Source organism: Sphaeramia orbicularis, chromosome 15, assembly GCF_902148855.1.
Source record: "Sphaeramia orbicularis chromosome 15, fSphaOr1.1, whole genome shotgun sequence".
NCBI lineage: Eukaryota > Metazoa > Chordata > Actinopteri > Kurtiformes > Apogonidae > Sphaeramia > Sphaeramia orbicularis.
Genome location: NC_043971.1, coordinates 24,755,525 through 24,816,472, shown reverse-complemented (window position 1 = coordinate 24,816,472; position 60,948 = coordinate 24,755,525). Strand labels below are relative to the sequence as shown.

Here is a 60,948-nt window from a genome sequence, read left to right as displayed (position 1 = left end):
ATTGCAGAGGGTTAACACTTGTTTCTATTATGCAATAATTGAAGAGGTCCCAAATCTGACAAAAGTTGTGTTTGTTGATGTTTTATTGTATAGGAAATTTTCTCTAAAAGGAGGGCTGTCAGTAGGTCGGAAAACCAACTGCTTACTCTTGGTCTTAGGAGGATTTTCCAAAAGAGGGCTATTATTCTTTTTTGCCAATAATCTAGAATAAAGCAGGTTCAGATCATGAATGAATGAATGAATGAATGAATGAATGAATGAATGAATGAATAAATCCTTAAATGTACAAATATTTGTTGATTCCTTTAAATCTTCAGATTATCTGAGTATAAACCTATTACACTTCATATTTTTTCAGAAAGTGCTTTATAAATGAGATGTATTATGTCACTATAAATGCAAACTACAATGACCAGTTCAAACACACTAAAATAAAAGAGAAATACAGGACAAAAATCTATTTTCCCTTGCAAACCGTTCAGAAAATGGATGGATCTATTTTTCCTCTTGACACACACTGTTGCAGTTCTACATTTGTCCAAATGAAAAGGAAAAGCATCCTCACAGTTGAGTTGTTTTTTGCCAAATGATGTTTTTTAATGTCATGCAAAGCTCCATCCTCCATTTGTTTTTTGAGGCTGAATCTATGTTTTGTTTTGTTTTTATCTAGAATACCAGAAAAACTAACAGTAAAACTTGATAAATTTTTCAGTCTGTATATTTGTACACAATCTGCATATTGTCACCCTCCTAAAATGACCTTTTTTTTTTTTTAACCTAAATCATGAAATACTCAATTTCTGGTCAAGTTTTTTATATTTCATGAAAATTCTGAAAAAAAGATAAAATAAAAAATAAATAATAAATAAAATAAATAAAAATAAAATATTTTGGCAGTTATTTTAGGAAGGTGATGACATTATGTCCATAGTACTTCTATCTGTACATTATGTTCACTGCACATCCATCTGTTTATATGTCCATAATACTGCCTTTTTTCTTTCTTTTCTTTATTTAAGGATCCCCATTAGTCACTATCAAAGTAGAGACCATTCTTCCTGGGGTCCATTCCTAATATAAAGTATTACAGTTCATACATTTACATACAAATACAAATACATATACATTCATACATACAAAATCATGTTTAGCATTGTTTCATCACTGATTACAGATTTCTTAAGATTTGTTTTAAAAACAACATGATTACTTATTAACATAATTTCTGGAGGTTAGCATATTCCAATATGAGATGGCTCGGAATATAAATGTGTTTTTGAGTGCATTAGTTCTTGGCAAAGTAGAAGTAGCATTAGAGGTTCGTCTCGTGTTCAACTCCTGTCTGTTACAGGCATGCTGTAGTTTAGAGAACAGGCTAAAGAGTTTGTGTGAGGTCCAGATTTTATGCAAAGACAACACAGAACTACATGCCAATCTGTCCTTGACTTTCCTCCATGTCTTTGATGCATTGCATTAACATTGGTTCAAAACGGACAGCCCAGAGCTAGTCTAGCAGCCCCATTCGGAGCTATTTGGAGCTTATCGAGGTCTTTTTTAGCAGCACTCGACCACACAATGGAACAATAGTCCAAGTAACACAGGACTAATCATGTACCTACTGTAGATACTGCATGTGCTGTACTTGCTGCTTATCGCACTTCTAGTTAGATGCTAACTGCATTTCATTACCTTGTATTTGTACATGTGTAATGACAGTAAATTTAAATTGTATCTAATTTTAAACCAACTTACACATTCATAACAGAAACTCAAAGTAAACCAAAACACGAAAGACTAAATAAAAACTATTGCACATTTCAAAACTATTCTAACACAGCAGTGTATACACGCTCAAGGTTTCTCAAAAAAACAAGATTTTTGTTTTTCCTCGAATGCTGAAATGTTTCGGCTCGGTCCTTTTTGCAGACTTCCCTTTCCACTCCACTGACTGTACAACATGTAATTTATTCCTGGGCCACACATTGTTGGCCTTCCACAGTTTAGAATATATTTATGCTGTCTATTTGAGTTTACACAAACTGCTCTCCATAGAGTAAAATGTACTGTGAGTCTGTTTTGTACAGGAAACCCAGTAATGTCTCATGGCTTTAAGTTACAAACAACTGACACCAGTTCAGACACACAGGTGTAACAACATAGAGTTTATTTACCTTTTGAGCACTGTAGAGAGCTGTCCACATATTACAATTTCAATAGCTTATACAATTTTATATTAGTTGCATTTTCAAGTAAAGAATAAACAAGCTCTAATGTGGCTTCATTGATACTTGAATTCTTATTAGTAACTGAGCGAGAAACTGATTATCCCAACACAAGTCAATTTAGACCATCACTGCTTTCAAGTACAATTTTCAACAGCACCATTACATGGGCCTTAAAAAGCATTTTCTCTCTAAACAAGTAAAAACATCTCTGTCAATGTGACTATACAAATATAAATTTTTTAAGTGATGACTAACAGTCACGGTTGGAGGTTGGGTCCAAAAACTGCTACCTGAGCACTACATATCACTCTGGAAATGCATAGCTTCCATCTCAATCAATTCTAAAAACCTGTCGGAGAAAACAAAGTGGCTTACTGTAGAGTTTTACATGCAATAGCTATGCATTCACATTAAAATCAGAACATAAAATAAAATAAAAATCAGAGCAAAGCAAATTCTATGGCCATAATGGTTATAAATTCATCATGATCTAAGATGCACATAATGCTACATTATAAAGTACGTCTGGAGAATTTATAAGTGTATATGAGTACATGGAAGTTCTTCTGTATATGTTATTATAACTGTTTAACTCTGTTCATTACAAATGCTTCGACCACAACAATTACCTCGAGTAGCAGGTTTTCCACAAGGTGCAACAATGTGACATCTTTTTATTAAAATTACTAAAGGTCTGAAAATAGTTACATCTGTTCAGCAATACAAAATTACTTGAACATCCACCCTGCTTTCCTAAATCATAGCTTATGTACAAAAAGAAGGATACCACTTTTAGTTGATAAAGAGAAACAAAGAAAAACGGTGAATCAAGGCAATGGTGTATCAAGTCTCATCCAGGTGACACTGGAAAGCTTGGGGAGTGAGACAGAGGGAGGTGTAACTGGCATAGAGTACATGCTGGAGGCAGACAGTGGCAAAAGGAAGTCTTGTAAGTGCACTAAGTTGAAGCTTACACCCCTCGCTCCTTCCTGGACACCCCGTTAAATTAGCTAAAGCTTATTACTTCTGGCATCACAAAGGTGGAGAGGTGAAGGAATTGTGCGTGTGGGTGACTGGGGGTCTTTGAGGGCAGAGGGGGGCTGTATGGGAGTATTGCTGAAGGGGCCTGAAAGGAGGGCAGATGCGGTTCACTCCGCTACGCTCATCAGTCGACACACACCTCCCTCGATGGCCAGAGACTGACCAGGAACGGTCCCGGGCGGTAATCTGGATATATGTGTCTGCAGGCAAAAAAATATTAATGAAAATAACACATCAAATAAGATAATCAGAGACACATAGTATGAGACATGCAACAAGTGAAGATCTCCTCAGTTCTAGAAAAAGCATTTGGGTGCTTCTATGAAACTGGGTTCATTTTGGTATCTGGCACTTTTCCAGCTTTTTAGACCCAATAATAAAAGAAAAATTTAGACATATTTCCCCCCAGGATGTACCTAATGATGACTTCAGATAAATACAAAAAAAATTATACTCTCACTCTGAGCCATCCCAAAATTAATCAATTTTTAATCCAATATTGGGGCCAAAAATAGGACCAAAATTAGGACAGGAAAAGCTACCTAGGTGATCTAATCCAGACATGTGGGTTTTTCATGAATCTCAGTCTCATTTCAGGTTTTGTGTGTAACCCACTGTGTCCAGTCGTGTTACATGCAGAACCTGCCCATTTAAAGAAAAATAAATCATTTTTGTGAAACACTCTGCCTTGCATAATTGGCTCGATTCCCAAAATGTACCTGTGTGAGAATAAAAAGATACTCAAAAAAATAGTAGCGTGTAATTTTCGTGTCTTTTTTACCGTGTTACATGCATTTTTTTTTTTTTATAAAAATAATATAAAAATAAGTTTTATCTGAAAAATAGTTTCTCTTCTATCTAAGTAAATATTTATTTTTAAAATAGACCCAAAGTGCTTCCAAACTTTCTTCATATCATTAGTCTACATCTTGTTTGAATTTGTCCTGTTTTTAGGGACCAGTTTCAGAGAAGCACCTATTTATAAATGTTTGTTCCATATGTACAGTTTGATGCTTTTCTCATGTTAATCTGTTGGAGGGAGAATATTTCTGTGTATTCATGAAAATTTCTGAATTCAAAGGTCGGAGCAAGAACCAGGATTTGTGAAAGAAGAAAAAAAAAAAAAAACTGGAGGAGGAAACCATCTAGTATGTACTATATGTTTTACAAGTGTGATGTGGAAACCTGAAGCCGACAGAGAATGATTCAAAGCACAGAACTTGCTCCATTTCAACATGACGGCGCACTTGTAAAACAACAAACCTAATTTTTGTTCAAAGGCATCGTCAGTTCAGACATGCTGGACTGAATTATGTTCCAAGTGCTGGCTGTTTTTCTTTTTTCTTTTTTTTACCTGGAATGAAAAATCAACCTGTAGATACCATGCACCTGCAACTTACAACATTCTTAAGGCATTTTACATTGCAAATTTTTCCTGATTCTACCTGTAATTATTCTTGCTTAATCTCATTTTTAGTGTATTGTAATGATCGCAACTGATTGAATTATTAAAATTAAGGTTTCATTGCAGTTTTTACTCCATTGTCTTACTTTGCCTGTATTACATTTATAGTGCAGAGAGAAGACATAGGAGAAAGAAGTGGATGAGATACAACAAAGGCTGCGTTCAGACTGCAGGCAAATGGGGCCCAAATGTGATTTTTTTTGCCCATATGTGACCTGTATCCGATCTGTTAAAGACAGCTTGAACAGCACAAATCTGACCCAGGCCACTTTCCTATGCTGTCCTAAATTGGATACATATCCCATATTTTGCAGTGTGACTTCAGTCTGAATGGCCAAGTCACATTTATCCGACTTTTATGTCATTGAAATGTGACAAACCTCACAATTCTGTGTCCCAGAAGAGTGTGGGGGGGACACACTCACTTCCGTAAACACAGTGTGTGCCTGCTTGGTCACGTATTACGTCAGAACCTCTTTTGCACATGTGGGTCACTTCGGGGTCGCATTCAGTTCATACTCAAAACTGAAATGTTTAATATGAACCAGCACACAAAAAAATCAGATTTCATCAAAAAATCTGAACTGTGCATTAAGACTTGCTGTCTGAATGTAGTCAAAGAGAGCAGGCCAGAATCTAACACAGGTCACTGCAGGAAGGTCTCAGTCTACAGCCCGTTTTCTACCACAGGAACTTTAACATTCCTTGCACTTTTTTTTGGCGCATTTCCACTGAAATTACCCAGGTAAAAATACTTTCCCTCAACACCAAACAACTTGCAAAAAATTCCAAGTAGGCAGGTGGGACTGTTCAGATTCCCCAGAATTCAACATGGGTGAGGTTATGTGCTGAAGAACACTGATTGGTAGAACACACAACCACTCTTATGTTAAGCCAGTGTGCAGCTGCAAACATGATTATTCCAATTCCAGTCAACAGCTCAACATGACCGTGCCTGATGTAAGTAAATTTCCAGGAACTTTGAGGTGTAGTGGAAAAGCATACCATACAGATTACCTGGAATTCTTTTACCCAGGTAAATAAAGTCCTGGTCATTAAAATTCATGGGAATGTTGGTGTATGAGGTACATGCCCCCAAAGATGAACCACCAGGACGCCCATACTTTATTACATTAGCTTTTACTTATTCATTTTGTCTACTTTCTCAATCTTACAGCAAATGAGACCTTTAGCTCAATATATTTGTATACGTTGATGATAAATAGATATGACTGTTAAAAAAAACAATCTAAGGACAACAATAGCATAACATTTCTCATTTTCACTCTCCCTGTTAAACAGATGCAGAGGTCTACTCCTGCTGCATCCTGAAGTTCAAAGGCACAGAGTACCAGCAGACAGATTAAGGAGAGAGTGACCAAACTGCTAGTGATTAGTGTTTGAGTCGAGGCTGATGGGAGGAGGGAAGGGGCAAACACAGCTGCAAAGACTGGAGTAAAACCTCCACTGTGGGATCAAAGGTGACCCACTCTCCCTGTGCCAATAACGGCTGACATCTCCCTGCTTTTCACTCCGTAGAGGCTGACATGGGCTTCAGCCGTAAGGGAAGAGCTGCTCAGCCTTCAGATCGGAGCGCTGACTCTGCCCGACATCGTCCATCCGTCACCTTTCATCTCGACTGGACGTTTTCTGCGCAGGTCTGACCTGTGGTCCTTCACAGCCTGAGGGCAACTGTCACAGCAGCAGGACAACAGCCAGACAAGGTCATGCACACATGGCAACACTCTCAGGAGCTATTATGCCTCCAATGCCTTCTCTGTGTTCATCTTCTTCCCTTCATCTTGTGAGGATAGGTTTAAAAACAGGGCCTGGTTAAACTGTTAAAGTGAAGGTCCGTAGCTGAGTCATAATCAGCTAATGGTGACATGTTAAATGTCTTCCTTTTGATGTTTGCATGTCAGAGAGAAAGAGCTCTGCAACATACATCTAAATTCTTACCAGCTTGAATGCGCAGCTGAAAACACACTACTGGTCACCATTAACAGTTTGCTGTATGACTTCATATATTCTGCAAGAAAACTGCATCTGACAGTGATACCAGTGTGTCCTACACCTCACCTCTATGTGCAATGCCTCAGACACATGTGGAGTCCTTCATTTTAGTTTCAGCGTGACACCATGGACAACATGAGTAAGTAAGCAAGAAGAGTCAAAGGCTTACTAAACCAAACAAGTGAGTAATTACACCACCACAGTGCTAAGAGTAGCGTGTGCCTTTTATTCCTCAGGGTACGGAGCTGCAGTACACAACAGCCACACAACACATGTCGCAACACTTGTGTAACATCAAGCCTGGTCCAGGGGTATTGCAGTTACAAAAAACTGAAGCTAAACCTACACATACAGAAGTGGAAAAACACACCACTAAAATTTGACACAATCTTAAATATTATCATGAAGTATTTGTGGAAAAATCTTTTTTGTATTTCAAAGAGTCTGGCAGTACCTGACAGGCACAAACAAATGTTATAAAGAATAAATAACAAAATTAAATTCTTGTCAGTTTCAACATGCCATGCCCTGGGTGTGTTTATTATGTTATTGAAGTATCCAGTGCACTTGCAAGTAAAGGGACCATGTGGGTTTAAGAGAATAGAACAATACTTGGCAGACTTCAATGAATTAAGAGTGATTCCTAATGCAATATATCACAAATGCATAGGGTGTCTAAAAATAACTAAAATATAATATAAAATAATAAAAAAAAAAAAAGAAGTGAAATGATAGACTTGCAGAGAAAAGTCAGTATTTTCTTTTATTCTTCTAAAGTTAATGGTTCATGGTCACTAGACTATAATGTGTTGAAAAGTAACTTAGTACCATATAAACAGCAACTTTGTAAATTATATTATGATGATGAAAGACATTCTGAATGATAAAATCTAAAACTATTGCTAAAATAAAAACAAAACTGAAGATAAAGTAGCCAGTTCCTAAAACTACTTATACAAAGGAAACTAAAACTAAACTGAAAGATGAAATTAAAAAAAACAGATAGATAAAAATTTGTAATTGTTAAACTTAAGAGTTATCTCTAATACTTGGAGAGATACACAAACATTGTAAACAGTATTAAAAAGAAAACTGCATTTCAGAAAAGAATATGAATATCATAAAAGATATATGGGATTATCTGGACAGAGAAAAGCCTCTGGGACATTCTGAAGATTATTTTAAGAAAATATCAACAGTTGACCCAAGAGAGTTGAGCTGAGAAGCTGTTTAGTTATGATTTTTCTTTTTGTTGGTGCATTTCAACCCTGTACAGCATATTTCGTGTTAGAAATATAATCAGACACCCCTTATAACCCTTCTGCTTCCTGACTTTTGCACAGTGCTGAATAATTATCCTGATTTGTGTGTTTTCTTCACTGAGGTGCTAGATATATATTTTTTTATTTTCAACAGGTTTAAATGCAGTACTAAAACCAATCTCCTTTTTTTTTTTTTTTAGAGCTGACAGAATCATATTTAAAATAGTTTAAGGGTTAAATTTCAGACTATTAGATTTTACACTATTAAACTACTGAACCGTACCTCACTGTTACAGCTGAGGGGGATTTTATTTCCTTTATTGCCGAGAATGAGGTCCATCTCAACATCTGATCTGCCATGTAACGCATCATCACTCATGTTTCACTTCATTTGTTTAATAGATGCTGTGGAATCTTACAGAAGCTAGTGTAAACTAATTAACAAGTCAGTGGGGTTTGCGGAGGCATAAAGAAGGGCAGTAATATATTCTAGCTATGTTAGAATATAGACCGAAAAAAGAAGACACGCTAAGGCTGTTGTCAGCTTGTTCCACAGTGACTGAAGTGACCACATTACAGGACTACGGTTGAGTCAAAACATAACGTGAAAAACACAGTTCCATTGTATCTGTCAGAGAAAAACAACATTCTTTGGTGATATGACTGTGTTTAGGAGCTACAAAAGCCACACATTAACACCACAGTGCAGGCCAAAGGATATATATAGCTCTATGACTACGCCGCTGTTTTTGTGTTGTGGTTTTCACATTCTTTGCCCTAAAAGTAAAAAAAAACAAACAACAACAATCATATGCTATTTATTCTCCATGTGAGATGGATAATAAAAAGCAAAATGTACCATAATAAAAGACATTTCTCGTGTAATATACAAAGCAGAGAATAACCACAAGGCCTGAGTTGCATGCTATTTGATTTTCTTTGGCCTTACACAATTTGAGCTGCAAGAGCTTTATAGTGGTAATGATGTCCAGAAGGAGCAAGCTGAGTCGTGGTGGTGTTGCTGTGGATCCTATGTTTCTCTTTGGTCTGTCCAATCATGATAAACAATAAAACAATAGTGTGACTGTTTCAGAAGTGCTGCTGCTGGCCTGTCCGTGCAGCTTTGTAAAGCTCCGTACAACGTGGCTTGATGTTCTGATGGCCTGTCCAGTGCAAACACAGGTGAGCCTTTGAATGAAACCAGATGCTCTCCCTCTGCACCAACACTGTTTTATAGCCATTTTACAGTCTAATGTCAAAAGGATTAGAATACAGACTCAACTTTCCCTACAAACAACATCTGATTGAAAAGGAAAAGCTGAGCAGAGCTGCCAGCACGACGTCTGCAAACCGGTCTGGCTTCCAGCTCATTTTGGACCACTTTACTTCTCCAGGATTTACAACACTGTGATGTGTCGGGAAAAATATATATACGCAGAAACGTGAGAATAAAGCTGCGTGTGAGTGAGCTAAACCTGCTACGATATCAATCCAGTTTGACCTTTGTTCTAAATACCCCGGCTTTTGTGCATCAGCGCTTTCATGTTCTTATCACAGTGAGGTAGAGCGAGATGTACCGACTGTCCGGTAAGCGACGCCCGCTGGGATGCTTACAGGAATGGGAGGAATGTCTGTGGAACAGCAGCTGAGGAGGATATGGACTGACTTTACCTCTATGCACTGCACTGCTCTGACAACATGTAGATGCTTAAAAATCTCACTGACTGAGACCAAAGCCCCTGAGAAACTTTCAATTCACACCTCTGACATCCGTATCTTTTTTGGCAGGATTTCCCCACACAGTTACGATGTCCGTCTTGATGTCAGACCCTGCAGGTAGACTGACATCATGTCCGTGTGTTGGGCCTCATTGGTACACCAGCCACTTCTCAGCTACAGACGGGAGACATTAAGGCTGGAGCCTGGTCTTATTAAATATCACATCTCTGGCTTTTTGAACTTTGAACAGACTGGAGGAAAAACAGATGCTGTGTGCAACGGCATCTCTTAAATAAATGATACTTCTATGGGTCAGATTTTCTCATGGATTTCACCGGTGGAAACCCTTTTGAGAAAAAAATAAACTACTGTTGTGATTTACTAAAGATGCAGGGTGAAAACAGCTATGGAAGGATGTCAACAAAGTTATTTTTACTAATATGCTTATACAACTCTGGAAAAAATTGAGACCTCTGCAATTTCCTTTGAAATCAGCATGTCTGCATGTATGACAGCCGTTCCATTCCTGTGTCTGTTGAATTCCAACACAAGCACACCTTATTCTACTTAATAAACACCTGATCTATGTCTTATTTAAGAAGGAGAAGTATAAAAACCACTAATGTGGCCATCACTATCTTCTTATAATAGGCAAAAACAGTGCTATTCGTACCACAAAAGCAATTGGAATCAGAAAATAACTATTGAAAACTACTGGACTTCTGCTCTGACAATGTTCCCAAACTCTGAGGACTGGTTCTTCTATCAGGACAATGCCCCTGGCCTCAGCTAGGTCAATAAAGGTGTGGATGACGGACCACCAGATGCAGACCCTGTCATGGCCAGCCCAATCTCCAAACCTGAACCCACTTTGAAAACTTCTGGAATATAATCAAGAGGAAGATGGATGGTCACAAGCCATCGCACATTGCTGAGCTTCTTGAATTTCTCTGCCAGGAGCTGCATAAAGTCATCCAACAGCAACGGTGGAGAGCCAAGACACGTGAAAGCTGTCTTTGAAAACCAGGGTTATTCCACCAAATATTGATGTCTGAACTTTTCCAAAGTTACAACATTAATATTGTATTGTTTAGAAATGAATATGAACTGGTTTTCTTTGCATTATTTGAGGTCTGAAAACATTGCATCTTTTTGTTATTTTGACCACGTGCCGTGTTCTGCAACTACATGCTCTAAATAATAATTTTTTTTTTGGAATTTGGGAGAAATGTTGTTAGTTTAGACAATAAAACATAAATGTTCATTTTACTCAAACACATGCCTATAAATGGTAAAATCAGAGAAAGTGATAATTTTGCAGTGGTCTCTTTTTTTTTTTTTTTTCCAGAGCTGTATGTATTTGTACAAATTTACAGACAGCAAAGTATTTTGGTATTAAACATGCAAAATGTTCCATAAAAGCAGAGTGTGTGTGGTAGAAGTGACAGAATTTGCTCCACTCCTGCTGATTTATTTGGATGCCAGAAAAAGGGTTTATCAAAACATTTCAATTGCCAAGGCACGTTATTCTTATTTCACCTAAACATGTGGCAACCCTTTATTTTCTGGCCTTTGTTTCTGTTCAATGTGTCGTGACTTCTGTTACTTTTACCTGTGTTGTAATTAATCTTCATGTCACTTAGGCTATGTTCACACTGCATGTCTTCGTAGCAAATTTGTATTTTTTTTTTTTTAATTAGATTTTTTTTTTTTTTTTGAGTGGTTGTTCTCAATAAAATTTACACTGTAGTTGCATTGCAGAACATGAGATATGTATCCAATTTAGGACCACATATGTAGGTGGCCTGGGTCTAGTTTGGAGAAAAAATAATCAGATTTCTGCTGTTCAGATGGTCATAAAAAAAAAAAAAAAAATCAGACATGGATCACATATGGGCAAAAAAAATCTGATTTCTGCTGTTCAGAATCATAAAAAAATCAGATATGGGTCACATATGGACAAACAAAAAGTCAGATTTGGACCATCTTTTCTTATAGTGTGAACATAGCCTTAGAGTTCAGATGCCATTCCAGATATTAATGGCTCTGAATTAGTGCATTGTTGGTAGATCACCCTTGGAACTGACCACTATCATCTGTGCTTTTTGTCTCTGATTGTGATGTCATGCTAATTTGCCCTGCTTAGTAAATGTGTGAGGGGTGGCCATGAGAGCTTTCAATTCCTGGCCCCACAGCTTGCACTTCAGTGTGGCTGGGCTGTGTGAGGTTTGGTGGAGCAGCTGTTTTTTTAAGCTGTGCTCTCCAATATCACTGTGTCACCAATGCCCCTCAGGAGGAAGTGGATACCCTCTCTTAAGAGATCTAGGAACTACTAGAGAGGATATTCCTGGACAAAGGCTTATTTTATGTACCTTTATTGCAATTTTGAATGCAAATGTTTATCTTTTTTTTTTTTTAAATCTTTGTTAGCTTTTACAATATCTGTAGCAAGCAGCTTCCGAAAACTGACCTTTTTGCTCTTCTTTTTACTGCTTGATCACACTCCACATTGTCCAATTCATATACTGGCAGTGAAATGTCCTGGGTAGAGTTCACGCTGATTAAACGTGCGCAAATGAGGGCTTTCAAAAAGCAGCTGAATGAGAATAGTTACATAATGCACAAAATATCCTATACACGTGACCCTAGAACCTGGACGCTATGTGTCATGTGTCAAGGTGAACAAATGTTACAAACTACAGCAGCATTTGGTCATTAAAAAGGTCCTGAACAGCACAGAGCTCAATGGGTTCTGTTCACCTCTTTATGTTGGCACAGGCGTGAAAGGAGAGCTTGCATAGTCACATTCCACCACAAAGCCCAATACACAGAGCACATCTGACAAATATGCAGATTGATACTGATATCCCCAGTGGTGCATGACTTTCAGTAAACTTTATGGTACTTTAGGACAAAGTAGGGCCAGGGTTGGGGTGAGTGACCGGAGAGAGAGAGAGCGATATAGACCAAAAGACGGAGAGGAAAACAGGTGAGGGAGCGGGGAGGCGGGACAGAGGGCAAACGCTTTGAAATCTGAAGCAGGCTTGAACAACAGTGGCCTCTCTTCATACGTAGTGACAGAGATACATCAGCCGAACACTTCAGTCTGAGCTGTTACTCCACTCAGAGGCAGCCGACAAAAAGAGCCGCTCCACACAGAAGTCATACTGATAATGCAGGTGCCATATTTCTGATGCTTTTGCAAATATCACTGACATATAATAGCCAAAGAAGATAAACTGAATAGAATAGAATAGAATAGAATAGAACAGTGTCAGCTTGTCAATAGAGGGTGCTAGGGCGCCACCCCACCTGTCTCACGTGAAGAAGAAGACAACAGGAATCACCTAAAATAATTTTACAGAAATATTAATATTTAAATAAACAAGGTATACATGAAACAGTCAGTGAGTACCGTGTATGATCTGTATTCAAGTGTAGTTTAAAAATATTTTCGGTTGTTTAAAGGGGTCATATTTTGCTAAGCCCATTTTTATTAGTCTTTGGTACATTTATTTGTGTATTTGGACCCTAATAGTTCCAAAAGCTTGAATTTGAACCCTCCAGGTGCTGCAAAGCTATCTTTATATTCATTTTGGCAAAAATCGAGTGGATTTCTACAACCTGTTTTAATTCCTTCTTAATTTGTTACATCTATAACTAGTTATGTCATGACATTTGCACATATAAGGTCAAGACTTCTGACAAACATTTCTCCGAATATGCCAAAATTGTTTGTCAGCACCAGTGGTTCTAGTCCATACTGAAAATATGTCCAAACTTCGAAGCCAATTACCTAAAATGTTCAAATACTGGTTGAATCCTGAAAGAGCAGCACAGCCAACAACCTGGAGGGGGTGGGGCATGAAGTGGCTCATGTGCATTTAAAGGGACAGCGCTTTAAACAGCCTTTCTAGTGTCATTACTCAGAAATAGGGTTGAAGATGGACCTGTGGAGTTGAATTAATGAAGAATTTAGACCCAAGCATTTACAGTTTATGTAGACCACAGGGAAATATTTTAAAATGCATAATTCCATTTTAAAAAAGCAAAATATCACTCCTTTAATGAGCAGTCAAATCACGTGTTTCCTGTTTGTGGCACCGCCTGAGAACTCCATAGACTCTCGTCATAAATGGCGCGTTCACAGTGGACCCCCTCTAATACAAGAGACAGGAGAGCCTCGGAGCAAAAAAAAATTGTGCCCAAGCACCACCCACAGGATTAAAAGTCACACCCCGAAAAGAACCAAGACCTTCCTCAGAAATGGAATCAGCAAATACTGCTGATATACAACTAAACTGCTGTATAGTTCAGTGGTTATCACAAAGGACTTCAGTGTGGGGAGACGGGAGGGTGGTATCAGCGGTATGTTTTAACCCTTACACTGATTTTCTATTCTTTGAATGCCATGCGATCTACTCACACTACCTTCACCGCTGGTCTACATGCATTGTCCATATTATCAGAGGAAAAGACACTTGTCAGGGACATGCCCGACTTTAACAATAGAGTCATAGAAAAATGTTTCAAGGATAGACAGGTGAAATTTACATGTAAAAATACATGACTGAAAACACATACTGCGTATTTTAACTTTATTTAATACTTTAAAATAGTGGTGCATGTATCCTAGTGGTGATACGTGGTTCAGCCACCACTGGAATAGAATAGAATAGAATAGAATAGAATAGAATAGAATAGAATAGAATAGAATAGAATAGAATAGAAGGCAGTACATATAAACTGAAAGGCTGATGATAGACTGCCCAATAATAAATACTGTCTAAAATGTACATTGATGTAATGTGCATGGGGCATGAGTATTTTCTCTTTATGGTGGAGGCACCACACAATTCACTGCCTGTAGATACAGACTGATAAACTGATTAAAGTTTTTTTTTTTTTTAAATATAAAAAAATAAATTTCTTATGGAGAATCATGGCTTTAACACTTTCAGTGCCATGGGCCGATTAAATCGGCTTTACGAAAACAACCTGTAAAGTGCCACGGGCCGATCAGATCGGCTTTGGAGAACACGCCACATTTGTGTACGAACAAACCATCCACCCCCATTTCTTTCTCACATTTCGATGACGTTCTTTCTGTGTCCCCCTTTTGAGACCAAGCAGACGGGAATTTGAGGTCACGCGACCGAATAATATTTTTATATCTTTTTAATGTTTCTTATTCTCCGGTGTTTCATCAGAGGGAGCCCTCCATGCCGGGGGGCGGCTGTGGACTCCGGGGGCTGTGGCGCCTTCTCTCACTGGGGTCCGCTCCTTTCTGGTGGGTGGGGGTCCCAGTTGGCCCTCTCCCACTAGTTGGGATGCAGGGCTGTGTTGCTGGTGCCTGGTCGCCGGGGTCGGCGACTGCCTCCTGGTGCGGATGGCTCCCTGAGACAGCGCCTCCTAAATTGATGTTTTACTTTTACTTGTACATTTTTGTTCTGGTCTACCCGTGCTCAGTCAGTCTTCTTAAGTATGTGTGAGCTTGTGGGTTTGCATGTATATGTGGGTTTGCATGTATATGTGTGTGTGTGCGGGTGAGTGGGTGGGTGTGGGTGGGGGGCGGTACTGATTTTTAAACTGATATGTAAAGCACTTTGTGCTACAGTTTTTAATGTATGAAAAGTGCTATATAAATAAAGATTATTATTATTATTATTATTATTATTATTATTATTATTATTATTATTATTATTATTATAAATTATGCAAATTACGATCAATAATGAATCGGCTGCGTCCGGTGCGTTTTGGATCTAATCAGCAATCGGTCGGATGTTACCAAGCGGTTTCCTGCAGGATTCTTCAAATATTATAAAAACGACGCGAAATACTGAAAAACGGCCAAATTCTGTGGCACTTTTAAGGCTTATTAGCCCCTTAACTGTCTGGCACTTAAAGAGTTAACTAATGACTGTTTTTATTTATTTATTTATTACAACGTTTTTAAATTCTTGAATGTATTGCAACTTTTTAGAATAAATATAAATAATTTTTCACTTTAAAAATCCAAATAGAACGAATGGAAATGGTTTATAGTTGACAGTTTGAAGCTGCAAGTCAAACAAAGCAACAAACTAATGGCCATAAAGTATGCTGACAATAACTTAGGACACTGGCAATAGATTTTGTATACATTTACTAGTTTATATTATTAAATGACTTCAGGGTGACTGTTCTTGTGAAACATATGTGTGATTAGAGAGCTCACCTTTGCTTTGCTGTCTTGGGCAGACATGTAACCAACACACATGCTTTCTGTGGTGTGACTCCATAGGAACTCCACTGTGAAAACAAACAAATCAAAAGGTTAAAAAAGTATGGACAGGATAGGGTTAGTTCATATAAATATACATTTAAATGAGTGTGGAAAACGATGCAAAGGCAGAGGGAAATCAGAGGCCTTTTCATCTGCCAGAGGAAAAAGCTAAAGCAGGTGACTCAGCTTGGTTAAATTGTCATATAATCTGAGCATGCCCATTACTGTCAAAGTATGACTTGCAGCTGAGACATAACTGCAGAGGAAGGTGGAACGTGTGAGTCGGATTAGAAACTTAATTACAGCACTCAAAGGATGTGGTTAGCATACTGTTTATTCTTGTAAATTAACACAGAGCCCTTTACGGTCCAGAGTCATCTGAGGTAGTCCAGTGTGTGCACACAAACAGCAGCAAACTAGGCCTACGTTAATATGAAATATGCTGTAATTACAGCCAATTTAACACTGTATATAACATCACAGATGCATCACAAGCTATTTGCCATTATGTTCAAGTCAAAAACAAGAAAAATTTTCTTCCTTTAGTGAAGAAACACCTGCTTTACCTTTAACCTTTTACTCCATTCTGTCATTGGAAGTAAAGACCCAGCAGCTATTTTTATTTATTTATTTTTACCACCTCATTTTATTGTTTTTATCATGTAAATAGGTTCTCTATTTTTAGGATGTGATGGAATGTCTTTTCTAATTTTATCACACTTCATTGGAATTGGATATTGATCTTACAGATTTTTGCTTTCTTTTCTTTTGAACTATTGTCTAAATTAATTATTTGTACAGCAGTTCTATATTTGCATGTATATAATTTATCTTCTGTGACAGTTATTTCACATTTTTTAATCTCAGGTTTGTCCACTATTGTTTTGTTAAAGGTAGGGTAGCAGATCTTGGAAAAATGGTTTGAGCAAGCTACATTTTGAAAATACAAAATTCAAAAGTCCAAACCCCTTTCTTCAGACTTCCCCCCGAAGCCACACCTCTAGAGTATGGAAATGCGCAATACTTGTTCCCGAGGGTTCACGAGCGCTGCGCAGCATCAATCTGCCTGCCCGCCCACCCGATTCGTGCATGAAGAGGGGTACGTAAAGAGGGGGGAGGTGGGACGGACAAATGGGAGTTGAGTTTGATTGACATATCAACATTCAATAATTTCGATGGGCCGGTTAAAATGACTGGATGGTGTTTTTTCAGTCCTGTCCATTCCACAGGTGACTAAATTTTTTTATTTTTGGGTTAGAGCATTTAAGTAATTGGTTGCAATTGGGCTGTGAAGGGGATTTTAAGCAATAAAGTAAAAAATGCTCCAGGAAAAAATCTCCTACCCTACCTTCAACTGGTGACTTCTCCTCCTTCTCGTTCTTCTTTTTCTATCCAAGGTATCAAGCTAAAATCTTCATAAAGGCCAAAGCTACTAAATTTTGACACTAATCTTTGTTACTCTGTTGTTTGATGTTTACATTTCAAGCCCAGCTTTTGCACATGAGAATGTGGTCTGATCTCTGGACAAATTACAGAACAGGTAAAATGCCAGAGTGGGGGCTTTGAACTAATAAGGAGCATTCACACAAGCCCCAGGTAGAGAAACCAGATCCACAAATACAATCAGCCAAACCGAGCAGCACTCAGAAGGGCTTCACTTGTTTAAAGATTAGTGGTTGATTCCATAGTGGGAGGTCTCTGTTTAAATCTGAGAAGAAGGGTGTGAAACCAGAGCCTGATTGTGTAAGTTAAAACACAGACCACCCGGCCAGGGAAGCCACAAAACGTCCTCCCACCTCCTAAATATCTAATGATGGATTTTTAAATATGAACAGGCAAATCTTTGCCTACCATCAGCTGTGGCGTGGAGTCCGAGTACGATCGGTCTTGAAACGATTAATGTCTTACCCAGTATACCCTGAATGTTCTGAGATGGCTGAGCTTCCACACATCTGCAGCACCGCAAGACAATCACTCCGCCCAAAACACGGTCCTCACTGGCCAGAAAGGGTGAACCTGGATACACAAAAGAACCTCACACTGAACATGACACATCCACACTGAGTTCTCTATTCATACATACCAAACAAAGAATCAAACTAGACAAAACACAGACTTCCGAATCCTATGAAGAGGAGCAACATGTCACTGAAATCAAATGAAAGCAAGTACGCATTGCTGTTCAGTTTCTTACAAATCAAAGACTTTTTAAGTGAAAGTTTAAAAGCACAAACACAAAAAAATCATTGGGTGGAAAACTTGCACCCTGATTGAACTTTAGCAGTGGTTATGTCTGAATGAGGTGTCACGTACACAAATACACTCTGAATGGCGATGACTGTGATGACTGCAGGGCAATAAAATAAAACAGGGCCTGGTTTGGAAAAGAACATGTAGTGTGTTCTGAAACAGCCAACACAACAACAAGATGAAGGAAAACAGGACCAATTGGTGCATTTGATGAAAGTATTGTTCTGTTTGCATGCCATTGTTTCTTTGTTGTATGATAGCCTCTGATTTTGGTTCCATGCTGTAATGTACCCTTCACTCTATAAAACATGTTTTTTCAAAATAGCTTGGACATTACTTCAGTCAAAATTGTAGAATTTGTTCTGCATTTTAGAGGGCTCTTAAATTTCTTGTGTTACATATTCCCTAACAAGTTTGGCATGGCTGCAAGTCGTAAGCATTAAAGAAATTGCCTAAATCTTCACTGTTAATATGGATGAATATATTTCTGCATGTAGATATTTGTGTGTCTATATTTAGCAAATAATGTGTAATTAAACTGAAGATGACAATTTAACTACATGAATTGCTATGTGATTCTTAAAAGAGTGATATTTTGCTTTTTTTTAAACGAATTATGCATTTTAAAACATTTCCCTGTAATCTACATAAAACTGTAAATGCTTTGCTTGGGTCTGAATTCTCCATTAATTCAACTCCACAGGTCCATCTTCAACCCTATTTCTGAGTAATGACACCAGAAAGGCTGTTTTGAGTGCTGGCCCTTCAAATGCACGACCCACCCCCTCCAGGCTGATGGCTGTGCTGCTCTGTCCTGTTCAACCAACAAATGAACATTTTAGGCAATCAGCTTGAAGTTTGCACATATTTTCAGTATGGACTACAACCACTGCTGCTGACAAACAATTATGTTATACTCGGAGAAATGTTCATCTGAAGTCTTGACCTTATATGTGCAAATGTTGTGATGTAACTAGTTATAGACACAACAAATTAAGCAGGAATTGAAACGGGTTGTAGAAATCCACTCGATTTTTGCCAAAATTAATATAAAGATAGCTTTGCAGCACCTGGAGGGTTCAGATTCAAACTTTTGGAACTATTAGGGTCCCCAAATACACAAATAAATTTACCAAAGACTAATAAAAGTGGGTTTAGCAAAATATGACCCCTTTAAAGTTTTTGTATTTGTATTACTAGCAAAATGTAGCTAAAGTAGTAGTCAACAACATGCAGCTCACTACTCAGCAACACTGTTTTGACAAAATTTATTGCAGTGCATAAAAATCATTCTAAAAAAATCAAGACAAGTCCTCATTATGAATATTCTATTTAGAGAAGTTGACTTAAATGTATGATGGAACTTCAGTAAGGGGCCTCCACATCACAGACAGTCATCATCGCTCCTACTAAGGCAGGATTTATGGAGCTTTGTTTAGCTTAATGTGTATCTTGAAAGGAAACAACAGAAGAATTAACTTCAAATTGACTTCATCCAGCCTGTCCAAATGTCTTGGTGTTACAGATGTCCATGATAAAGCCAAACTGGGACTGACTTCTAAAGGAGGCCAGAACAAGGCAGAAACCACCACATGTTTCCACATGTCCTTTTCTCCTCTACTCTGTCTTCTCTGAGCTCTCCCAGCGGTCATTCACAGACGAAGCAAACACAGTTAACAAGACTCTCTAAAAGTGACCACTTCTAAGAATATGGCAAAAAAATGACATCTTCACATGAATTTTTAACAAAACACATCCTTCAAATTTCTCTGTTGCTGCCAGCTCTGATGTCTGGAACGTTTGATGACTACGTTAAAATAGTGAAAATGATCCACAAATCACAAACCACCTCTCCTGATTCTATTATTTCCACTTGTTAGTTCATTCCATATGTTACACAACATCTGTCTGTTAGTTTAATTCTCTCCATGCATAATTGTGTTTCTCACAAACACATTCTTGGCTGATAAATCTTTGTGTATGGAAAAGTGCTGGAGTCAGGCAACATGTGGGTGACTCACTGATGAATTTGTTTTGCATAGCCTCGAGCAGTGCTTGGTGGGCATCTTCAGACTGCATGGCAGCAGAGCATTCCCGAGCCAGCATGGTGCGAATCAGATGCTCTCCACAGCCTGGCAAAAGACGCAAAGGACATACAAACACAGTTAAATGTGTAATATACTTCTTCAGTGAGCTACATTTCAGAGAATTCTAGCACAGACCACTTATAAGTAACCAAGCCACATAAAAATGGGCTTTATAAAACATTAGCTGTGTATGGTATTAATCACATATTGTTCTTCTGTTTAACTGAATTTAAGAGATCAGTATGTGCAAACACTTCCTGATTTCCATTTCTAATACTATGCTTTGATGTTCAAAACTTGTTAAAAAGATCACAATTTTCCAATTATTAAGTTACGTCATGGAAAATATTCCAAAAACAATGGATCTGCTTTTCCATTGCATAGAAAATTTAGTGCTACTGCAGTCATTCTGACACCTACAGCCATCAACCTGAGCTTTATTTTTTCACCCAAGAGGCTGCCAAGTATAGCTGCCTTGCTCAAGGGCAAACTGACAGTAATTGCTGATGGCCAATTTGTGTTTCTTATTCAGTTTTCCCTGCCCAAATTCCCAGCTGGTCTGGGAATTTGAAACAGAAACCACCCAGTACTAGCTCCACTTCTGTAAACTCTGTGCTCTGGCTCACTCTCTGCGGTATGTACATGCACAGCAAATTGGGCATCGCATAAAAGAAATCTTAAATGTGATCGGCGACAACTTATTACTTATAATCATTAAAGGTATTATTACTAGATCACCAGCAGTCACGTTAGTTGACATGAACAGTTTCTCCTTTAATAAAAGATATAAGGATGTTATGCAGACGTTAAAAAACTGTAGACACATTAAAACTTTAAACTTCATTCTGTAAATTAATGAATGAAATCAGATGTGACAATTGACTGATTATTAAATTTCTCTAATGCTTTTCAGTCATGCTGCTTATGTTACATGGAAAATGTGTCAGAGAGAAAATAAGCCTTCTATTAAGTTTCAGCAAAGTGGAAACTGTTAAAAGCATTGACAGTTTGTATAAATGTTCCACCTCATTTTGCACAACCTCCAGTGCAAAAAAAATATATCAGGTGTGTTTTATAATATGCTCTTTGTCACCTAAAGATGTAGTACTGTGACACAATCCATACTGGCTATTCCACACATACTGCAATGTGTTTTTTAAGTGTAAAGTCAAAAAAAGACAAAACAATAAGTGATAAACACATCTGGCTAAAGCTCCTCTAAAAACCCATAAAGACTAAAGAATATAGCCTTGTTGTTTCTGTAAACACAAATGAAGGCCTCATGAAATATCAGGTAACTACAACAAAAATGAATGCAAGTGAGTAACTGTGGAGACCAGATGCCTAAAGTAATTTGAAGTTCTATTTTAACGAGAGTAGCACAGCAGATTGGCCAGGTACTGTGGCCTTTGTACTGTGTTTACCATAAAACCACTCAGTCTCAGGGGAAATGGATAATACGGCAGCTCAACCACAGCAGAACTGAAGCTACAGAAAGAAGCAGCTGCTCAATAAATAATAATGTAAAAAAAAAAAAAAAAAGACTGAGACACTGTATGTGATAGCCGACAGCAGCAGGAGTAATCCGTGACGTCCACAAGCTGTTCTCTCACTCGCCACAGCAAAGTAAAAGCCGGACAAAGCAGTCAGCACATATAAAACCAAAGAGCCACATGAGCCGCAGATTACAAAACAAACTAGAATGGAAGGGGTGTCGGTGGGTGACGGATTTAAACGGAAGAAAGAGTGACATATAGGGTGAGGATCATACTCCTCGTGTCAGAATGAAAATGATTGTTGTTCTGTTTCTTTTGATGGGAATGCCTTTCATGTTAGGAAATTAAAAACAGGTGTTGTACTGGAACACACATTATGCTTTCCATCCCCATGTGAGGGTTTTTTTTTATGTTACATCAAAGACATACCCACAATATAGGAGGACGTTATGGGGTGAAAAAACAGACTAAACATCTACACTTCATCTCCTGGGGTAGTAGATGTACATCAACTCTAACAGTATTACATTGCTTGATTAATTAGAACACTACAGGATAGGACAGATACATAAAATGGTTTGGTTATTACCTCTATGCTAAATTTTTATAATATATAAAACTATGAATAGACTATTATAACAAAATTAGTAATAACAGTGGTCCTTCTTCATTTCTTTTTTTCAGTGAATAATCTACAGGAAAACATGTATTATTTTTTATATTTGGACATTTAAATAGTGCCTATAACCAGTATAAGGTTCTGACAATTGTTCCCATAATTTTTCATATGATCATTCAAAGACATTTTCTGCATTATAACTGCATTTTCTTTTATACCAAGTTAAATTTTTCACTGATTGCTGGCGACCATACATTTGAGCATGCCTTAACGATGGCTACCTCAATGGTCCAAGTACATATGATTCCAGCTTCAGCTGTCTGATCGAATCAACTCGTCTGCCCTGAGATGCATTAGGCTACAGATCCACATCAAAGGGTTTTAATGTTCCCCAGAAGCTATGTCCCAGACAACGTCTACACATCTTAAAGAAGTGGGCTAATATACTGTAGTCTTTCTACCTCACATTCAAAGCCATACAGCTCACCACTAGCTATGCTTCTTTCAGTCATGATTTTCAGTTGTATACATTGTGCGTTAAAGAATCGTCTTTGGAAATGGCAGCCTGGTTCTAAAAGGAAAGATGTCTTTGTTTAAGTGAGTCTCTGTTTGAGTTTAACTCTGAGCAGACAGTGCTCCAGGAGGTTCAGTCTCAGCTGCTGTTACAGGGCAAGAGGGATGGAAGCGTGACAGTGGCAGCTATTTTTTATTCTATAAACACACAGCTTAAAAGAAACACATTTAGTCCCAAACTTCACAGGGCATTATATTTCCAATGCTGACAAGGAAAGTTCACTTTTATTATCTGTGACATTTTCATATTAGCTTGTATGATTTGTGGACATTTGCTTTTAGCAGCATCAGAGGGAACTTTTCATATTCAGTAACTGTCACTAAAAGATTTAAGCAAGGGCAATGAAGGAAGAGGATCAGTGCATGCAAACACATAGAATTTTTGGAATGCGTATGTGTGGAGTAAGGCTGATGTTTCCGTCCTGTTCAACTGTTGTCTATCATTTGAACCACACGAGATTCAAAGAAAGAGCTGAGATGCAAATGACTGCAATAAAAAGGAGGCTGGATTCCTGCCCACTGTAACACTGTTTGATATATGTACTGCATATTCAGTACATTTCGCAAAGTCAAATTCATCTAATCCGTCTAATTTTAGAAATTATGTGCATGGTTTAGTAAACCAGAAATGTAGTTTTGGTATTCATTACTGTGTCCATTATCATAAAATACTTTGTTAAAGAAAAATTATTTTTGAGAAAACCTATACTGTATAAAGTGTTTACCATAATAAATAAAACATATAGTATTCATTTACATTTGTACAAAACTGAGAACTGAAGTGTTTTTGAAGTTTTCTAAAACCTACATCTATCAGCTCCCTACTACATACCCAATGGTTCTTCTTCTATAATATCTATAGCAGGTGTCCCATGTCAAATGTCACAGCAAATCCAAAGAGCTTTGCAATGCACCTGGCATGCAGCTGACCAGCAAACAGCGGAGAATGATGACTCAATCAGCTGAGGAAGTGACTGATGAGAATCACTCAGCAGGAATGGTTGGAGGTCATTGGAAAGTATTATCAGGCTTTTTGAAGCTTGACTCACTCCCGCTAAATAAAACACTCACATTAAATATCTGTTTCTCATTCATATCACCAAAACAAAAGCCAGGCTAATGGTAAACATTTAGTATGAGAGGGAAAGCTATACACAGATGCACACACACACGCACACACACACACACACAAAACTGCATAATATGTTAAAGTTTTGTACTTTGGTATACCTGAAGTACTCACTGCTGTTGAATAGGGATTCATATTACACGCATTTTCCGCCCAGCAGCCACATCCATAGTGAGCTGCCTGTGAAAACAAAGAAAAACCAATATTTCAGACACAAAAGACTTTGGTTGGGTATACATATCCAGTAAATTATCAAACAGTAGATTTAAGCAAGCTGCAAATACAGCTCACATGCAAAGTTTACAACTGTCAGGCTTTTCTCAGTAGTAAAGTCAACAGCATTAAAGCAGAAAATTCTTCTGATTTTTTTTTTCTACTGTTTAACTCCTGATAAATGAAATCTCATGATTTCCTGCAGCTGCATTATAGAAGGTGTTTATATGAGAGTATTTGCGAAAAGAGTTTAAAAACCGTAGATGATGATGCTCTGATGACATTGTTGACTGACTGATAGATTGTTTATATTGAACATGTTAAAGTAGAAAAAAGACAGAGAAAAAAGAAAAGAAAGGAAAAACTACACAATGAATGTATATTTACAAGTGATAATCTAGAAAAATTTGTATACATATACATATAGACACATAAATCTACACTCATACATACATGAAAATTGATTTATATATAATCTAATATACACACAATTACATACATAATAAATATCTGATATATTTTGTAAATAATGTGCCCAAAAAGGAGTGGGAAAAAGTAGATTTTATTTGCTCCCATCCTCATTCCAAAGTCAGAAATTAATTCACCTACTTCCTATCAATAACTAAATACTAAATAATCTATTTATTAACATAACATGCTGAAAATAACCTTAAATACACTCATATATCTACCTATATACTTACATAATCATAGTAATAATACTAACAATCATCACTTTTACTTATCATAATACTTACAGTAACATATCATATTGTTTCAGTCAATATATAAATTGTATTCAATATTATAGCACATCAGTATATCATTATACTGATGTGCTATCATTTATAGTCATGTTGTATAACATATGTTTTTATTATTGACATTGTCATTATCTCCATCACTACTACTAAATCATATCAATAATAATAATAACAATAACAATAGTAATAACAACAATTATACTAATATTATAATTTATAGTCATTTTAAATAGATTATCATTAGTATCACCATATTAACTACAACCGGCAGTGATAATAAGAACAGTAACAACAATAGCAACAATAATAACAATAGTAAAAGCAATAATATTAATAATAATAGGTACATAATATTCTCTTATTGCAGTGACAATGACATGGAAAAAAAGGGGAAAGAGCTGGGTTACCTGGCCAACCCTGCCGGGGTGTTTCATTGCCAGACCCCCGCTGGACACCGCTGCAGCTACGTTGCCCTCCAGATCGACCACAACGGCTCCCACTGTGTCGAGGCACCCTGAACCATATTCCTACAGCACAGGAAGGAGAGTTTAGTGCTGAAACTTAAACGTATTTTTATTATTAATCCATCTTTAAATTTTCCCTCCTAACTGTCAACTCTTAAGGTTGGCTTAAAATATTACTGAAAAAGCAATTTTTTATTTATTTTTTAAAGTAAATCCATATAATTGATGATTTAATTTCTAAAATTAAGAATGTACTGAATGGGGAACTTATGAATCATTGCTTCATACCATTTGTATTTCATCAAAATATGTTGTGAATTTTTTTCCCTGATTGTAGTTTACCTTGGAAGTGACTAGTTTGAGAACCATTATGAGTCAGACTGCATGATAAAAGACTTCTGCAGGGGGAATGTGCAAAATGTCATTATGATACATGGTCAGAACTCCACTCCTACCAAAAAACCAAGAGCATCACTGAACCTAGACTAATAAGGCAGAGGAAAAAAAAAAACAACAGCCTTTCTCATCTGTCTCATACTCTCTGAAATCAGCCCTGTCTCCAGGCTTTTGAGGCCAAAAAACAAAGAGAGCCAGCTTTTTAAAACACTACAAAGATGATGTTGTCATTTCTTATCAGCATCCATGAGTGTGGAAATAAATATCCTCAGTAAATAGTGACTGTAAAGCTTAAGGGTATTTTTAAACAACGGTGTAACTATATACCATCAGGAGACAGGTGTCTACATTGGTCTTAGAAGAAGAAGAATGGAAAGATTTTATTGCTTGGCAAAAAGACAGGCAAAAAACAACAATTTGTATAAAAACTGAAACCAGGTTTGTTGCAATTGTGTTTTTCATCAACCAGCAGATGCTAAAGTTATTTCCTGTTGACAGAGGTAGAATTTTTAAATATCCTTGGATGCAAGTTTATTTGTTTATTTTTCATAGGGAATGTAAAAAAAAAAAAACAACAGCAATGAATGACAACAATATTAAAAAAGACACAAGGAACTGTCCTTTTCATTAAAAGTAAAGCAGGATAAATTTATGGAAATGTGGTCAGAATGGATTGTATATATCACCCAATTGAGGCCAGATTTAATTTGACTGGAAATGACAAATTATATTTGTACTGGTTGAATGTAATGGAGTTGAAACTTGTATGGATTTTGAAATAGGGATAGTGAAAATAGGGGCAAAACTGTGACATCTTTTTGTTGTAATGTATGTTATTTAACAAAATATAACAAAAAAAGAAAAAAAGAGAAGATTTATTTTAAGAAGAGTTGTTTTTTGTTTATTTTTTTCCAAACAGAGAACTTATATGGAATGTGTATAAATTAAATTTCATGTTTTAACATTGCTGACATGACATACAAATGTGCTTAGTTGTTTTTTTTCTCTTTTACTGTCTGTTTTTCCCAAATGAAAAAAAAAAACAATTATTAAAAACAGAAGAAAAAAAGAAAAGAAAAATAAGTAAATCTTAACAATATTATGCCACAATTTATCATTTATACATGTGGATTATGCATAATATAACTCGTAATATAAAATTACACTTCATTTTCTTTAGACATTTCAGGTTGTTCATATTTGTTCAGGTTATTCACATTTTATTGTTAAAGGATAGTTTGTAAATTTAAATATTTTCATAGTGTAATGTTATTTTTTTCCACATTAAACCACAAAGAAGAAAAAAAAAAAGACACATGGTCACAAAAAAAGCTACATATGACCAAATGCAACCATAAAAACTAGTCATACTGTCTGTTACAGGTATGTACTGGTGGCTGAACATCCCATATTAATCTTTAATAGGTCAAATAGGTTTGTGTAAACATTTAAGTGACACATGAGAATTGAAGGCAGATCATTAAACGAACTGACCATATGACTCACAAATCAATCACACAATCATGAATCACGGTAACATGCCTAAGTCAACAAACAGTTCATCTTGGTTGTTAGTCTTTCTTTTCACGGAGATATCATTAATTTTGAGGATTGATGAACCTTGAACTAAATAAATAAGAATACTATTCAAAAACACGCCTAATGAAGCACATCGAGGTATGGCCGTTTACACGTTTTACTCCATTTAACACCATTCACATTGAAACCAAGGTAAACTCTCCCACCCTCTTCTGTGTGGCTGCTAGTGAGCTGAGAGCAAATTGAGTCTGCTTTCAGCTGCTTTTAACTCAGCTCAGCAGCACGGCACTCGCATATGTGCCGCTAAGGGCACTGAAACCTTACACTAACTCTTGTCAACACTTTAATCATTTCTTGGAACTATCTGTGCAACCTGGTAATACCATTTTCCCTTGATGACCCTGTAAGAATGTGAGATCATCTCTGGCAGAAAATATCTTGATGTCTTAGTCGCAGATTGTCAGTAAATTCTCTCTGTGTATAAAAACACTAGATTCTACTTTATTTTTCCTGTGACTCTTTCTTTATGTTTTTATCTTTTTACTTATGACAATTAACATCATTTTAATAAAGTTTTCAACATCAGTGAACACCTCCTCATATAATTAATATGCAATGTCTTCCAACCACATCACCCCAGTACAATATTTACTTCATTATATTCATTACATTCCTCAAATTCAAGTATGACAGTACAAGTCTGCACTAGTCACTCACTGTATACTCATACTAATACTGCCCTCATGGATTTGAAATGCAAATTCTAAAGTTTTGCTAAAGCGCCACTATAAAAAATACTTGCTTTATTTTAGCAGACAAATATTTTGAAAAGCTAGATTGAGCCAACAGATCCATGTTTGCCCACTCTCTCATGCAGAACATTTTGTTTAGCACAGATGGCGCCATGTTTAGATGTCAAACATTTACTGTATGTCAGCGATGAAGCGAAGAAACAAGAACAGCAGAGAATAACCCACAAAATCAGAAAGGACTTCTAACTATTCAGCCGAGCAACACTATGCTGTACTTCACGGAGAAATGATGTACCTAATACTACCTGCTAGGACAGTACTCACATTTTCACTTGATTGTCGTCTTTTCTTTGTCTGATTATGCCCTGTGTCCATTTTCTCTGCCAGCTCCATCTTCCGTTTGTTCCTCTTATAAGCAGATAAACTGAACTCTGTGTGCAACAAAATATTTGTAACTATCTGTCTAAATCCATACAATGTGACACTGTGTTGTATTACTTAGATGAAGAATTAATACCATAATACTCACTGGTAGCCATTTTTTCTGAGGGACAAGGTGGTATGCCATGGCTAACAGCCCAGTCATGTGCTCCTCGCCCTACTAAGAAACTGATTCAAGAAATTTTATTAACAAAGGATAGCGATAATATTACGACACTGACAAATTATATTGATATTCACCAGGGGGGAATTCTGCCAGCTGAAAGCTTCCCTTTCTGAGCTTCACTCAGTAGACGATTTGCGACTAAGACTGGGTTCTTAATACCTGAGGATAAAAGACAGAATTACATTATTACATAGCTATCAATTGAATATTATTTTTATTTATTTCAGCAGAGTAGTTCATAATGAGAACAAAGCACTGCAATTCCATAGAATACACAGCCTAAACCACAGGGCCTCAATATTTATTCATCAAAAAGAATTTGAGCACAAAGGTCTAAGCAGTAAATTAGCTCTAATCTTATTTGCCATTTTTGTTCTTCAACAACTGGAACATTTCTTATCTTAGTATGCACTTTAATAGGTTTAACATTGCAGGGCACTAATTATTCAGTTTTGTGAGTGGTGAACAATATATTTTCTTATTGAAATTTGCATTCATCAACACTAAAGCTGTAATTAATGATTATTTTAATTGTTAATTATTTTCTTGGTTGTTAGGTTTATTAAATTCTTCCCAAAGACCAAGATCACTGATAAACCAATTATAGACACAAAATGGTTGCCACTTTATTTAATAGTTGACAAATAATCTATTAATCAATAAATCACCGCTGCTCTAACTGAGCCTAAAGCTTATCAATGCACATTTCACTTATTTTGCTGTTGTTACTTTCATCCTTGACCCTGTAACACATCCTGTTGCATGTTTAGGGAAAAAGCCAAAAAAAAAAACCTCATGATTCATGTATATATTATATTGTATGAAAAGCCCAGACATATATTATATGACTGTTACATCATGTAGATTGTGCAACATATATAAATTCTTGATTTTTGGACTGAATACTAAGTACTTTCACCCATGGGCTGAGTCTGGAATAAATCAAGAGAGCTTGCATTTGAATCAAAGTGTTCAAAGACACGTACACAGATCTGTACTGTGCATAACAGCCCTTCTAGCTTGTCCTCCAGGGCCCAGGATAAGAATTTACCCTTAATCTATTTTTAATGTACACCATGACCTTTCAAGTCACCCTGGGATGGTAAAATGTAAATAAGTAAAAACCTATGATAGTCAGTCATAGCTTTAACTTAAATATGAATCAGCTTCAGTGCTACAACAACACAACAGTATAAATATCAACACATGCTGTAGTTACTTACCACTAATGGCACCTACAGCTCCATAATGCAGCGACTTCCCATCCATGATACTGGCATCACATTCAATTTCCCCAGACAAATTAAGGTTGGAGCCCATTCCCGCATTTGTAAACGGAGAGTCCTGAGAACAATTAAAAACATGCAGAGTCGAGATTAAGGCTTTATTTGCTTTGAGCCATACTGTCAATGTTAATATGCTGAGATTTTTTGTGTGGAGTCACTCCCTTTCATGGTCTTAAACCTTATTGTGAAGGATTATTTTCCAGAAAATTGTTTTGTAGGTAAATGTGGACCTTTAATAATGCCCTTGCTATATGTACTTTTAATTTTCAAGCCTTTAAATGATACTATGAAAAGTTAATCAGAGAAAATACAGTTTTTGTATGATTTATCACAAAAAGCATTTATATCATCTATGTACCATCCAAGGTTTCAAGAGCCTTAAGTGTTTTGTATGATGTTTCTCTGTACTGTTTTGCAGCTGCAGAGTTCATCACTGCTGTTGTTCTTTTTTCAAACACTGGCCTGAGGACAATCATCCTTTACATCATCCAACAGAAGGTACATCTATCAGAGGCTGGAGCAAACAAAGGTCTGTTCTGCATAAACACATACACATGTCAAACTAAAAGATGTCTGGCTGTTGACTTTTTCATACTTAGATTAGTCCAATCTAGAATAACTGTTCTACTTTAGGCACACAGGTGTTATTATATACAGAGTTTATAAAAACTGAGTTCATATCATAAATAACAAACCTCAAGTTCCACTAGCGCTGCAGCAACCGCTTCCACTGCTAGAGCCCCAGATTTGAGCTGGTCCACTGCCTGGAAAAAGCAGAGAAACCCTGCTAAAAGGTGGCAGCTTTGTGCTCCTTGGAACTTGTTTTGTTCACTTTCCTCTACATATTATGATTACACAACAATTTATTGACTCACATTCATGGTTATTAGTTGTAATACATCTCCCATTCAACTACATGTATTTCTTTTAGACTTTAACACAGATTAGTGTTGTTGCACCTTTTTTTTTTTTTTACCGTTGCTGAAATGCTGACTACTGTCAAAATCACCTTTAAATATGGTGGCATAGCCCATACAAATATAATAGTTAACCTTCAATTTTATTATAAACTAGAAGCACTCGGAGAGCGCAGACCTCCGCCAAGGCTGATCAGTGGCCCCCCCCCGTGGGCCCCCCCACCCCCGATCACCACCAAAATGTAATCATTTCTTCCTTATCCCATTTCCAACAAACCCTGAAAATTTCCTCCAAATCTGTCCATAACTTTTTGAGTTATGTTGCACACTAACGATCAGTGGCCCCCCCCGTGGGCCCCCCCACCCCCGATCACCACCAAAATTTAATCATTTCTTCCTCATCCCATTTCCAACAAACCCTGAAAATTTCATCCAAATCTGTCCATAACTTTTTGAGTTATGTTGCACACTAACGATCAGTGCCCCCCCCCCGTGGGCCCCCCCACTCCCGATCACCACCAAAATTTAATCATTTCTTCCTTATCCCATTTCCAACAAACCCTGAAAATTTCATCCAAATCTGTCCATAACTTTTTGAGTTATGTTGCACACTAACGGACAGACAAACAAACAAACAGACAGACAGACAAACAAACAAACAAACCCTGGCAAAAACATAACCTCCTTGGCGGAGGTAATAAATCCAATACAGTGCACATACAGACCAAAATTTAATGTGCACATAAAAACTATAATACCCATAAAGTAAACTTACCCGTTGGCAGGCCCTTTTGCACACATGCTTATACTCCTTGGCCTTAGATTCAGAATGGTATCCTGCTCCTAAATAAAAAAAAAAGATGGTTAAAAACAGATGGTTTCATCGTTTACAAATAAATACATAGATGATCACTTATAAAACATTTACCACATATGTGTATCTAAATAAACCATAGGAAAACTAAGTGTGGATTGTACAGACTCATTAATATGCACATTGCTGTATGCACTCAGTTACCTGCATGGACTAAAACAAATCCACCAACACCTTTCGGCTTTTGGTTCTTGCTTGATTCCTGTGTTTTGGACCATGAATTGGCCAGAGGACAGGAGGCCTGCTGCTCTTCAGCAGAATTCATTAGACTTTCCATAACCCCTGCATAACTTGACAAGCCTATCATGGCCTATCAGACAGTGGTAAGAAAGACATTTTAATGGTGCACCTGTGAAAGATATCAAAATACAAAGATCAATTATCAGGTAAAAAAAAACAAAAACAAAATAATGCAAGATGTTCATAAAGCGTTTTTGGCAGGATTTATGAGGGTAAAGACTTTGAAAATTAAGTAAAGTAAGTGTATTTGCAGAGATCATTTCATACATACAAGAATGTTAAAGTTACTTTTATTTATTTTACCTTTATTTAACCAGGTAAGTTAAGCACTTTCTTTTTGCATAATGCATAATGTGAACCCCCATCTTTTTTTTATATACAAGATGAAGTTTGTTTATTTGTGTTGGACTAGAACATGTTACAAAGTGATGCATAATGTGCATTTTCCTTGATAAGGAGTCAAGTAGACTAAAATCGTAATTGCAATACTGTCTACAATAATATTATTTTTTCAACAAATCATGCAGTCATAAGAAACATTAATTTCAAGAAACTCAATTTATCAATCTTAAAAATGATGTGGTACGTTAATGATTTGTTGAAGCTTTAGTCAGCCAGTGGGGGAATGTAATAAAGTGCTTTTTACCAGGGTACTGAAGTAAATTACAATGAAATGTTTAAGATTCACAGAAGGACCGGAAACTGCCAGAACATGTTACTGTAACATAATACACTTGGTCGATGTAATCACTCGTAAATTTGTACAGAAATTGTTGTTGAACTTGCCTTTATTTAATTAGAATTTTCTTTGATCATAAGTATTTATTTATTACTGTACGGAAGTTGTTTGTCATGTCTTTATTTGTTGTAACTATGTCATCAACATCATCACCTTAATAATCTCAACTGGTTAAATAAAAGATATATATATGTATATATATATATATATATATGTATATATATATATATATATATATATATATATATATATATATATATATATATATATATATATATATACACACACACACACACTTGGTATAACTACACTTGCATTTCAGTATACATCTACTCCTCAATGTCTGAGTTAAAGATTGGATATTTTACTCCACTTTACTGAACTCTTGAAGAACAATCTTGCATTTACTGAAAAATGCTTTCCCACATGGCCAAAAACAGAACTGAATTTCTGAGCTTGTGCAAAGTTGTGTGTTCAGTGTTAATCTTATACAGGGGGAAAGGGTTTTTAGAAAGAAAGAATGGAATGGGAAAAATACTTGTTATTTCCCATTAACTCTATTTTAGGTTACTGTGTATATTTTTGCTACTTCTGTCATTGGTCCCCTGTATGAGTAGCTATGTTTTTGTTTTTGTTTTTTTGTTTTGTTTTTCTTTACATATATAGAAGTTACATGATGTAAAATGCTGATAAGATTATGCTGCCTGAAAATAAAAAAAAAAAAGATAATTACAAAAAAAAGAATATGATGTATTATTGCAGATTAAACTACAGTGTATAATATTCAAAATCAGGTTTTAATAACCATACAGCACAAACATGCAATACAGTAACACAGCTGTAATATATACTGAAAAACATCATATTTCACACATTATTTTTCTGCAAAATGGCTGTTTTTACTTTTTGTAAAGTACACAAGAAAGTAATTGCAGACTTTTACTTAAATAATGCTTTCACTTGAGGTCATTTTTCTTGTAGTGGAATATTTGCACAGTGTAGTTTGAGTACTTTGACTTAAGGAAACTTCTTCCACTATTGTCATGTGTATATTGGGATCAGCTCAATGCAACACACATCTATACTGTACACACCTTTACTCTGTTATTCATAATCTATAATGTAAAGTAGTAGGTACACATGACACTGTATTTAACGTAGACTGACATTACGATAATAAATAATTGCGTTTATTTCGCTTGTCGGTTTAAAGTTGTTCAGACAGGCAGTGACAGTGTTCGTCCGGTTTAGGTGACTAATTAGAAATTAAATAAGATTAACTGCACAAAACGTAAGTTATTTCAAGGAACGCTAACTGTCTAGTGTTTTCGTTAGCTTCTTTGCTAATAGCTTGCTAACACACCAACAAAACAATGACAACTTACAACTTTCACTTCTCTTCAATTACCAGAACTGGCTGGTAGTCGCCGTGTTATCCACTATTAATTTAACCCACATAAACAGTAGTTGAACCAATAAATCTATCAGACACAAACTTTGCTGTCACATCCTCTCACTCTCACCCCTCCATCCATAGCTATTTAGCCGTAGCATCGAAAAGTACTTCCTGGTTCAGATACACGTTGCTAAGGAAGTGCGGTAAGTACAAACACTGGTCCACGTGGCTCAAGCGTGGGTGCAGTACGTCTGAGGGCTGCAGGCGCACTAAGTAACAGTAATCCATGTTAAAAAAATAAATAAATAAAGAATAAACAAACAACCTTATCTAAAAACAAAAACTACTCCTGAGGGCAGTTACAGGAGTCTTCTTTTTGCTTATTCGTTTTGTTTTACAGTTTGTTATTTGCTATTATTATTAGTTTGTCTTTTATTAATGCGTATATTTGTATATTTGAGTTTTTATCCTGTTATATTATAATGATATGCTTACTGTTTATTTGCTTTATTGCACTGATTTAAGATTTGCAGAACATAGAACTGGCCATCCTGTGACATGATCAGTGTGTGCACACCTGCAAATAGTATATATAGCTTTTTTGATTTGTCTTTAATTTGATTTTGCACTTCTTTTGCCCATGTGTGCTTTTGTGCTTTGCTGCTGTAAACCTGGAATTTCCCCTTGTGGGACTAATAAAGGCATATTTCATCTTATCTTAGAACTGTAATGGACATCTCTGCTCAGATTATAAATTACCTACAGTAACATCAGAAGTGGGTGATGCTAATCAAACTCACACACATTTTCTGTCATAAACCTATCTTTTTTCCAAAGTATAAACAAATGTTTATGGTTAAAGTGTTTATGATATTAAAATGAATTATTGTCAACCCACTACTAACTCCCTAATTAAGTTATTTCTCCCTAATTAAGTTATTTTGATATCAAGTCCATCACATGTAGACATGTTATAGATATATAATAAACTAAAATCTGACCAGATATAACTTTTTCACTTTAAACTGAAATTAAAGAAAATAGTTCTTTAGCCTGTTAAGAAACCTTATAATCACATCCCTTTACCCAGTAAGCCAATTTTTGTGTTTCTAAACATATACCTAGCCCAAATGCTATGAATAATTATTTCCACTAAACAATTCAACACTTACAGGAGGAAAATGATATATGTTGTCATTGTGATAAAGTACTCAAAACATGTATAAGTAAAATACTTTTTTCAAAGTATGTTAATATAATTCTAAAACGTGACGACATTGGCTTTCATCTTCTCGTTAGACTGAGAACTTTTAACTCAACTCAAGTAAATTTTATCTATAGTGTCCAAGTATCACAAATCACATATTTAGACATCGTTTAAATCCATTCTGTCCTCTTCCCAGAGTCACTTCATCAGTGGGTAAATCCTCAGTAAGAGCTGCAGGGATCCCTCCTCTAGGAAAGACAGAAAGTTTCACATGTAATACATGTAGACAATTTACAGATATATGTTGTAATATGTAAAACCTGTCTGGAGCCACGATATGTAGTTTTTCAGTCAGTGCCAATGCACATGACCTGAGCCTTAGACCTCTATCGTGCAGACATGAACAAAAAGGACAAGACATCCACACACTCTGAAGACCCACCACACAGACAGCACTCCATTCACAAAGATATCAAGCTGTCGTGCAAACACAGAGGTACAGAGGCAAAGACAAGAGGACAGAAGAGACAAAAAAGAACATTCATATTGGATTAGACATATTTACCATATTGAGCACATTATTATATACCACAAAAGCTGAAAGTGAATTCTTAGTAGTGTTGGTGCTAAAGGAATTTCTCCTGCGTAAGGTCCTGCTAAAGCACAGTGCTGATAATTTGGATAATTTTTGCTGAATTTAACTCAATTTTATGACAGCTTAAATAATTAAAAGTTATGCTGGCAATACTGGAAAGCAGGTAGGTCTATTTAAGGAACAACTGGTCTGTTTGAAAAGTTCTAAAAATCTCCCAGTTAAGTAGAGCAAACATTCATAAGAAAGTATATTCAACAAGATTTCTTATCATTACAAATGAACAATAGATGCAGCAAAGATATAAATCTTTGCTGATCTGAAACAGATGATTTTGTGGTCAACTCAGAAGTTATATGGTAGGACCCAAACAACATTCTTCAATCATAATGTGCAATGGAACATTGTTTGCTTTGGACCAAGTCAACAAAGATGAAAGAAAACAATTAATGCAGAGAAAGCCAGGGCCAGAGTGCAGGGTGCTGAGGAGGGGCCACCTAGCCTTTAGGGGGTGGCTTTAGTATCGCATACCATCAAATCTCTGTGGAAACTGGTTTTCACTGGTGTTAATAGTGTGCAGAGGAAAACTGTCAGTTCAATTTTAATAGATGCATTATCTGTTCTGACCACCCAGGCTGCAGATCTTGTCATCAAATGAATTCATTTTCACACAAGCCTTATATGTTCCTGAAGCCATGTCTGTTTGCTCCATCAAAAGGGATAAGTACAGTACATTATTGCTACACAAGATTTTTCTTTTTTTTTTTTTTTTTTTTGGAGAAGACCTAAAGTCTTCCTTACTACTGAAAAATTAATTATGCCCTGCTGTTTATGTGGAAGTCAGATGCAATTTACCACCAAAGATGTCTGTTGCATAAATTACAGTGAATATCTCCTAAAATATGTTCCTGCTTTCATGCATGTATAGTCATTTGTTCAGTGATTCTGGTGCATGTTCAGAGAAAAAGTGAGAACTGTAATATAATGAAGTTAGAGGAAAAATACTCACCTTTGTGTGTATGTCTAAAGTCAACCAACATGCTATAGCTGGTCTATGAATCAGTACTTTTCGGTCAGTGCTAATGTCAGCATACTGAAGAGCTCAGTATCAATGTTAACATGCTGATGTTGTATAATGTGGGCAGCACAGTACAATTTGACTATGTGTTCTGACATGTACACAGCAAGCAAACATTTATCAAGCAGAACTAGCTTGGTACAACTTTGGCTGATGGATATGTCTTAATTTCAGCATGATTAGTCATAAAGCATGCACTGGATAAACCTTTGGGCTTATCATAATATTATAAAAAGTTAAGGAGTTAGCAAAGGAATAAAAAAAAATCTACCTCAGAAGGACATGAGTTCTAAGGCACCAAATATCTTGCCTTAATATGTTGGACCACGATTACATGTGGAGCTTTGAACAACTGAACATGTTTAACATCTATCCACAGTAAATCTATTCAATTAGAGTTCAGCCAGCGATCAGGAAGGAATTCCTGCTGTTCTGAGCAGGCAGAAAGCAGGCACGCTCTGGTGTGAAGAGACATGCTGGATGGGGGCTTTATTAAATAGAGTAAAATAAACAGAGGGAGCTGCTGCAACACATTTTGCCAAAGCTACAAGCCACAGGAATCCTGGAAGAAAAGAATACTCACAGTGTGATGCTTTTTTTAATCCAACCTCAAACCCATTGTGAGCATGTAGACTAAACACAGTACCACGCGGTAGACCTCTATATTCACATCAGTACATCACAATGCATCTCATGACAAATTGCTCTTGCAGTTGAATTACAACAACATTTTTAGGCAAGCAAACAAGATACCAATCAGGTCTGCATGGGGTGTCTGTGATATATGACAAAACCCAACATGTGATGCAAATGGAACAGTCAGGAATTAGTGGGAAATCAGTGGGAAGCAATAGTTTCAAAAATAGATATAAAAAAACAAACAAAAAGCAACTAAATATTTATTGAGAAGCTGACCTGATTCTTAATGTTTACTATTCTCTAATCATGGTATTCATTAGAAAAGACAAACAGATTATGTAATGTGAGTAATGTTGCAGGAAAGGTCTTTATATTGTAATTAAAAATCTCTAAAAGATATTTCCAGGAATCCACGCAAAACACTATTTATTAGGTGAATAATTATACATTTATAAAGTTCTCAGTTGTTTTGAAAAAGTTATAAAAAAAAAGCCCACATCAGCATCAAGTAACATAACTTACCAAAATGAAAGAGACACGAGTTGTTTTCATGTGCACTTGAAGACACTGAACATATAAACAGATATAATGAATGTAGAGAGGTGTGACTACGCACAAATACCCGTCTCTATTGAACATTTCAGAGGTTTTCAGCTTTGTTTTATCAGAATAACAAGCAGCTGTTCACATCTGCTGAACAGATGAGCTGGATATATGAGAGGACACAATGGATGATATGGGCAAAACGTTGATTTAGAAGGTTAAAAGGAACCCACACAAACCACCAGGACATACAGTGTTTTTGTGTTTGGGGTGGGCATTGAATTTTGGGATCACAGCACAGATGCTCTGCTGTCACGGTGACTACATTAAACATTTTTGAAAACATGTCTATGTATGGGTGCTTCTATGAAACTGGTATCAACAAACAGGACAGAGGGGCTAAAAATTCAAACAAGATGTAGACTAATGTTATGAAGCAAGTTTGGAAGCACTTTGAGTCTATTTTAAAAACAAATATTTACTGAGATAAAAGAGAAACTATTTTTCAGATACACACATTTTTATATTATTTCTATACAAAAATCTGCATGTTACGGAGCCCGGTAGGGGACATTGAGAAAATAAAATAAATTTAAAAAAATAATAATAAAAAATCAGGTCAAGTTTTGTGAGATGTTGCAATACTTTTGCGAACTCTCCCAATACTTGACCCTATTTATTTATTTTTTGTTCAATAAATTTTTTTTCTCAATGTCCCCTCCATAGCATGTAACGCGGTAAAAAGGACACGAAAATTACATGCTATTATGTTTTTTTCAATATCTTTTTATTCTCTCATAGGTACATTTTGGAAATGAAACTAATTATGCAAGGCAGAATGCTTCACAAAAATGACCGCTGTTGCAAAATCACTCCTGATTTATATGTGTTTAAATGGGCGGGTTCCGCATGTAATGCGAGTGGACATGATGGGTTACACACGAAACCTTGAATGAGATTGAGATTCATGAAAAACCCATGTCTGGATTAGAAGAACCACTAGGATCCTCAAATTTAACACAGTGTGTTTATTTATAGCAGTATATAATCCCATTTCATACAAAGTTTTCAAGATAGAATGCACTGACACCGAAGTAGTTTTTCCTGTCCCAATTTTGGTCCAATTTTTGGCCCCAACATTTAATTAAAAATTCACCAATTTTGGGATGGCTCAGAGCAAGAGTATCATTTTTTTGCATTTATCTGAGGTTGTCATTAGGTACATCCTGGGGGGAAATGTGTCTACATTTTTCTTTTATTATTGTGTCTAAAATCTGGCAAAATGCCAGATACCAAAATAAACCCAGTTTCATAGAAGCACCCATATCTGAAGTTAAAACAGTGATATGCACATGACTGTATAATTAGTCTGGCTGATGAATAACAACAATTAACTTAAAAGATCCTCTACAGACTTGATTTGCACTGTCAATTCATCTGGAACTTTGTGAAAGAAACGTTTCCTGTAAACCTTTCATTATTTGTTGGCAGGATTTTTAAAACATTATGTAAACATGGCACAATTGAAGGTGTCAGTTAAATGCCTCAAGCACCAGTTGAACATGAATGGCTTAAGCCCTGTTTTTCAGTGGAGTTCCCCACTGAGTAGAAATATTTAGTCTACTACAACAGCCTGAGTTTTGTCTGTGAAACCGCCAATTGTGCTAAAGAAATCAAGTGTTTTATCATTATTAAGTGAAAACAGACTTGATGATACAACTCTTCACAAAAATTTAGCAAACCACTTAAAACCCATCAAAGGGTTTATGGATATTGACATAAGAACACCTACAAAAAAAGATTTGCTGTAATCATTTAAAGCCCCTGGGCTCACATTAGGTTTTGGATCATTTTGTGCATTTCACTGTAGATAATTGCTTTGCTTGCTGTAATTACGTTGCTATGATGTTAAGTAGGATATGAAAAACATACAAATTAAGCCAACAGCAGATTTGACTAACTTGTAGGTAGAGCCAATGGCTTCCTCTCCTTTTGCTGTAACCATGACAATAACAATAGCCTACACAGTCTTACACAAATAGATCCTCCTCTGTTTGGAGTGTACAGATTGCCCTGCAGAACCATTAGGGATGAGGGAAAGGCTGCCAGGTTTTATGTTTTTGATGTTAAGATCGTGCAGTCTATCTTATACCTGGTAACCAGAGTAATCACACAATTTTAATGACTGCTTCTTGCCACTGTGCACTGTTTCAAATCACCTCCAAACAGTGAAAAACAATTAATTTACATTAAAATGCATGACAGATACTGTTTTTGTTACTGTCACTTACTCTCAAATTCAAAATATCATGTTAAGTAACGCTTAAGTTTTTATAGAAAACTAATGTAACTGTATATCTCAATCTCTTGAAGAAAGTTGTGAGCAAATCAGGAACTGGCAGGGTTTCATTCACCCAAATTCAAGGTCCATGACATCAGAGTTTTAACCTGTGTATGAACACCTTTATAGAGGAAATGAGGCAGATTTTTCTTGTGCCTCATTAACCTGGGTGTACATCAGAATAGAATGAGCCCTATTATACATTGAAATTTGAAAGATTAATAACTAAAAACTTGAGGAGGAATGCTCTGAGTGGAACATTTTATGTGCCTGGCAAGACAACAAATAAAAACAACATTTATTAAATTTTATTTAACATTTATTTAACCTTTATTTAACCTGGAAATCCCTTGAGATGAAAATCTCTTTTTCAAGGGAGGCCTGGCCAAGACAGCACACCATTACAAAGTTATAAAAATTCTAAAATAAAACATGTTAAAAAAAGACAAAGGACACCAGACACATACAACAAAATCCAGCTTAGTAAAAGCAATTACACTCTTCAGTAACACAGTTGTTTTTTTTTTTTTTTTTTTTTTTTTTTTATCAGAGTTTTGAACTCTCCCAGGGAGACCAAATCATTAAGCTGTAAGGTGTTCTGAAGATTGTTCCATGACCATGGTGCAAAATAAGAGAAAGCTGCTCTACCAAGTTCAATGCAAATCCTGGGTACCTGGTAGAGCAGCCATCTAGTGGAACAAAAGTGATAACAGCTGTGTGTGAGTGATAGTAGATTACATAAATATGATTACATAAATATGAAAAAAAGAGGGAAATACAAGAGATTACATTGATAACAAGGTTTAGTCAAGTTTTGATCTCATTCCATGACACTCATGATATCTAATTGTCAGATCTAAGGCATATACATAAATCATAATCTAGGTCCTCCCTTTAGCTGTAGGAAGGCTAAGCCAGATTTCAGTGGGACATATTACCAAACAACTTAGGGTTAACAACTTAACCCTCCTGAGTATTAAAATGACATGTGGAATAATGTGCCATCGAGTATTGCTATGAAACCTCAGTCAATAAAGTAGCAAAATTAGGGAAAGTGGACAATCAAAGCCCGATGTATCCAAGAGACATGTCCACAGAATTAGTTACAGTAATCATAAATGTTTAATATAGCATTTAAAGCTAAGAAGTCACATCAGTGCCCCAGACACCAGTGGAGTGGGGGCAAAGTAACAATCATGTCTGAATTCGGGTCATTCTGTCTGACATCTGCTTCTTAATGTCCCTCCATATAAATACCTAAAAAACCACATCCAGTTGTTTACCTGCTCAGTTACTCAAACCTGTGCTGGACATTATGTTACAAGTCTGACATCTAGTGGTTTGTTTAGAACAGTACACAATGGCTGCTCGATTCAACTCTAAGCCTCATTTGCATTCAGGGTGTAGGAGGACAATCAGTCTCTATATGTAAGAGCTCGGTGTCCCTACTGTGCACATTTAGTCTATAGTTAAAGTAAGTATCAGAAAAGTCCAGTTTTTAATAGAATAGACACTGATTATTTTCTGATGTTCTGTAAATCCACATTAAGTATCTAAAATGGAAACTAATTAAGATAGCCAATTACAAGGACAAGGGAGCTGATTTCTTTGTCTTAATTTCCTAAAAAGGGCAGGAGCTCATGAGATACGGATCTTTAATTTTGCTCCAATATGAACGTCTGGCCAACACTGAGATTTTTATGTATTTTTTTTTTGCCAGTCTGGTTCTGGGAAAAGTAAATCTTTCTGCACTTTGATGAATAAGTACCATACAAAGGAAAAAGAGCGTAGTTTTGTACTATGCAGCCATGTTTCGTCAGGTTTACATGGCCACTGTATGTAATGGTGAGTAAGTTGGATGTATTTCACAACAATAACCATGGATTTACATGGATTAGAGCACAGCTTGAATGACAAATATTTTCCGCTCAAAGATAATGTCAGCGATTTTGGAGCAGATGGGTCTGGACCAGAGCAGAGCTAACACAACAGATGACAGACGGTGGTCTCTGGATCCGGGCTGCCACATATGACTTACTGATCTGATCTATCCTATGAATTACTGTATTTTGCAATGAACAATAGCAGGTTGTCATGCATTTATGTCCAATAGTACATATGGCTGCAGCTATTAAAGTACAAATTATAATTAAACCTGGAAGTATTGCACAATTAAACAAGACCATGTTAGAAACAGGCTTATTATTTGTAATTACATGTCCATGATATCATTATTTGATTCTGATTTGATTAGAATATGGTACCAGACTCTCATACTGCAAAAAAGAGTGCCTTCTGTTAAGTTACCAGGCAGTTTCCTCATTAAGTTTACTTACACTGACTCAAAGTAGACTCCCAAATGGCTCATTGAGCTCTACTTGACTGCAGAAAACTGAATTCCCTGACATTAATAAATGATGCTAAATGATCTGAAGTCGATACTTTTGGAGATGTGAAAGTAATTTTTTGCCATTTTACTGGAGTCAGAAGAAGTAACGCTTTCATAAATTAGTCTGATAGTACTCAATGATGATAAATGTGCTGTCCTTCAGAGATTATACAAGTGAAGTATTTATTGCTCCAGTTTAAGTGTCCTAAATGATTGTCAGAGAGTGGTTGCAAATGCTAATTACCCTCTTAGGTCTAATAATAAAACATAGATACTAGAAAAATTAAGAGACCACTCCAGATTTCCAAACCTAAACCTGTTTAAAAACCCCTGGAATGTGATCAAGAGGAAGATGTATGCTCACAAGCAATCACACAAAACACTGAGCTGCTGATGGTTTTGTGCCAGGAGTGGCATGAACCAGCCAAAACCAATGTGAACAACTAGAGGAGAGCAGACTGAGACATATGAAAGCTAGGAACCCTTCCCAAATTAAATGAACATGAATGTGTTTTTTGCTTAAAAGGAAACTCTGTATGTTTAAATTGCTTTGACCAGTTATATTACTATTTTTTTTTGTAATTCCTATTAAATTGTACCATACATAATCTTCTCTCTTTATTTTTTGGTTTTAACATTGAATAATGTGTACCATGAATTCACCTCTGTGTTTGAAATGTGTATGTAAAATGCCTTGTGCTGCCTTGCCAAAACGACAATATTTAAGTGAAGGAAATGTTTTCAGCGTTGTCAAAACTTAAAAAAAAAAATAAAAAATTGTTTAACAAATTTTCATGCTCAAATCATCAGTGTAACATCAAATAGACCAGTGGCGCACATATAAAACAGTCTTTCAAGAAAAGAAATTAATTAATCAATTTAAAATCTCTAAGTAGTGTCAATTTTACCCAAACGGTTATTGTTATTATGCAACAAAGTTTCAACTCCATTCTTATTTATCAATTATAAGGGCTGTCTTAAATATAGAAAAAAATATGATGAAACACATGAATCCTTGGTATCGTCCTCATAAACTTGGATCTTTGTATAGAAAATGTCATACTTTGAGCCTCCTCATAAATCCAAGCAGGATGCAGTTCTCAGTGTTAACACCGGTGCGTTAGTTGCCCGTCTCCTCACACGCCAGGAGGATGAACCTCCGGAAACAACCTACCCTGCCTCACCAGCGCGTGGAGCCTACACGATTGACACCTCATTTTAACCAATTGCACATCCACTTCCGTGTTCTCTTCAGCCAATCATCTTCCTAAGATTCGTACACATAATTTACGGCGCAATCACGGTAGGTTGAGCCGGCTGAGGTCCATAGAAATTTGACAGCTTCACAGGTGAGACAACCGTCCAGAGGCTGTTTCACTTTGCATTTCAGTTTTCTTCCGGAACACAATTCACTGTGAGCCTGGGGTTGCCACAGTCAAAAAACAACCATTCGAAGTCTAACCACTCCGGCAGCATGAGCAAAAAGAAAAAGGACTGGAAGATTGAAAAAGGTAAGGCTTCTTTTGGGGGAATGAGGCTATCATCATCTCTATGGCAGACAGCATGAATTCCAGCCTTGCCAGAAGATTGACAGCCCCTGTTTCGGTGTCTGTCCTAATGCTGTGATACTACTAACTTCTAGACTATTCTCTAAAACCATACGGTGAAAGTACAGATGTTGAAATGATATTACGCCTGTGTTTGGTTGCCGCATGTAGTGCATGTTTGACATTCGCAACCACAGTATTCACACGTTTCCTCTTGCCTGGTTATTAGCTTACATTTAATGTGCTTAACGCGTTTTTCCTACCCTCGAGTCCTTATTTACCTGTTAGAGTGGGCTAACACCAGCTAATTATCCTGTCCTCCACCTGTGTGATACATCGACAGTAGCTCACTGAGTTGCAAATAAGTAAATGTAACACCTGCACGCAATAAAACAAAAGACTGCCATGTATAACGATTACACAAAGAGTCATTTCTGCATTAGTGGAAAAGATAAATAACACATTTTGTTTTCAAACAGCTGCTTTGAATGCTAACTTGTGTGCCACCATGTGCTTTGTTTGGCATAAATATACTCTAATCTCCAGAGTAAGAAGGCTAAACCTTGTCAAATGTTTGATAATGAAATGAAAACACACCGTTTTCTTGACATACTGGAGTTTTTTTTTTTCCCCCCTAAAGGACTTTATTGACCACCACAGCAGGTGTTATTAATTAGTAATTGGTGATGTATACATTGATTTAATGCTGCCCTATACGCAGAACAGTACTGGTGTTTTTGGCACCTGTATTTTTGTTAACAAATGTCTACGGGGTACAATTTTTTGGCCCTGGAAGCAAGCTTTATGCCGATAAACTTGTACCGTATTAACTTAAGTAAAATGCAGCCTCTCTTTAAAAGCTAGTGCTTCAGTTCAGTAAAGGCACGAGCATGTTGGTAATCAGTCATGATGTTGATGGTCAGTATCGGTTCATTGTTCTCCTTGGAAAAAATTGCATCTTGTCCTTGGGTCCACTGACTCATGGTTAATTTTTGGGGTCTATGGGAAATTTTAATGTAATGGCTATTAAAATAGTCAGAGTAAAGGTAATAATTAATCTTAGCCGGTCATTTCCCGCGTGAGCAGGTAGCAGCATGGAATGAACATCAAAGTAAATCTGATTTAATATTCTGAGCATATATCCCTCTAGCTCAAATTGCTTTAAGAGGAGATCAAGGCAAGTCAAAATGTAAAAGAAATTCTGAAACTTAAGAGTCATTTAATAGGGCTTTTTTTTTTTTTTCAAAAGTAGTTTGTCCCAGGGCTATACTGTGGGTTGACTGGCATTGCAAAATGTTGAAACATCTATGCATCCATCCATTTTCTGAACTTACGCTTATTCCTTGTGAAGGCCACAGGGGAGCTGAGGCCTATCCCAGCTACCTGTAGGTGAAGGTGGGTACACCCTGAACATGTCGTCAAATGTTGGAACAGCAAAGATAAATATTTATTATCCATGTTGGCTTCAGCAATGATAACTCATGGGCAAAATAGGCCTGGTGTCAAATAAGCCAGACATGCTCATTTTTTCCATGATGCAGGTAAAGAACTTTATAAAGATTAACAAAATCAATAGCGAAGAGACAGGAATATCTACAAGAGGCTACATAAAAGAGGATGTGACAGGCACTCTTGCCTTTTTTTTTTGTTAAATTACTGTTTCAGTACAGAATGTCTGCAGCTATGATTGATTAACCTCCCCATTGAAAAATCAAGTAACAAAGGAACATAATATGGGACTTAATCATCAATAACATGGCTGCTTCAATAACTTGTCTGCAGACACTCATGAAAAAAGAGAAGATTTGAACCCATCCTGTTCTCATAGCAACTAAGCTAAGCTTTGGAATTCTTCAGCGACTAAAAGTTCAGGGGAGTGACAAACTGCTTTCGTATAGTCAAGAGAGCTTTACTGTGTTCAGCCTGAAAACTGCCTTTTTATTCATCCATGTAGAATAAAAGCAGCCCTGGGAATGACAGGAACAAGCAAAAGAGAGGGAGAATAAGGAATAGGAAAGGATATCCCCACTACAGAAAAACCTTTAATGTAATCCTGAACTACTATGGGATATTGCGGAACATGACCTAAGGAAGCTAATGTAAAATTGTACTGACTGCCTCAATATTTTAGACTTTCATGCATGTTAAGCGGCAAATGCTATAACTTATTCTACCGAGTTTCCGCAAAGTATAAGCTATTCCTCAAACCCCAGATTTCAGTATTGTTTATTGTGTTTTTTGTGGTCCCATCTCACATCCAGTTTATTTAACTTTTACACTCTGAAGAGGTTTAATTGACCAAAGTCCACACTATAGGCACAATGGGGATATTTGTCTGGCTAAGACTTCAGAGACACATAATTAGGATGAAGCTTGTTTGGGAGAACAACCTACAACTGTCTGCAGAAGCAGAGGCAAACTGAAGCTCTTCTGCAGGTATATGTACAAGGGGACACAAGCTGTGTGGAAAATAGTGATTTAATAATACAGAAGTTAAGCAGCAGCTGTGTGATGTACTCCAGTTATGTTTGAGCGTGTTATTGTTTGTGTCATGTTTCCTATGAAGTTCCTTTAAAAAAACAGTTTTAGTGTTGTATGTGGAGTTGTAAACATTGTATTCAAAATGTGCAAGGATATTGTAGTACCAAGCAGGAGTATGGTAGGGTGAATAATTGAGTGTATTGAACCCTGAGGCAACATAGGGACACAGTGCAGTAGTTCTCATTAAGAGCCACCAGGACACAAAGCACATGCGCTTTTTCATTCCAGAGGGACAGAGCGATGGATGAAATCAACTGGTGTTCAGGTGTCTAGTTAGACAGAGATCCTTCAGTGTTTTGTGACTCCATGGTGTAGAACCACTTATGTAGTTAGTTCATGGGCTTGTCCTCTATTCAGATTCAGTACTCCTGCCCAAATGCCTGGGAAAGCAAGCAGCTACTCTGCAGAAATGTGCTGCAGTAAGAGTCAAAATCCCCACCAGCTCTGTCGGTTCTCTCAATGCTCATCTTGCAGCCAAAAGAGAATTGTAATGCCTAAATTTAGAGAGACAGGGAAAGATGAGGCAGTAGATGATTGATAATAACTACCAGTTTTGCCAAGAGTTTAGTCAGTGACCAACCTTGACCGGGACAAACGCAGTTATGTTTGTTGATGTTGTAATCTAAGGAGACCAGTTGAGATTACATTGTGATATTATGTTGGAAAAAACACATGAATTAACTGATGGAAGTAGATATGAAACATTAACCTGCTTCCTGCTTCTACCGGAGAAGCATCACACTACCCATCTGTGTCATTTTTAAACACTATCTCTTCTCCTTTATTTCCTTTTTAATGGCACCAGTTGTATACGCTCCAAAAACAATTTTATTGTCATCCACAGAGAGACTGCTCCGTCTAGATCGAGAGGAAAGACGCAAGGAGTATCGTCGTCAAGATTTCATATCTCTGGACAAGATCCCATCCTGGAGAGAGGAAAATAAAAGTAAGATGAGTAATGTTTTGTCACTTACATACAGTTGATAAATTGAGACATTGTTGCATTTCAGGCACACTTGGACAATTTCCTTTTAGAGGTGCATAGATATTGCTTGCATGACTTAGCTCAGACATGGCAGTTTCATAAGATGTCTGTATTGTATTACGCATGCAATCTCGCACTTTTAACTATGTAAAAATACATTGATCAGATCATGTGTACACGGATGAAAAGTATTTGTTTTATTTTCCCACTTACACATGAAAAATGCAGAGTACAAAGTTGAAGAGTATGACAGGTCAGCATTGTCCTCTTATAAACATATGAATAAGAATTGCTACAAGTCTGTACATAATATCAGCAATTATGTCATCTGGAGTGTATTGTGTTCAGGAAAAAAAAAACAGCAATTCACTTAACACTTCAGTACAGTCATCAATTATTTATATGGATTCAATTTTTCTTGTACAGCTAAATTAAGAATTCTAATAAAATATAATAATTCAGAGAGCAAATAGATGGTGACCACTGTAGTTCAGTTACAGTAGAGGTTGAGATATTCAGATAATGTACACAAAAAAGGCTAACAAGAGCTTTAAACCTCAGTTTATGGTTGCGGTACTTTGCCTGTTGCTAATAATATGTGAATCAACTTGTATAGGAGAGTCAGGTGATGTTTAAGAAGTATCCTCCTCTGCATTAAATGAAACAGTTAGGAGTGTTAGGCTTATGTCTCAAACGCAGCACAGGGAGACTTAGTGGAGACTGTATAATCTTTTACTATAGATCAGGGGTATTCAAATCCAGTCCTCGAGGTCTGATATCCTGCATGGTTTAGATAATTCCCTCTTCCAGCACACCTGGTTCAATTAATGATCAGCTCATCATCAAGCCGAATAATGATGTAACGGGTTCCAGGTGTGCTGGAAGAGGGAAATATCTAAAACATGCAGGACCGGCCCTCAAGGACCGAATTTGAATAACCCTGCAGAGATGTAAAAAGTTTTTTGGTTAAAGTATATAAAAAGACTGACTAAACCTGTCCAGTTGGTAAACCACTGTACTTAAATAAAGTTATTGCTCACTGTAGAACATGGTTATGATTTGGCTCTTTATAAAAATAATGTCCACATGGTTACTTGAAATTCTGCAAATTCAGAATTATATTAGGCTATTTGTGTAAAAATTCTTGGGACAAATGAAACTACTCTAAGTGCGTTGTAATATCATACATACACATATATTTTTCATGATTTTAATGCTAAATCATAAAACTTTCTGCAGAGTACACCTATATAGCAATAAAGCGCTCAGTCTGAAGGTATTGTTTTTTTGAATTACATGTGAAACTCATTTATGTACACCTTCTCTGTATCCCCTTGAAGAGATGAGTAATGTGATTTCTTACCGTGGGGCTTTTTCATAACATGCTGTACTTTTTTATGTTTGAGTTCAGTAGGAATAAGCTGACAGTGTTGTTTTTATTTCAGACAATGACAAAGAAGAAGGAAAGGAGGTGACAGGTGGAGGAGGGCTGAGTGATAAAGTTTCTCTCTACAAAGGAGATATCACCGTGCTGGAGGTGGATGCAATAGTCAATGCTGGTAAGGACACCGCATGGGGACCACATGGCTGTAAAGTTGTCATTGGCTGCCCTCTAGTGTTAAGACTCAGAAAATGCTCCTTCTTTATTTAAACTTTGCACTTTGCCTAAATGTAAGTCATAGTAGCAGATGACAAAACTGGGCTTTTGCTTCTTTTCGATCTGTCAGAACTAAGTAGTTGCTTCTATTTGATTGCACTTCCTGCTGGCTGAATTACGCCGATTGGTTATATTGTATTTTGTTCTATTTTTGCACTCGTCTGTCTCCCCCCTGCCTTGTACTAGTGAAACACACACTGTACTTAATGGCTGAATTAATTTTGCTGTAGCTGATAGTGCTGTGACTGCCTCGTTTATCTGTTTTTCTTATTGCCTTATTGTGGTATCATGTAATGGATAGTCACATTGTCACATATGCACTACCTGTTAGGGGAAATATCAGAGCAAGGTCTGCTTCTAAAAGTAAAAGTCAGTATGTCAAGTCAGAGAAGCTTATCAGTAATGCTCTTCCCAGAGATTTGCTCTACTGTTATATAATTTTCTGCAGTCTACTCACAACCCACACAGGGGTGCTAAAGATCATTTTACCTGTTGCTTTTTGTGCTAATGCATTGGACCATTTTGCAGCTGTAGTTAATACTCTAACATCATAGCAGTTTCATAAGTTGTCATTCTGTATTGTATTGTGTGTGTGTGTGTGTGTGTATATATATATATATATATATATATATATATATATATATATATATATATATATATATATATATATATATATATATATGAACTAAGCAGTGTGCACCTACATTTACACAAGATCAGTCATGTTTTATGGATTGAGAAAGAGTAGCAACTTGTGGAGAGAAAGGTTAAAGTACTTAATAGAGCATACATACTATTGTCTTTTACACCAGCATGTATGAAATAATCTGCTAATAATAATAATAATAATAATGTTTTTTTTTTTTTTTTGGTATCATCTTTTGGAGTATGAAGTTAAAGTATATTAAGTTAAAAGATCACAGTTAAACCTGTTTGTGTTCCAAGTCACAGTAGTTTCCATAATGTATTTTTTATAAAGGTTGCGACCCACTACAATCCAATAAGGATTCATGAAAGTAAAAATAAAATCCAGTCTAATTTTGTGTAAGATTAATGCATTTTAATTCATGCAGGATGTGAAATGGGTGTGAATAGACTCTGCTTCATAGTGAATGACAAATATTTATTGTGCAAATCTGCATCCTGATGAGGACAGGGTAACATGACATTTGAATCATTGTCAGCACTATGTAAAAGACAAGTGTGTTTGAGTGCACCCGACAGATACCTCTCATATACCAGAATGCCACACTTGTCCTGCTTTATTATGGATTTGACCTTTACAAATGCTGCACTTGTGGCAGTTATTATGCAATTAAAGTAGTTTGTTGTTTGCACTGTGCTGAGTGACTGCTACATATCTGAACAGAATTGTATGCTTTTAAAAGTATTTATTTGTGAAGTATTTATCGTGGTCTGTCACTGCAGCCACTTATTTTTGTCATAGGAACAAGTTGACTAAAGAATTTCAAAAATGTATTTACTTTTAGTTTTATTGCACATTACTCTCTTTAAAACGCATTATTCATATCACCTAATATTACCCTTTGTGTTTTAGATAGATCGGTTAAGGCCAATATTGAAAAAAAATCAATATATCGGCCCGATATATCGGTCTAGCTCTACCCAGGAGATCACTGAGGTCAACTATCACCTGTAGCTTCTCACCCAGTAGCACTGGAGAAATCAAAGAATTTGATCCTCACAGTGCTTCCTCCACCATCCAGGTGTATATGAGCTCGCTGCAGCAATTGGATGACAACATCATCAACTCCCATATGGGGCTGATAAGTAAACTGCAGAGGGTCTAAACATGTCACCTGTGGCCTCAGACCAGTCACTGCAGGGCCTTCATTACATGAGAGGTGAGAGCTACTGGTCTGTAGTTGGCCAGGTCAGATGGAGCTGACTTCTTGGGGACTGAAACATTTAGTTTAAATAAAGTATAAGAAAGCAAATAAAGTAGAAAAAAACCTGACTAGAGATATTGAGCCAACGAGCTGTAATACTGTCACTGTTGTAGTTGCTATTTTTCATCAAAATTAAATCAACTGAATAGTGACTGTACTTAAGACTTTAATATAACTCAAATAACCACTAGATGCACCATGGGTTTGTGGTTTACGCAGTCAAAAACACAATGTCCATTCCAGAGATGTATTCCAAGTGGTTTCTTTTCAGACTTTTTGCAGGCAAACAACAACCCAATCCTTTTTGCTGTTTCTACAGCTCATCCTGTCTGACTGTCTGTCTGTGTCTGACTAACTGACTGACTGACTGACTGACTGACTGGTAAAAAACCATAGGCCCACCCAGGTGCATGATGATCTAACTTGGTGCTCCCTATTTATACCCAGGTGCCCATGGTCTAAACCAATAAGAAAACACACAAAACAAAAAAGTGCTAAATACTAAAGAATGAAAGTAATAATCATGAAAAAAAAAACCAAACATATCCTAAATATTAAACAAACAAAAAAGTAAGTAATCAAAATAAACAATTAGCAAAATATACTAAATTACTAAACAAAAAAGTAAATTAATTTTAAACAAAAAAATAAATAGGCAAATAGCTCCTACAGTCACATTTCCACAATACATGTTGGTCTATTCCATTTAGCAGGCTGTCATTGTCTTAAAGGTTGAGAGAGTCACTGAAGTGTTATATAACTTTAAGGAGGTTCCAGCAGTCAATATACTGTCACTATATGAAGAGTTGCCTTTGTGCAGGTGGGTTGACTGATAATAACATTCAGTGGTAGTCCTATTTTTGTCTCCCATCTGTGACAACCCTCTTTTACAATTATGTATATTATAGGTGATCTGAATTTGAATCAAAGTATGAATGCAGTGACACAGTTTCTCTGATTATTAATAGTTGTAATATCACGGCATAGTTTGTCTTGCCATTTTAGTTTACTATTTGCATTTGTGCTCCAAAATGTCACTTTGTTCTTTATTGTTTTATATTAAACTATATGATTTACCAAATATAGAAAAAAATAAAGAACTTTGACATTTACATGCTAGTTGAATAGGCTGGACATCCCTTTGCTGGAATGGTCCCAATATTAGTGTGTAACACAGCTCTGAGCTGCATGTGAACATTGTTTGTGGCTCTTGTGCTAGGAGTACTGATACAATCTTTGGATAGCTTACTTAACTTCTTGCCTTTCATCAGCTCACTGCGTCCAATCTCTAGCCTGCAGTACTTCCATTTTCTCAGGCTGTTTTTTCCCCTCCCCCTTTAGGGTTGGCACCAGTAGAGTGCCACATATGAAGTCTGGGACTATTTGAGCATTGTTTATAGTATTAGTCTAAAGACTTACTGAGCTGTCAGACCATCTTTCTTCTACTGAGTCAAATAATGTGGTGCAAATGCATAATTATATAAAATTCTTTGTTTGACTTAAATGCATGAAAACCTTGAATTCATACATTTTAACCAAACTGAATTTTACAACCACAGGTTTCTGTTTTTCTCTACATCTGCTTTGCTTGCAGGCCTGATCTCAGTATTGTAATGACAGACAGAATATGAAAATATAGGTAGTTAATTTATTATCACAGAGCTTTAATTACCTGTCTTCAAGAATAAAGAGAAATGTCAGTATTTTAGATCATGGCCTAGCTTGGTACAGGTATTATGGTTCCTGCTGTTAGCTTTTAGAAGATGCCGCGTTGCTTTATGTCGTCCATTAAAGTTTAATTATCAGCCTCATTGAGTTTTTAATTCTCTCTTAATTCTGTTTGGCTGGACAGGAGGAGCTCCAACTGTCACCTGGATGGGAGCATGGAAAGAGCAGGACAGGAAGAGCTGTCGTGATAACTGATTATATTAAAAAAAAAAAAAAGGCAGGAGTAGACTGCAGGATGGCCACATTATGACAAGGTGGTTTGGGCCATTGTGCCCCAGCAGATGGCCTACTGTTTAGAAAGAGTCTGCATGACTCTGCCACCGCTGTGCTCTCCATCAAATGCTGTTAGACCCACACTCATGCTCCCTGTAGTTTTCGTCCTGCTGTTTTTTAAAGGATGGACGCAACAGGGAGCAATATGTATGACAACCTCAAAAAAGTGGATTTCATTTTTTCACTGTCTTGAATTTTAGAAGTGCGGACTGTTTTGTCCTGGGTTGTATTGATTCCCTGAGTATGAAAGACTTTTGGACAGGCTGTGTTTTTTTTTTTTTTTTTTTTTTTTTTTCTTTTGTGTAAAAGCTTTTGTTTGTTCCATATGCAGGGAAATATTCTCTGTGTTCTGTAATTCTGACCCAGCAATTTCACTGATTACTAATTCATCTACTTCAGTAGTCCAAGTCTTTTGGGTTTTTATCAGACAATGAGATGGAAAGGGAGACAGTTAATCAAGGTGTATTTCACAGTAAATTGCAAGGTTCACTAAAAGTTGAAAGGAGACTCAGACTGGTTTCAAACTTAATGTATGTCATTAATGTTGCTTTTACATGGCAAACACAAGATAATGTCTTCCATTTTTCTCCTTGTCTTTGTGCGTGGAGTTCATGTGAGTGTCACCATTTCTCTCCGATCAGAATGAGGTCGTAAAGATAGCAGAGTGAAGTGGAGAGGACTTCTCTTATCATGAGGACTGCTGTAATTATGCACAGGGGTTGACTCCTAATCCATTACCCGCTGTAAACCTTTCCCATCTTTCTATATTAGATCATTTTTTACAGGAGCCAATTTAGTGTGCACAGGGAATCGGGTTATGAGTGCTATAAAGAACATGAAGGGGTTGAGATGAGTGTGAGAAAAGCAATTGGTATTCAGTTGTATGAAGCCACAGTCATCACAGGTTTAATGAGAGTGCTGACCCTTGGAGGGCAGAATACCATGATCCACTGGAGATTGACTTTTTTTTAAATTTATTTATTTTTTTTTTATTTTGAGTGTTTGGCTGCAGGTTTTCTTCATAGACAGGCAGCATTCTTTACCTTTATGATCTTGCATGCATTATGTACATTATCAGGGCTACGTACCCTATTCTGGTCAATAGTAAAGAGAACACAGCATTACTCTGCGGTCATTACGTGACCTGTAGCTTCTTGGGATATGATCACAGGGATAGCACAAATCATGTCAAAACTTTACTGCTCAACAAAAGTTCATTTTTGATTGTCCCTTTTATCACTGTAATTGCAGTTTTTTACAGTTTTGCCTTTACCTATTGGAAAAGCCGTTAAAGGTAGGGTAGGAGATGTTTTCCTGTAGCGTTTTTTACTATATTGCTTAAAATCCTCTTCACACCCCAATTGCAACCAATTAATTAAATGCTCTGACACAAAAATAAAAATTTTTAGTCACCTGTGGAATGGACAGGACTGAAAAAACACCATTCAATCATTTTAACCAATCCATTGAAATGATTGTTTAGTGATATGTCTGTCAAACTCGGCTGCCATTTGTCCCTCCCTCTCTGTGCGTACCCCTCTTTGTGCATGAATCGTGCGTTCTCAGAGGCTTAGAGCACTTGTACAGGAAATGAAGCCAAAGCCAGAGCTTGGCTAACTATATTAGCTAGCATACTAAATTAAAATACGATAGACACTTGTACATTAGGAACGTTATGGCATAAAAGATGCCAACAAAGGGTCGAAAATGGAAAACTGTGTTTGAGGAGGCTATTGCCAAGAAAAAGGCTGCTATGTTAGTAATGCTGTAGCCATTTTTTACTGGACTAATGCTGTGTTTTGTGGGGACATCAATATTTCCTGAATCGACTACTGAGCACTTTTTTTGAAAACGACAAAGAAAAAGATCAGATAAAAAAGCTGTGGTTTTATGTGGACATGGCCGACCTGAGCACAAGGAATTGTGGTAGCTCGATGTAAACAAACCAGCAAACTTTAGTGGGCTGCAAGCCTGACATCAGTCTCACTGCAGTCAGCTGTTCTTACTAGCCCGAGGTTACTTCAAACATGTATCAAAATAATAAGTGAAAAGTCCAACTTTTAATCTAATATATTGATAGATATAACTACCTTGTCAGGTATTTTGTTAACTGTGAATGAGCCATGAAAAAAAGTTAGTGAAGGTTAGCAAATTGATGCTGTGTAGTGCTCGTGAACCCTTGGGAACAAGCATTACATGTTTCCGTTACTCAGGAGGTGTGGCTTCAGGGGGGAAGTCTCAAGAAAGGGGTTTGGACTTTTGAATTGTGTAGTTTCAAAATATAGCTTGCTCCAACCGTTTTTCCAGGATCTCCTTCCCTACCTTTAAGGCTTCGTACAGTTGCTGTTGCTAGCGCATTTTGCTAGGCTAATGAATTTCTATCAATTTGTAAATACTAGATACTTTGCTTTCTGTCCGCACTAAAATGTTTGGTTTCAGTCAACTTGCAGAGTTTGTGTAACACTAATAAGAATGTTGCATTTCTGCTGATGCCTTGTTGGCTTTGGAGCCAAAAGTTACAAAAGGGGCAGGACTACAGCAGGCTGAGAGGTGAGAAGTGGGATAATGCAAGTGATGTGGTAAAATGGGAAACTTCATTAAGCATTGAAAATTAAAGTAATTTTACAGACTTTTAGCTACCTGTCTGTTGGGGGAAAAAATGCTGAAGTCCCACCTCATCTGGTGGTTCCCATTTGGACCTTGGTTTGGTAGAAAGTCAGTCAATGGAGAGAGACAATCAATTATCAATGAATTATCAATTATCTGAGCACTTATTTTTATTTTAACATTTACACCTTTTATGTTTGTGAATCTAAAAGATCGTTTTGATTGTTTTATTTTGGACCATCGGATAACTTATCAAAGGTTTCAAATAAAATGGATGATACAAATGACTTCTGGGGAAAAAAACAGTCTCATTTTAGAGAGAAATCCAGTGAAAGTCTATGGGAGCCAGTGCTTTTTGGAACCACCCCAACAGCTGTCAGCAGTGTTACAACTTTAAGATTCTACTGCATTGACTTCATTTTAGAGCTGAGTTGCTTGGCCCTTGCTTAAGAGTTATACTGGTATGAAAATGTTATTGATTCAGTGTTAAACTCTGATGGGACAAAACAGGCCACGACATGGTAATTTATGTACATATACTATAACTGTATGAACATGAATATGTGGATGTGGCTGTTTACTTCATCTAGATATTGTCAAAGTATTGTCTAAAATTATGCAAAATTGCAGCGTTTCTATTCAGATAGCATCAACAAAAAGCAATTATACCCATCCTAAGTCTCCATAAACCAGAGAAAAGTTCTAACTTGCTTGTATTATTTAAGAAAGAATGTTGGAATTCAGATCCTGATTTACCTCAAAAGATCATCATGTGATCTTTTGGCCAGGAGACTAAGTACAGATGTTTTTATCTTTTGTGGTCATAAAGAGCTTTGGGCAGTGGACACTGTTAATTAAATTAGAACTTGACATAAAGACATGAATATTTATAGGTATGAAATGGTAGGTATGTAATGTTCAGAGAATATTTTGTGACTCACAAGCCTTAATGGAGAGTCCTGTCTTATTTATTAGTGAATGACTCCAAGAGCTCCAGTAATAATTTTGTCTCCTTTCTGTAATGAAAATTAGATGTGACATTTTTTTTCTCTCTGAGCTCTTGGTGCATAGACTTTGAATAGATGGACTTTATTATCACCCTTACAAAGTTTTAAGGATTTAGCTTTATTTTGCCTTCGTATCACCCAGATCACAGTAGGCCTTCTCTATATAAAGTGGAAGAAGAGCAAATTTGGCATAAATTACTGCATGACACGATACCTCATTAAAATGTGTGGTTTACTTATTCAAGATATTGCAAGTCTTATAAGTCCCAGTGTTGCTTTGTTTTTTAATTATTATTATTTTACATGTTAATGAAATCATACATGTCTTAAATACTTTGAGGGGCTCAACTCCAAATGCAGTTATTTGGACTCTGGAATTTTGAATTCTGTGAGATTTGGTAACCTATACAAAATATTGCCCTGCAGTCTACCTTTTGGTCACAACCCCATCTTAAGGAATGGATGACCTAAACATTCCTTGTACATTATGTTTCTGTTATGAAATAGGGACTTTTGTAGCTTTTCTTTTATAGGTTCTCTCTCTAATAAACCCATACAACATAGAAGCCGACTGTGGTATGACATGCCAAAGAATAGTGTCAAATTTTACTTTTTCATTTCCTTTTGTGGCTGATAAAACCTTTGGCTTTTGCTTTCAGACTACTCTTTGAGGATCTTGTCAGACTAGACTCTTCATTTCTGTCAGGCTATGAATGTGCTGCACAACACACTCAGCCCCAAGAGAGTGGCTCAATGGGTCCATCTGTCTCTGTGCAGATTCACACCCTGTTCCATAACCTCCCTGAGTAATGCAACCATGCTCTGAAAAATATGAAGGAAATTCAGTCTCTTACTTTTCTCTTTGACTCAAAGTTGTGCATTTATGGAGGTACACGCTATCACTTACACAGTACACACACCACATAAAGATATGTTGTGTTTATATTTGTGTAGGGGATATAATTTAATCAAATTCCAATAATTGCAGGGTCCCTTTTTTGAGGCATTGTGGGCAAAATATTCTCACAACATGGTGTTATAAATGAATCACTGTAGTGCCACAGTGAGTGCCCAGCCTACAGATCCTATTCTCCAGATGTAAGGAACAAGATTGTTTTGCTAGAGACCTCAGCAAAAATCACATCATCATTTTTATATCTTTTTCACTGACTATGAAGTGCCAGGCCTATGCCTAACCTTAAAGCAACTCTGAACCCTTGAATATAGTGATTTATGTTGAGGAGATGTGATATTTGTCACCATAGAGGAACTGTCCCCCATAAGTGACTGTATGAACTGATTTATTCCATAATTGAAAAAGAATGTGGCAATACCACACTTGTGAGCATGCACAGAGACTATGTTAGACACATTGGTAGAGCCTGGTAGATTCTTGAGCAAACTTGTGATTGTTGCCTTGTCACAGTATGGATGAAAATCAATGCCCTTGGCAGAGAAAACTTGCTGCTCTGTTGAACAGTGAAATGACTCCAGTGAGTGGGTTGCATCGGGGCCTGTACTAAAGGTCCAGTTAATCGCATCACCACTGAGAGAGATACAGCAAAGGGACAGGGTTTTCCCTGCCATCGCTGTGTAAATGTAACTTGACAAACCAGCTGGCATGCTTCCCTTCCTCCTGATTTCAGCTTGATTTCTCCCAGTGTCAAGATTGTAAACAGCCGTGCAGTTTACTTCTCCCTGGTCAACATCGTTGTTAGCCTGTCTCTGTGGCTTATGTAGCTTAACGCCAGCATGGCTAAATAGAAATCATTTTTCATGAGGTGTTGTTAATGGAAAGTAACCGCTGGAATCTGTGCTGTCGGAGTGTATCCGACTGGCACTTAGAAAAATGTCTACTTTTTCTTAGACTGTTAATGGTCTATGACCGTCCAGAGTATTTGGGAGAATGAGCCTCCCCTTTTTTTCACACATTTTGTGACCCAGTCAACCACTTACTCACATTTTAAAACTTACACACACCACACCCACAAATACTCACAAAACAGTATTTAGGTTGTTAAACTTTAAGCACAAGAGATTGTTGCCATTGCTCATGAAGAGGCCTGTCATTCAGGTCATGTCCTCATATGTTGTCTCACTGCTGGAAAGGGGACTTGAGTCATCGCTGTTGGGTCAGCAAGCCAGTGTTTGCATTTCTGCTTTGTTTCGTAGCCTTCTTTCTCTCACCTCTGTTGTACCTGTCCTGAAACAAACAGTATCCAACACCCTGCCTTATGTTGTGCAGACACCAGAGCCAATCCATCAGGCCTGTGAGTAATTGAAAGCCTATTTAAATTGGCACGGTTTGCCTAAAAGAAGGAAAGAGTCTTTCACCACCTTCTGTTTCCATTTTCCTTTGTCCACACACATTTTAGTGAAGGAAATTAAACCTTAAAATCCTTACAGTTTGGTCAGCCTTTTAAAATACCTTTTAATGGAAGGTCACAAATAGTGCAGCAGCAATTAATCAATTATTTGATTAGTTATTAGGGAATGAATTAATTACAGACTATATCCATAACTGATTACATAGTCTGAGTAATTCGTTATAACTAGAAAAATAACCCACTTTCCAGCATCTTAAATTTGAATGCTTTATGGTTTCTTTACTCCTGACAGTATACAGATTATCTTTGGATTGTGGACCAAAAAACAACCTTTTAGGACAATGAATTTTTTGCTATATTTTATGACGAGACAATTAACTGATTAATCAGGAAATAATTTACATATTAATCATCACTGAAAATGATCTGTTATTGCAGCCCCTGGGACAAGAATAATAATATTATTATTGCTTTCCCTTGTTTTATATTTATGTTATAAATTTTTTGACGCCCATAATGATTCACCTCCTGCACATGTACGTGCAGTAATAGTGTTATTTATCTCAATCTTTTGTAGCCGTTAAAAGCAGGTAAAGCTTCCATTTCTCTGCAGGAGACCAGCAGATTGTTTTATCTGCTGCATATAAAATGTTTAACAGCTGATCTGTAGGGGGCACTGTGGCTCCACCTAAGTATCAGTGACATCCCTGATAGAAAAGTTTAAGAAGTAGGATGACTGAGCCGGTTCTGCATTTCATATGGATAAATTGCTTTTTTCTGCTTCTCCCTCAGATGTTTCTGTTGAAGCGTTTGAGGTGACAACTGGAAATTCCAGACATCTTACAGATTTTCAGAGCCCGGTTCTCTAAATGTCTAAATGTCTAATATTGATATTTTTGCGGCAAAATGAAATGGTTTGGAAAACAGAGGCTGATTTTTGGAGCTTAGTACAGGATTTCAGATGTTAAAATGTATTAGCAGAAAATAAGACTACATTCTGAGCTGCAGATGTGGAGATATAAAGCGTGTCGAGTTGTATAGTTGTATGTATAAAAGAGGGGGGAAGGTCTTTTATGTGTGAGAGAATGTAAGGAGAAGCAGGGTGAGACTAGCTCTTTACTGGTAGAGTGAAGCATGAGTGAAAGGAAAGGCTTGGAAATATCAACCCCTGACTGGTGACTGTTTCTCTGCAAAGTCCCCAAGCAGTCTGTGCTCAGCATGGTCGTCAGTAGACGATTCACTG

At 36.7% G+C, this 60,948-nt stretch overlaps 2 protein-coding genes across 5 annotated transcripts in view; one reads left to right on the top strand and one right to left on the bottom strand.

Annotated features, from left to right (window-relative positions):
* Nucleotides 1–2,147: 2,147 nt before the first annotated feature.
* Nucleotides 2,148–34,511, bottom strand: tasp1 (taspase, threonine aspartase, 1). Of its 2 annotated transcripts, XM_030156295.1 has the most exons (15): nucleotides 34,324–34,511; nucleotides 32,104–32,308; nucleotides 31,861–31,928; nucleotides 30,864–30,932; nucleotides 30,106–30,226; nucleotides 28,957–29,041; nucleotides 28,805–28,884; nucleotides 28,600–28,706; nucleotides 25,532–25,651; nucleotides 24,249–24,327; nucleotides 20,265–20,375; nucleotides 17,902–18,009; nucleotides 15,946–16,019; nucleotides 3,406–3,466; nucleotides 2,148–2,574 (listed from the first exon to the last, which is right to left on the bottom strand). In XM_030156295.1, exons 2-15 carry the CDS (start codon nucleotides 32,264–32,266, stop codon nucleotides 2,567–2,569), a joined length of 1,254 nt encoding a protein of 417 aa, XP_030012155.1. In that variant the 5' UTR covers nucleotides 32,267–32,308; nucleotides 34,324–34,511; the 3' UTR covers nucleotides 2,148–2,566. The 2 variants fall into 2 exon arrangements, with proteins under 2 accessions (XP_030012155.1, XP_030012154.1); XM_030156294.1 differs by having other exon boundaries at nucleotides 2,148–3,466.
* A 9,910-nt stretch (nucleotides 34,512–44,421) lies between these two features.
* macrod2 (mono-ADP ribosylhydrolase 2) overlaps nucleotides 44,422–60,948 on the top strand; it is a 451,045-nt gene continuing 434,518 nt past the window's right edge. For all 3 annotated transcript variants that reach the window (XM_030156348.1, XM_030156347.1, XM_030156345.1), the window contains exons 1-3: nucleotides 44,422–44,634; nucleotides 48,056–48,157; nucleotides 49,642–49,755. In XM_030156348.1, the coding sequence (XP_030012208.1) occupies nucleotides 44,598–44,634; nucleotides 48,056–48,157; nucleotides 49,642–49,755 (253 nt within the window). In that variant the 5' untranslated portion in view covers nucleotides 44,422–44,597. The remainder of the gene's footprint in view (nucleotides 44,635–48,055; nucleotides 48,158–49,641; nucleotides 49,756–60,948) is intronic.

Excerpts from the sequence above, each read along its gene's own strand:
- tasp1 (XM_030156294.1), bottom strand. The coding sequence starts at position 32,266 with ATGATAGGCTTGTCAAGTTATGCAGGGGTTATGGAAAGTCTAATGAAT. Across the intron at positions 24,328-25,531 it reads ACCCCGGCAGGGTTGGCCAG|GCAGCTCACTATGGATGTGG; the intron begins GTAACCCAGCTC and ends TTGTTTTCACAG. Across the intron at positions 16,020-17,901 it reads GAACATTCAGGGTATACTGG|TGGAGTTCCTATGGAGTCAC; the intron begins GTAAGACATTAA and ends TTGTTTTCACAG.